This window comes from Adiantum capillus-veneris, chromosome 11, assembly GCF_014529385.1.
Source record: "Adiantum capillus-veneris isolate H3 chromosome 11, ASM1452938v2, whole genome shotgun sequence".
NCBI classification, from domain to species: Eukaryota; Viridiplantae; Streptophyta; class Polypodiopsida; order Polypodiales; family Pteridaceae; genus Adiantum; species Adiantum capillus-veneris.
The window spans coordinates 32,234,853-32,306,941 of NC_140941.1; the positions used below are offsets into that span (position 1 = coordinate 32,234,853).

The window sequence follows — 72,089 nt, forward strand, 5'->3', positions numbered from 1 at the left end:
TTGTATTGAGCGTGGCTATAGAAACTTTGATGATAGGTTTGCAGAATGGTAAAAATTCAACTTTTTTGTACCTATTTATTTTGGCAAAACAAAAAATAGTGAGTGAGAATCAATCATATGTTCTGATCACCAACCCATTGAAGTTAACTAGGGAACATATCTAAAGTCCTACAAAAATCCCTAATCTTATTTTTATGCAACAAAACAAAAGAAATGACTGTTTTGATGAAAATTCACTGGTCCATCAACTTTGGAGGCTTGGTGTGACCAAAAGATGAGAAATTTTGCAAGTGTCTTATTTTTTCCATGTTTAGTAGGCCTTGAACTATAACCTCATGAAAGGATTTTACAAAATGAGTGGATCTACTATGGTTTTGGAGGATTTTTTCAAAACCCTGAAAGGACACTTTTATGTCCTGTTAGGTTACCAACCTAGTGTTAAGCAGAGGTACAGTCGACAAATGACTCGATTCATGCCCACGACTCATGCCAACCCGATTACAATGTAATGGGTCCTATTTATATGCTTTGGGAATTACTAAGGTAACTGCCATGGTAATTACTAACTGATCCACTGTTCGTCTCACAAGAGCCGGTTCCCACCCAGTGAGAGTGTCTCAGCCATCTACATCATGTACCAATTTGGATCACGGTTGAACCCAAAATTGCCCGGTGGCCTTGTACTATGTTGGTCTAACACTGTACAAGTTCAAAAGTCAAAATTGATGGCTCTGTGTAGCAGTAGTAAACAATCGTGATTATTTACTTTTGCCAGTTTTTTGTCCTTTTTGGCTTGGTTTGCCAAATATACAGCCTGTTAAGGTCCCTGGACAAGTTTCACTAAGTTTGGACAAAATTTGTTCAAGTTTATCAACTGTTTCGTGTCCGCAAACTCAATTTTCAAGGAACTGGCTTAACGAGTGTCTAACCTCACTCCTATCTTATTGCAAATTTAGCAAGAACCATGATTAAATTGTCAATCCATGGGACGAAGCTGACTCGACTAGTGCATAGAGGCTACAAGAGGTTGTCAATCTCTCGAAAAACAACAAACAACTCGCATCTAACTCAAGCTACACTCAAGTGACTGAAATCACCAAAAGCCAATCGCTCATCGACAAACAAAAACACATCCGTTACAGCATCAAACGACATCCAAACGTAACAAAACTTCTAAGACAAGTTTATAAAATCTAAGCAGACATGCTTATGGTCTCAAATCTCACTTTAGGACAAGTACAAAAATCGCAATTATTAACAGCAATGGATTTTTGACCTAGTCGTTTTCGACCCAGAATGAATCTAAATGCTTAGCAATGATGCCCCAATACCCCGCCTATGCTTAGTTTTTTATTTTGAAATGTAAATTCTTACTTATAATGAAATTAGGCCGCAGGTCGGCGACGCACCAAAAGCTACGAAATACTATAAAATGCTTACGTCAATGCGTAGAGCTTTTACCTACGGTTGCAGTGCAACAAACGCAACTGCAATGTGACAATCGGGGAGGGAGTAGGAACCGCGAGAAGGAGAGAAGTCAGCGTCGTTAGCTCACACTGTGTATTTCATTATCCAAAAACTTAAAAATAACTAACAAAAATTGGCTTTTATACCTTAGCCAAGGTTTTTGGTGGTCAAAACTAATAATCTGGGAGCTCTAACTAAAGATGGGTAATGACAGGTTGACACAATCTAGAAGCTTGTAGCCCCGGCTCATCAATTACAAGGTTTATCTGTAAAATAGGAGTTACAGTATTCCCAATTTATCAAAATAATAAGTGTTTTTACAATGAGAGCTCCAAAAAATGGTATCCAAGTTAGCTTGCTGGAAACACCTTGCAAGATGGTTATCTTCTCCATGGCAATAGGCTATGTGTTACTAACTCCTTTCATGAGTAAGTAATGTATGAATCCCATGCTCCTCCCTATGCGAGGCATCGAGGGATTCACCTACTCTTCGAGGAGTAGAGACGCATTTCTATTGACCTACCATGAAAGTATACATACAAGAGTATGTTTCAAAATGTGTGTTATTCCAAAAGACCAAGTATGATAGAGGGAAGCAACTTGGATTACTCCAGCCATTGCCAATTCCTAATTCACCATGGATTTTATCTTTGGATTACCTAAGTCTATCCATGGAAATATGGACAATAGTCGACAGGTTTAGTAAACAAGCACATTTCATACATGTCAAAAAGACTATTAAAGCACATTAAATGGCCACCCTCTTCATATCACACATTTTCAAACACCATGACTTGCCAACATCCATAGTATTAGATAGAGATCCTCTAATGACCAGTAATTTCTGGAAGGGGTCTCTTTGAGAATCTAGATACAAGGCTAAATTTCTCTTCGGCCTATCGCACCCACAAACGGATGAACAAGGTGAGCTATCTAACCTTACAATTCTAGATCTACTCAAGATCTATGTCATGAAAGTAGATCAACACTCAGAATGGGAGAAGTACCTACCTCTTGTAGAGTATGTGTACAGTAACATTGTCCATACAACTACAAGGAAGGCACCCTTCAAAATCATTGAGGGAAGACATAAAAGTCCCTTGTTACTTAAGGTACATGGGATGATCTTCGCCTGCTGATGAGTATAGTTGAGACCTACAAGTCTTTTCAAAAGATTAAGAGGCTATATCCATCTCACAAAAAAGGCAAAAAGCTTCTGCTAACAAGCACAGATGGGCCTTAACTTTCAAGGAAAATGATTGGGTCCTACTCAAGTTTCCTAAGGCTCGATTGAGGCAAACGACATGCAAAAATCTTATGGGCCACCAAAAGTATTATGCTAAGTTAGCAAAAAGATACTATGGTCCTTTTTAGATCTTAAAACCAATCAAAGAGATGGCCTATCAACTAAATTTTCCTAATCATTGGCTCATACACAATGTTTTTCATGTGAGCCTAATTAAGCCTTACAAAGGAGAGCCACCAAGAGAACCAATAATTGAGAACCCACCCGAGATCAAGGTGCTTCAACCCAAATCCATCCTTCGATATGAAGACAAGGTACTAAGACATGGTAAGATTATCTGACAATATCTTATTAAGTTAAAAAATTATCCTTTTGAAGATGCTTGATGGATGAAAGGAACTCAACTTAAGGATAGTATGAACTTTGTCAATGCTTACAATGCTACACTAGAGTAAGCAAATGTAAATGTGTTTTTTAATAAACAATGTTTTTGTCTTATAAGACCAGTCTCTTTTTATTGTGCACAAATTTGAGTAGTATGCATGCTTAGAATCATGTTTGTGTTGACGACGGCTCCCAAACACCAAGTAGGATTTGTCACTCTACCTTGGAAAGTATGATATGGATCAGAGAGCAGACATGCTTGGGACAGCTAAGTCTCCCAAGTACCAAATGGACTAGTCATCCATTCTGGAATGATGTCGTAGGGTAAAAAGGGATCCTCTACCCACTAAGAAACATAGACTAGTGATTGAGGCTTTATCTTCTCTACCTCATAGTTAAGGATGACTATGGTTTCAAGAGAGAAATAATGTCATAAAATCTAATATCTAAATAACCCAAATGATTATCTCATAATGAACTGATCATTTAATGTGGGAAAATGAATGGGAACAAGAGTTAGAATATAGATATGTGCTTTTAGATCTATCTCAGCACGGGACCAAAAAGGAGAGAAGGCTACCTCTCATCAAGGGTCTAAAAAGGAGATGGTCTACCAAACAACAATGAGCAGGTAATGGAGCTTAAGAGACCTTAGGGTTAGCTTCATTAAATACCTCCAAAGGTTAGTGTTAAAAGTCATTAAACCTTAAGATAAACTAGGCATGTGCTTGAGGTGCTTGTTATGCTTGATGACCAAGGTGCTTGAGGTACTTGTCATGCTTGATAACCAAGGAGCTTGAGATGCTTCAAGGTAAAAGTATGCCTACAAAGGACGTGGCGAGCCCAAGAAGTCGAGAGCACACATGCACCCTCTCAAGGGTCACCCCTTCCACAAGAGGCATATAGGACACATGTCAAGCCCCTATCAAGTTTGCCCTCCTAGTGTGCCTAAAGTCTATTGATTGGCCTTTAAGGAGGTCCAATGAGAATTTAGTTTAATTAATTAATTATCCAAGCATTATTCAAGCCCTCTCTCTCAAAAGGGAAAGGAGGACACTTGTTCAAATGCTACCTCTATTGCTAGTTATGACCAAGGCACTTGATTGCCTAAGCTTGGCAAGAGCCAATGAGGTGCAAGCATGAGTATAGAGTGAGAGGGGTCGACCAAGATGAGGAGGGAGGCTCTCTTTTGTTCCTTCTCTTCCACACACTCTCACACACTCTCCCATTGTGTTGAGCAAGAGCTTCATCTCCTTCTCCAAACTTGAGAAGTTGGGAGCCTACACCAACACCTCTTGGCTATGGAATGAAAATCCAACCAAGAGATATGCTTCAAAGAAATGCTTGCCATCTTCTTCATCTCCATTACTATGCTATGCTATGCTATGCTCTAAGAGTAATGATAAGTGAGGAGACTATTTCTTTCTCGTGTGCTACTTCTTCTTCCTCTTCCCTTCCCTCACTCCCTGCTAGCTCTCAACACCTTTGAAGGTGTTTGAGGTCTTGGGATTGAGGCCAGGGAAAAGCTAATGTTTTTACAAGTTAGTTACGGGCATAATTTTGGTGCATGAAGCTTACCATCTTCATTGCATCAACAAGGTCTCAAGGAACACAAAGCATGTATTGTACCAAGTGCTCTTCATGGGAGAATATATAATACAAGAACCTTTTGGGGGGGGGGGACCGGCTCTAAGTAAATCCGGTCCTCAACTGTTGTCAATTTCTCTAATTCTCTCTCTCTTTTACAAGTATTGTTAATGCCAAGAAAACTAGGTATGGTTGTTTTGCTATCTCAAATCAAGTACTCTTCTTATACTCATCATGAATCCTCTTCAAGAAATGCTCATTACACTCATCTTAATTCCACTATTTTCAATGTTATTAGTCCAATTCCGTTACACACCTTGAAGGCATGTGGCATTACACAAGATGCTGATATGGGCAAAAGAATTCACGATATGTCATGCTTGGCACTCGCTTGGTTGACATGTATGCCAAATGTGGTGCACTTCATAAAGCACAAAAAGTGCTTGAGGAGCTTCACGTGCAGGATGTCGTCTCTTGGAATGGATTGATTGTGGGATATGCCCAACTTGGCCAAGAAGCTCATGGCTATTTTCGGTGGATGTGAAGCGAGGGTGTCTCTCCATATGAAATCACATACGCTTGCATCTTGAAGGCAAGGGTTGGGGTTAGGAAACATTACACAAGTTGTTGATATAGGCAAAATAATTCACGATGATATTGTTTGTTAGAGGTTGTTGAAAGAAAACATTGTGCTCGGCATTGCCTTGGTCGACATGTATGCCAAATGTGGTGCCCTTCATAAAGCACAAAAAGTGCTTGAGGAGGTTCTTGTCAGAGAGTTTGTCTCTTGGAATGCACTGAAATGGGCTACAAATCAAATAGAGAGAGAGTGGGAGAGGATACATGTATTGCAGAATGGGATATATGTGCACAGAGAGAGAGACAGAGAGAGAGAGAGAGAGAGAGAGAGAGAGAGAGAGAGAGAGAGAGAATTATTCTCCATGAAAGAGAGTAAATTAGAGCGGAACAGAAGTTTGTATATTGAAATGGGCTACAAATTAAATAGATAGATAGGGAGAAAGGACTCCATCCCTACGGGTAAGAGAAAAGAGAGAAAGGACACAATTGTATATGGGTAAGAGAGAAATGCATCAAGCACACATCTCTCTCTCTCTCTCTCTCTCTCTCTCTCTCTCTCTCTCAATGTAGGGCTTATGTAGATAGTGTTGGCATGCCTAAGCACCGCCCGAGGCCATATCATTGTGCTGTTGGTAAGAGCGAGCGAGACCTTTTGTAGGTGAGACACACGAGCTAGTTTGTTTTAACAAAGTAGCTCTCTCATAACACTTTGGAATCTACCAAAAGCATCTACTTTTGTGACACTTTTGGGGTCTCTCTTTGTGTGTGTGTGTGTGGTGTTTGTTTTTTTTTGGAAGGCCGGGGGTGGGTTTTTTTGGGGGGGGGGGGGGGGGGGGGGGAGCGTTCAAACTACAGATGGAAAACAATTTTACAGGTGAGTGAATCCTCATGGTCTGCACGGATGGGTCAAGAGGACACCTAGATATTTATGGACCCACATGAAGGTGGGTATCCCCTTCCCCCTTGGGAGTCAGAATCGAAGAAGTTTCACTCGCTTATCACTAGCTGTATGCGAGGGCGTATGGCTACCACAAATGGCAATGTGGTTGAACGCTCATTGGTTTGCGTAGATGTTTTAGTTTTTGATAGTGTGAATGGAAGCATGGGGAATGGGCATGGAGGCTATTACTTGGTAGTTGGTATCCCTATGGAGCTGAATTCTGAATGTGTGTGCTTTTGAGCCATGGCATTCAGTTGTGGCCCTCTGGGCCTCTAGGGTTTGCAATGCGAGGAGACGATGCGTCCTGTGTGAAGCCCCCCCTTAGGAGTTAGAAGCACAGAAGTCAATTCACGTTGCAAAAAGCAAGATAATAATTGAGGGGAACGTGTTTCCCGAGATGGTCAAAACGTGAGGCCAAGTTTGTATAGAGAGTGGATTGGATGGGCCAGTTATTATTACGAGATAATAATACGTCAGGCTTTCTAATGTTTAACCTTCATGCCACTTCATCCTCTCTCTCTCTCTCTACTGTCTCTCTCTCTCACACACACACACACACGGGGGGGGAGAGAGAGAGAGAGGGGATGAAGTGGCCATAGCCCATGAAGGTTAAAACAGAGGGCCCTCGGCCCCTCAGTTTGCTGTGAATATATATTTTGCCAGTTCAAGTCTCTGCATCAAACAATTCTCTCACACCGACCCCCCTCTCTCTGCGTGTCGTCTCTAGACTCTCTCTCTCTCTCTCTCTCTCTCTCTCTCTCTCTCTCTCTCTCTCTGTGTCCCCCCTCCAGCCTGCCATTGCTATAGCAAGCCTGTCACATTCTCTCTTCTCTTTACGCGCCTCACCGACCCGTCCCATAGGATCCCTTCAGCTTCTTTAAGTGTTGTTCTCTCTCATATCTTGAGTGTTTGTTTCCATACTTGTGCAGGTGTGACTAGCTCGGCCTCCTTCCCTCTCTACTGGACTCGAGGAGACAGAGACGCTTCGTCGCTTTCTAGCCTTAAGTCAGGTAGTGTGTGCTTTGAGCTTGCAAGTGCATGCATGCACAGAGAGAGAGAGAGAGAGAGAGAGAGAGAGAGAGAGCGCTACCCCGGTCGTGATTTTGTCAGATTAAGCTTTCTTCCTTAGCCTCATGCAGGGTAAGTGCTCAAGCTAAATTGTTTCCTCAACAAATCATCATTTCACCATGACTCTGCTTAGCCCCAAACACAACTATGCGGCCGATGAGTGCATCGCCCAGATCCCGCAGCACCACATTCCTACGCAAGAAGAGAAAGTCCGCGCCTCTGAAAGCTTCAACAAGTCTGTGCTTGTGGCAGCCCACATGGCAGCCCTTCATGATGCATACATCCTTGAGATGGCTACTCACCCAGTCAATGAGGTAAACATCAAGCCTGCCAGCCCCACTTCAAGCATTGGTGGCCTTAAGCCCTCTACACTTAAGCAGCTGAAGATTGGCAAGGTTCATCGCCGCCGCGTCGTCAACGGTACCTTATGCTCCAAAACTCTATGTACCAAAACCCATGATGGGCTTATGGTTGTGAATGTCTTTGAGGATGAAGAGGGCAATGCAACACCCATATATCTTAGCAATGCTATGGAAGGTAATGGTGGCTCTGCACAAGCCCAGCGATTCTACCCACAGGACTCAAAGGTTGCGGTGAAGGAGCCTTACCTTACTCGCTTGCCAGATGGCGAGGTTGTGCTTTTGGTTGAGAAGATGACAGATCTGGTCTTTTTGTGGGTGCCAGATTATGTGGAGGAAAATGAGGGCTCCAAAGAAGGTAATTGTATGTATGAAGACGGAAGGGAGGCATTTGCATTGGAAAAGAAGGATGGGATGCCCAATGATGACACCAAGGATGCAGATATTGGTAATGTGTCTTTGACAGAAGAGGAGGATGTGAAGAGCTCTAGCGCAAGCCGGGAGCTAAAATTTGACAGTCTACTGGGCGCGATGGGAAAGGTGGATAATGTGAAGGTTGAGGATGATGGGAAGGACGCAACGGGAGAGGCAGATAATGTGAAGATTGAGGATGATGGGAAGGACGAAGAAAATGCTAGCTCAGGTGCTCTTGCAGCGGAAAATGTGATTGATTCAGGTGAGGTCAAGGCTGATCAGGGCAGCAGAGACTTGAGTATGGAGGATATATTGTCAATGTGCAAGAGCGAGCATGGCAATCGTAATGTAAATGGAGCAACAGTTCGAAATTCAGAAGATGAAGAAGTAGAGGAGATTGGTAAGGAGAGTAAAACAGGCGGTGAAGTTGAGAGAGTGGATGCGGATATCCGAAAACCGGAAATTCAACAGGAGGAAAGGGATGTTGGTACTGGGGAAACTGCGGCAAGCTTGCGTGTCAAGGGGAATGCACTCTTTACCCGCGGAGAGTATAACAAGGCATCTGACATGTACACGCGTGCCACCGAGAAGGCACGGCTCGATATAATGAAGAAAGAGGAGGTTCTTTGTCTATCCAACAGGGCAGAGGTGTGGCTGCGTCTATGCCGCAACCAGGCCGCACTGGATGATGCTGAGTCGGTTCTCAAAATACTCAGAGAATTGGACGACGATACAAATAAGGGTGACCTTGCCCTAGCAAAGGCTCTCTTCAGGAAAGGGCGGGCATTGATGGGGCTGCACAAATATGAGGATGCGATGCGAGTTTTGCAGGAGGTGCTGGGGAAAGCTCCAGCAGATCGCCAGTTGCGCGAAGCCGCAACCAAATGCAGAGATCGCTTGCAGCATGTTTTGAAGCCTGGGAAGCGACAGCGAGCTGCCATGAACCGCAAGAAGAGTGGAAGTTTTATGGTGCAGTGAGGGGGTGGCAACAGGGTTTTCATGAGCATATGCAGGGGGTAGCTTTGTCCATCCCGTCCGGGTTTGTGTCGTCAAAGACGACCAACAGGGCTAGTTTACCCATTAGGTTTGAGTTGGTTTTGTTAACTGTGCAACAATGAGGGCCCTTTTAAGGCTGACATTGTCTTCTGCAGAGGATCCTAGTGTATGTAGTTGACATTGTTTTTCAAATGAGAAATCTGTTTGCAGAGTCCTGCCATGTCATGTCTGTAATGCATGTGTCAGGTTCAAGGTTTCAAGATGCCGCTTTGAAGCAGCTGCTTCCCAAATTGTAGTTAGTTTTTTAGAACTTGGATAGACTTTTGGTGCTGGTCAGTGTTTTTTTTCCCATCAAAACTTTGGGAGTTTAATTAGAAAGAACAAAAAGGTCAGAGGTCTTAAGATGGTCCTAGATCTAGGACAGTTTAGAAACAGGTGTGGAATAGTTCCCACTTCTTGTCCACATCTTGTGCAGAATCTGTTGGATGGGAGTGGGAGAGAGAGAGAGAGATGTTTACTTGTTGAAACCTAATCTAGGACCTAATGAATGCACTGTGCGTTTGTGGGATATGCCCAACTTGGGCAGGGCCAAGAAGCTCGGGACTGTTTTCGGTAGATGCGATCATGCGAAGCGAGGGTCTCCCAAATGCAAAAGTGACGGAGTGGAGATCAAATAGTGTTCACTAGGAGATCTTTTTAGGATGGTTGGGGTCACCCAGTGATCACTTTGGAATAGGTGGGTTGATCACTTTGGAATAGGTGGGTTTACAAGGTGATTACATACTGATTCGGTTTCACAAAGGGATCACTTGATGTTCACATTGAGTTTACATGAGGATCACTTTAATTGTGACCACTTGAGGATTAATCTACCATCGGACGCAAAACCAATCCCACCGCCCCCAATTAATAGGGACCGTTTTTCCCACATGACAAGGGGGGTGTCAAATAATCACGAGGGGTAAACTCTGCCTTGTACGAATTGCCTCTAAGATGGTTAGATTGTTGTCACCGTCCTAGATGGATAGGGACCCTTGATCTTAGTGTGAATTATTGATGATAGGCCTCAATACTATCCCACATGCGTCGCATGTCAATTCGAACGAGGGAATCGACGCATGCGAACGTGTTTCGAAAGGTAGTTCGAATCTTGACCGTGAGATGGGCATATTTGTAAACTCGACCAAGTTTGTAAACCCAGACAAACTTGAAAAGTAACTCTTTTCACCAAGCATTACGTCTGCACATAATTAGGTCCCCGGGTTTGCTCAATGTTGCCTTATTATTAGTCTGTGTTGGTCATGTATTTAAATCCTGTCATCGCTCGCTTTGGCACGTAGGATGCAGGATCGAACAACTGGACGAGAGCATAGGCCTAGCACTTCTAAATTATTAAAGGTCCATCAGCTCAAGCCTCAAAGTTCAAAGTTCAAATAGATCGTGGGCTCGAACCTCGTCGTGGGTTGACAGCTCTCGTAGCTCTGAATATTGGCATCTGTGCAGAGGGCGGCTTGCCACGACGTCAAAGTGCGCGCTCTCAATTGTCCACAATTTGAGCCAGGGCCCAGTCCTCAAATTTGAAGGGTGATCTCGTTACAGAAACTTAACGTGGAACCCATTTTTTCAAATTTTCTACAATTCTTTTTGAGGTTGGATTTTCATAGCCCTACTCTCGAGAAGGGTAAAACCCCCTTAGAATGGTGTTCCCTTGCTCATGATATAACAGGGGGATGTTTGAAATGGTTGTTAGAAATCATGGCAATAGAATTGCATTTATCGATGGTGTAGATTTTAGGTATTTAATGTTACTAGTACGGTCGATCGTCTTCGGTGGCCTCTCTCTCTCTCTCTCTCTCTCTCTCTATCGCGTGCACAGGGGCTTCTCTCAATTTTAGAGTTTAATCTTCATGCCACAGATTTAGACAAGTGTAAAGGGCTACGCCTTCCGCCATATTCCGATGGTTTAGATTATCTTAGGATCTTCATGTTTGATATCACATGCATCCAACGGGGCAATCAAAAGGTATGTAACAAAACCCTCTCATTTGTGAAGAGAAGGGTAGTCCTACAACAGACGCTATAGGGCCCCCTATCTACTCTTTATCAAGGAGACTCATATTTAGGCTGCCACGCGTCTTCAAAAGGTAATTCCGGCTATGCATGGTCGGATGGCGAGTTGAGGAGCCAACGTTGCAAGAAAAGAAGAAAACTCACCTTTGTGCATGCATGCTATGTTATAAAGCACATATCAGCGAAATAGGTCGCTGCTGCTAGTCTACGGCGCTATTGCAAGGTGAGTTGGCTCTCTCTACGATTTGGCTCTCTCTCTACGTTGCCGCAGAGAGCTAATGGAGAGCTAATGTTGTGACTTTTGTTTTGAATGGTTGTAGGTGCTATCGACCCTGCCCCCAAGAATATCAACGATCAGCTTGCTGCAAGGCGCTCATGTCCATTCACCAGGTTCTCTCTCTCTCTCTCTCTCTCTCTCTCTCTCTCTCTCCTGCTCTCTCCTGTGCGCTTCATGGGGCTCGTCCAACTTTTCCTACATGGAGCTGCGTGCGGGAGCCAACAACCAGTAGTGAGGGCGAGCTACTATGTGAGGGGGTGTAGGAATGTATCAGATTATGTAGCATGCATCATGTCCCCAAAGGTCATGCTATGCCAATTCGTAGAGCAATTGAGAGCGAGCTCTATGTGAGGTGATTCCGGCTATGCATGGTCGGATGGCGAGTTGAGAAGCCAGCGTTGCAAGAAAATAAGAAAACATTGGTACTGACACTTCAACTCACCTTTGTGCATGCTATGTTATAAAAGCACATATCAATGAAATAGGTCGTTGTTGCTAGTCTGTGGCGCTATTGGAAGGTGAGTTGGCTCTCTCTCTCTACGTTGCCGCAGAGAGCTAATGTTATGACTTTTGTTTTGTAGGTACTATCAACCCTGCCCCCAAGAATATCAACGATTAGCTTGCTGCAAGGCGCTCATATCCATTCACCAGGTTCTCTCTCTCTCTCTCTCTCTCTCTCTCACTCATGTGTGCTTCATGGGGCTCGTCCAGTTTTTGCTACATGGAGCTGCGTGCGGGAGCTAACAACCAGTAGTGAGGGCGAGCTGCTATGTGAGGGGGTGTAGGAATGTATCAGATTATGTAGCATGCATCATGTCCCCAAAGGTCATGCTGTGCCAATTCGTGGAGCAACTGAGGGCGAGCTGCTAGGTGAGGGGGTATAGAAACGGAGCAGCCACTGTCCTAGCCAGTGAGACGAGAACTGGGGAGGGCCTTGGCAAACCCCACAAGGTGCGTTGCTTCACCAAAATCCAAGCCCCTCATCTCACAGTACGGAGTGCCCTGCAAGACCTTGTCGCCCGGATGCTCCAGCTCTCCTCAACCCCATCGCGAACAAACAGCTACCACATGGCGGTTTTGTTGTCTTAGGCATCTGCTACGTGCTCAAGGACTGCTAGAGAAACTGTCATGCGGCAGCTGTAGGAGACGACGAGCGAGGGCAGCAAAAGAGGCTGCGCCAGCCTCATTAGTGTCTTTTAAAGTTTGTAGGTTTCTACTTTTTGTAGGGTTTTAATTTTTTGAGGCTTTTCACGCCAAAGTTGTATGCACTGAGCAATGTTCGGGCAAAACTATTTTTCCAGACATACAAAATTCCTTTCTTGAATTTCCTTTTCTTGAATTTGACAAGAGGAAATTGGAAAAAGTTCTTTAAAATTTTTTACACTATTCTTCTTTGTTGGGGCGGAATTTCTTCTTTTGCGCTTGCCCTCAATCGGCATTAATCGAAAACGCCACGATATTAAGCTGAGACACATTTTTTCCGGATGTAGATTTTCAAATTTTTTATACCATTCTTCTCTATTTTTGGGCGGAATTTCTCCTTTTGCGCTTGCTCTCAACTGACATTTTTGAAATCGAAAAATGACACGATATTAAGCCAAGACACATTTTTTCAGAACATTGAAAAGAGGGGCTATTATGTAGATTTTCAAAAAATTTACACTATTCTTCTCTATTTTGGGGTGAAATTTCTCCTTTTGCGCTTGCCCTCAACCCGCATTTTTGAAATCGAAAACGGCACAATATTAAGTTGAGACACATTTTTTTCAGACACTGGAAAAGAGAGACTATTATGTAGATTTTCAAAAAATTTTACACTACTATTCTCTATTTTGGGGTTAAATTTCTCCTTTTACACTTGCCCTTAGTCGACATTTTTGAAATCGAAAATGGCACGATATTAAGCTGAGACACAATTTTCTCGGACACTGGAAAAGAGGGACTATTATGTAGATTTTCAAAAATTTTATACTATTCTTCTCTATTTTGGGGTGGACTTTCTCCTTTTGCGCTTGCTCTCAACTGACATTTTTGAAATCGAAAACGGCATGATATTAAGCCGAGACACATTTTTCTCGAGCACTAGAAAAGAGGGGCCATTATGTAGCTTTTCAAAAAATTTACACTATTCTTTTCTATTTTGGGGTGGAATTTTTCTTTTTCGCTTACCCTCAACCAGCATTTTTGAAATTGAAAACGGCACGATATTAAGTTGAGACACATTTTTCTCGGACATTGGAAAAGAGGGGCTCTTATGTAGATTCTCAAAATTTTTACACTATTCTTCTCTATTTTGGGGTGGAACTTCTTTAGTGCTGTTGGAAAGTGTGCGGTCTAGCTGGGAAGGTGCAAAACCTCTGGCTGTGAGAGTTCGTGATGAGAGTCACAAACACTTTGTGAAAAAGCGTTTGTGGAGAATCACCAACCCTCTTTCTAAGGGTGACAGAAAATCTAAGAGCGTTCGGGACAGCAAAGTCAGAAACCCTCTTTCCTATCCTTTTTGGAGTCTGCTTGTTTACGTAGTCGAGATTATGATGAGAGGATCACCAAATCACATTCAATTTCACTTTAAAAGACCATTTAAAAACACTAAAGTTTCAGCCATGAAACCTCAATGCTCATACAAGCACAATTCTCAATCGAAACTCAAACCTCTTTCATGGTATCATATAGCCTCGCCCCCAATTACATAGTCGTAACATCAAACAGTTGAAAGGAATGCTCGAGCTTCAACCTTCACGACGACTTTTTGATTTTGCAGAGATTTATGAGCTTCTTAAGTGAAGTCCAAACACCATTTTTGATAAGGGGAAACCCTAATTCACTCCCTCACAAGCTCAGATACAAGATTGCGAAGAGGCGAAACTGCAACACACAGATTGGGCAACCATGGAAGCTATTCTACAGTAGAGCAAAATTGTATTTTCTTTTTTGTAAGAAGCAGTCCTCTCCCTCTTACTCACGGAACTATGAGCTGATGTGTCAATTTTTGGACCATTTTGCCACTTTGGACCAAAACTAGGTCATTTTTAGCTCATTTTTAATCTAAAAAATATCATTTTTATGCGAAAAATTCCAAACAGAGTTAGAAAAATCCCTAAATTTATGGGATCACTCGCGTAAGCATAAAAAGCATAGATAAGCATCATTTTTCATCAATATACCATTTTGGGGGTCACTTTCCATGCAATTCTGCAACAACGCCTGTTAGCTGTTATTTTTGACAGTTTTTGTCCTCATCAGTCTTTTTAGGCGAGATGAGTGTGCAACCATGAAACACTTGGACTATGTAAATTTTCAACCAAATTAAGCATCTTATCAAGTGGAAAAGCACGCAAATGTGCCACATCCAAGGCCACGACTCCCCGGATATGTATGTACATGATAATGATCGCAGTAGACGCTTCAACATATATCACAATATGTACATGATTGCTTTTATTTTCATACATCAAGAAGTGTCAAGAGTGAGGTGAATGTTTTTATTTCACACTATGTACATGCCACGGTACGACATCCACCTCCTCTGAACCTGCAGATCCTCCGGTATGTGCCACAACAACATTTGTAGAGCATTAAAACTCATGGTCAGACGCCATATTCTCACTGTCATCCTCAGTTTGCATATAGTTGGCTTCATCATCCTCTTCACTTGGTCGTGCATCAAATGGATCAGCATCCCCTCTTCATTTGAATAATTGAATTCTTTTTCTTGCAATGGGAATTTTCAGTTCTGTCCCATCCAATTCACGCAAGGTGTAAGTTGCATTTTCATGCACATGTTTGACAACATAAGGACCGAACCATATCTTTGCAAGCTTCCTTATTGTAGAGTGCTGGTTTTCAAGGCTACTATCGTACACCAACACCTAATCACCTTCTTCAATCTTTTGGTCTGAGCCTATGCATCTTGTCAAATCTGTCTTTGTTTTCCAACCTTGCATTCTTTAGTTGAGCTTTTGCAAGCTCAATGTCTGCAGGCCTTCTCTCCAATTGCCATGTGCGCAATGCAAGAAGGTCTTCTCTACTCATTCTATCTTCCCATGGAAATACATTCCATGTAGGAACCACATCTTCAATTGGCATCACAGGTTTTTGACCATACATCAATTCAACAGGCATATAGCCAGTGATTGAACTATGTGTTGTACGATCAGTCCACAATGCAAATGGCAGTAACCTTGGCCACTCTCCAAGCTTACCTTCACAAGCCTTAGCTAAAGCTTTGATTATTGGAGGATGCTCTCTTTCACTTTTGCCATTTCCCTCCGGGTTATAAGGACAAGTTAAAGCTAGTTTGATGCCCATTATAGAGAAGAATTCCCTTGCTTCATCAACATCCAATTCTCCTCTATCTGCAGTTATCTTTCCCACATATCCATGGCGACAGATCACATCTTCAAGAAGAAATTTACATACAACTTGTGTACTCTTTGTCCTCAATGCACGCCTTTCAACTTGATTAGACAAATCTTCTCTTGCAAGCACCAAATACCTCATTTGCCAAAGTCTCAAAGGCATTGTGACCAAGTCCACAATCCATATGTAATGCATGGCTAATGGATAAGTAGGATGTAGTCCATCACGATGTCGTACATTTGAATGCATTTGGCATGTCACACAAGACTCCACAAACTCAGCCACATCCTTATATATATCTTTCCACCAATATCTTTCTTTTACCTTGGCAAATGTTGCCCATACACCTCGATGTCCTGTCCATAAACTTTCATGGAACTCCTTGATGATTTGTTGCTGAGTAACCTTATCGCATACTATGCGCAATGGTGTTCCATCTCTTTGTTTAGGATGCTTCCATAAGTTGCCATCCCTCAAGAAGTATCCATATGATTTTCTTCTTATCCTCTTAAATTCTTGCTCAGTCCAATCATCCTGCTTCTGTAGAGTACTTAAGTAGCGACCTATCAAGAGCCATTCATCCTCATATAGTTCCTCTGAAAAGGACTCAAGTGAAGACACAAAACATGCATTGTACTACTCTTTGCATGATCAATACTATAAAACTTTGTACATACATCATCTCCCTCAATAATCATGTCTTGTTCATCTTCATACCTTGCCCTAGGTAGCATATCTGCCATTGGATTGTCTTTCCCTGCAATATGCTTGAACTCAGGATTCAAGGACTTTATGTAGTCTATCCATCGCAGCATTGCAATATCAGGAGTCGAACAGTTTGTGATCATTCCAAGAAGAGGCAAACAATCAGTTTCTATAACCACTGATGCCCCTATCAAGTACTCCTTGTCACACCTCAATGCTGTAACCACCCCCCATAGTTCCTTTTTTACTTGTGCATAATCTCGTTGGTGAAAACTTAGAATCTTGGCTCCAAATCTCACCACATATCTTTTTCCTTTGTCATCATCTTGCCCTATTGCCCATCCTATCCGTGTAGGACTCGTGTCGACTGTCACAATGACAGATCTCTCACATGTATAGTTTACCTTTCTCAAGGTTGGCAATGAAAGAAGTAGCTTCTTTAGCTTTCTCATGGCTTTTGTGTGCTCTTCTTCCCATCGAAACTTCTAATTCTTTCTCAACAACCTATAAAGGGGATCTGCTACATGTGCATAATGTGGTATCCAAATAAGATAGAAGACGCAAGCACCAAGAAATCTTCGAACTTCAGTTATAGTTGTACGTGTTTCTTTCATGTTTTTGATTGTATCCATCTTTTTTGGACAAGGCCTGCTACCATAAGGACCACACATATGCCCCACAATCAACACTTCATTAACACCAAATACAAAGTTTTTCCCTGATAGAATAAGATTAACTTCTTCCAGCTTTGACAAAATCTTCTCACAATCTTCAATATGGTATGCAACAAACTTATGGCACCCGCTTGAATCCATAGCTTTATCTTTATCTTTGTCTTCACATCCTTTGACGGGCACATCATCAAGAAATGGCATTGTGATTTGAGGTATGAAGTCACGTAGAACCTTGTTCATCCCATTCATCATATGTGCAACTGAATTTGTTGCTCCTTGAGGTAAGGTACACATCTTTACCAGTACCAAAGGTGTTTTCATAGTTGTCAGATCTCTACTCTCAACATCTAGCTGAAATTGATCGTATCCTGAATAGAGATACTCCATTGAGTAAATTGACCTTCTTGCAAATGCCTCTGTAAACTCATTTACTATAGGTCCTGTACGCACATTCTTGATGGTAACCTTGTTTACAGGTTGCATATCTTGTATGAATCGCAAAGCTCCATTCTTCTTATGCACAGTGGACCACTCTTCGAATATGGCGCACAAGAAGGCTCCAAGATACCCATGCTAATCTTTTCATTGAGTAGTTCTATTAACTTTGGAAAATGTGCTTTCAAAATCGGAATTGGGCGTAGATTCCAAGGTACATGAGGGATAGTGTAGATCACCATAGGTGCAACAACATTAGGATCAACACACCCTATCTCATGTGGCTGGAGAGCAAAAGCCATACCATATCTTGAAAGCATTTCTTTAAAACTCTTCTTCTCTTCTTCTGTTAAAAACTCTTCGCAGCCAACTTTTATCTCTTTAAGGGATTCCATTGTGAGCTTGTGTCCAGTTCTTTTTGGATCCCTGAGACTCGGCTGCAAAGAAGCTTGCTCTAGCTTTTTCCTGCAATCTAATGGTAAAGGTAAGGCCACTGGTCTCACTTTCTTTGCCACCGTTTTGTACTTGGTCTCCACACGCACTTCCGGTTCTTCATTAGCATAGAAATTTTTCTGATCTTCAAAAGCCTCAATCACATCATACATTTCCATAGAGATTACTTCCACAATGTGGGTTCCATCTTGCATGCTAGAGTCCATTATAGCCTCAAGCTCAATCATAGTATCTACATGAGAAACTTGTTCAAAGAAACCTGAAATGCATTCACTATCCTCTATGAAACCATTTTCTCTCATGTATTTCTGTACACTATATACATATTGTCGTGCACTTCTTTTCATATCCTCAAGCTTCATAAAACATACTGACCCATGCTCTATTAATCCTTGAAAACCTATAGAAAAAGCTTCTTCTCGCTTTGGGTCAGACGAGAGTCTTTTTTTTCTTGTACCATTGCAATCTCGCTTTACAATGGTACATGGCCAAAACCCCTGGTCTCCATGTACTCCTTGAACTCTTTGTTCGCTTTTGGTAGAGGATACTCACAAAGACTATTGCGGTTCCTCTCGTGATTCACACACACAGCCAAAAATTGCACAACTCGCTTCCCATCTCTGCTCTTTACCCTAGCATAAGCAAAACCATCATCCAAGACCTTTGTTTCCATGCGAACGGCTGTGATGTATGGCTGCCCAAGGATAAGAGGATAGGTAGACATCTCCTGCACAAAGAAGTTTTGCTCATCCTTCACATTACCAATCGTCACTTTCACGTTTGGACAAGCCCCATACAGCTCTCTTGATGAGTTATTTGTAGCTCTAATCATCCACCCATGGTTTATGTCTATTGGCCACTTACCCTTCATGTAAAGACTCTTGGACATAAGATTGATCTCAGAGCCATGATCTATGAATGCAACATATGGCTCCTCAAGATCACCCACCTTGACTAAAGTTTCTATTGTAGCTCTTGCCCAATGACTTTTGGAGTAGTGGCTTTTATAGGAGGCTTCATCATCATCATCATCATCTGCAAATCTAGCATGTGCATCTCTTCGAGAAGACTGGTAGCATCTACCACACTTTCATCACATTCACTCTCTTGGACATATATTCCATTTGCCTTAAGTGACTCCCCTTCACCCTCAGACTGTGGAGGAATAGACTCGGTGAGAGTTTGCCCCTTTCTTTTTATGATATCTATAATTTCTTCATGAAACTCGTGTTTAACAATGCCAAGAACCTCACCCAAGGTAAACTCAACTTTGCTATTCAAAATCCTTTCCTCCAATACCTACTTTAAGTTTGTTGCAGCTTCAATGTTAGATTGTAGTTTGTATGCAGGGCCTTTTGCTTTAGATGGAATCTTAAGAGGAGGAGGCACATGTGGTGGAGCCTCATAAGAAGGTCCTGGATCCTTTCTTCCACCAGCTCTTGTAACCCTCTTTGAAGTAGAAGGACCTGCATCTCCATTCTCACGTCTGCGCTTCTCTTCCACAATTGCATCATTGTTATAGAATTTTGCAAGATAGGCATGTACTGATAAAGAGTCCACATGGTCATCCCAACCTATTGTATGGCGTATGCAATCACCAGCTTCATGTAATATCTGTTTAGTTACCTTCCCTTTTTTGGCCGAGGCTAATGCATATGGACACAAGCTATCAAGATCCTCAAAAGCATCTGGAGTAGACTTTAATGCTTTCTTTTGAATAAGCTCTATCTTTGCCCCATAGGTAGCAGCCTCCACTGCACGTCGCCATATCCTCCTAACTTTCGCATACCTCTTTTTCCAAAGTTAGTTTCTAATGGCATACCTGTCTCCCGTAGATGGAACTTGCCATCCTTAAAAAACACAAGATCTCTTTTTAAGGCATCACTAAAGCTATCATAATCCCTTCTTCCATGGTCTGTGCCATCACACCATATGTATATGTGCACAAATCCTTCTTTGCTTTGGGATTTTTGTCGTGTAGAGTAGGTTGTCCTTGTAAAGAATGAGGATGCAAAAGAGCTACACAAGATAAGCACAAAGCACACAGAGATGGAAAGCTTCTTCTTCTTCTCTATAGAAAAGAGAGTACAAAATGACTAAGTGCTAAAGCTGAAAAGTAGCACATATGTATATGCGGTCACTAAGTGTGAACTCGCTAGAAGCGTACTAAGCTGGTACTATATGTGTAGTCCAGCTGTAGAATCACTGGCAGAGATCCTCCGTGTCGGTCACCTAACGCACCAGTAAGTAAATGCCGTAAGCGGCCAAGACCCGTAGTGGATGCCAGCTCAAGGTGTAGAGCTCGACATCTCAACACTCCCCCTCGAGCTCTGCATGTCGCAGAGTCCAAGCATAGTCCGAAAACGTCGAAGCTTCTCAGCTCCGAGGGCCTTGGTAAATATATCCGCTATCTGCTCCTCTGTGCTGACGTAGACCAAGTCGATGTCGCCCGCCAACACTCGCTCTCGAACGTAGTGGTAATGGACCTCTATGTGTTTGGTCCTGGCATGGAACACTGGGTTCGTAGCCAACTGCATGCTGCTGAGGTTGTCACAATGGATGACAATCTGCTGGTCCACCTGCACTCCCAAGTCCTCAAGTAATGTGCGTAGCCAAGCTACCTCACACGCCGCAACTGCTGCACCTCTGTACTCGGCCTCTGTGCTCGATAAAGCAACCGTAGGCTGCTTTTTGCTGCTCCAAGTAACAGCAGCACTCCCAAAAGAGAACATGAAGCCACTCGTAGATCTCATATCAACAATGCTACCTGCCCAATCTGCATCTGTATACCCATACAATGCTAATGGCGCATCTGCTGCATAGAACAATGCGTAGTCAAGAGTCCCTTGCACATACCGAAGTGTGCGTCGTACTCCATCCAAATGTGGCTTCCTCGGAAGCTGCATGAACTGACTCTCCAAGCCTACTGTGTAGCTCAAGTCTGGCCTCGTGATAGTCAAGTAGATTAGACTACCCACAATCTTCCTGTACATATTGACATCCTCAACAGCATCACCTTTCTCTGCACTCAGCTTTGCATTCACATCCAAGGGAATAGAAATTGGCTTACAATCAGTCATACCATACTTTGACAACATGTCCAAAGCATAATGTCTCTGTGACAGCCATACACCCTCTGGAGTCCTGATCACCTCAATGCCAAGAAAGTAGCACAACTCGCCCAAATCTTTCATTTCAAACTCCTGTTTGAGAAGACCCTTCACATGGTCAATCTCCATAGCATTGTCACCCACAATAATAAGGTCATCTACATATATGGTAATGACCACAATCCCCACATCACTCTCACATACATAGAGTGAATGATCAACATGAGCTCTCCTAAAACCAATACTGACAAGATACTTGGCAATCCTGTCATACCATGCTCTAGAGCCCTGCTTCAAACCATACAAAGCTTTGAGAATCCTGCATACATAATCTGGGTAACCTGGATCGACATAACCAGGTGGCTGATCCATATACACTTCCTCTTGCAACTCACCATTCAAGAAGGCATTCTTTACATCCATTTGATGCATAATCCATCCTCTAGATGCAGCCACTGCTATGACAGCTCTCACAGTCGTCATCTTTGCCACTGGAGCAAAGGTCTCCTCATAGTCTATGCCATACGTCTGTGCATAACCCTTTGCGACCAGCCTTGCCTTGTGACGCTCAATGTTACCATCAGCCTTATGCTTGGTTTTATACACCCATTTACAGCCAATAGCTTTCTTGCCGCTTGGCAATGGCACCAACTCCCATGTGTCGTTTGCTTCCAATGCAGCCATCTCTTCATTCATTGCATCATCCCAATGCACATTTCCAACTGCATCCTCAAAACATGTGGGCTCCACATCCTGTATCACCTTAGCCATGTAGGATTGGTGATGTGTTAGATATCCATCATAAGTCAATTTTTGAACTGGATTTCTGACTCTGTTAGATCTGCGCGGTCCTGGGTCACTCTTTTGCCCTCTAACATCTTCTTGTACTTTCCTTACACCAGGTGTCTTGACAGCCGGAATTCCAAATTCCTCATCAAGACTTTGTTCAGAACCATCGGAATCCATGTCTACATGTAAAAAACCTGATGATGCATCAGCCATAAAGGGAGGTTCATCAACCTTTTCCTTTCCTTTTCGTGATACATTCCCTGTACCGGCTGGTGGAGTAACCTGCGTACGTAGTCTACCATTCCATGGCTTCTCAACAGAGCCACGAGAAGAGGACTCTTGTAGTCCACTCAAAACATGTGACTGTGGCCTCACATTTTGTACAACCACATCATCTTTTACATCAGCCCCAATAGAGCCATGTGCATTACTGTACTAGCTGCTCATCTCATCAAAGACTACATCTCTGCTCACTCGTAATTCTCGTGTAGTAGGATTGTAGCACCTGTACCCCTTTTGTTCAAGGGAATATCCCACAAGAATACATTTCTCTGCTTTAGGATCCAATTTCCTACGCAACTCATCTGGTACATGCACGTAAGCTATGTAGCCAAACACTTTCAAGTGTGCCAAATCAGGTTTTGTACCTGTAAACTTTTCCTCAGGTGTTACATCATGCACCGCAGCTGTAGGTGTCCTGTTCATAATGTACGCAGCTGTATTTACAGCTTCAGCCCAAAAATGATGAGGCATGTTCTTCTCATTCATCAATGCACGTGCAACCTCTGCAATGTGCCTGTTTTTCCTTTCTGCGACCCCATTCTGTTGTGGAGTATATCTGCATGTAAACTGCCTGCGTATACCATGCATTCGCAGAAAATCTGAAAAATCATTGGAGAAGTACTCTCCCCCTCCATCTGACCTCAATGTCTTGATTTGCATATCTGTCTCCTTCTCAATCATGACTTTGAAGTTCTGAAAGTGACCAAACACTTCACTTTTGTTACGCATGAAGTAGACCCATACTTTCCTTGTATGGTCATCAATGAAAGAGACATAATACCTGCAACCATGTATACTTGCAGTATCAGTTGGACCCCAAACATCTGTGTGCACCACCTCAAGTAGCTTTTTACATACATTGCGCTCATGTGGAAATGAGCCCTTTGACTCTTTTCCAAACTGGCATGCTGCACACACTTTATGCATACCATCCACCTTGAATTTGGGCAAACCTTTTACAATCTGTTTTGATTGCATGCTGCGCAATCTCTGCTCATTGACATAGTCAATGCGTTTGTGCCAAATGTCAACATCAGCCACAACACCTGTGCCCTGTGCAAATAATGCAGCTTTTACCTCAGGCATGTCTACATTCAGCGTAAACATTCTGCCCACACATTTGCCCTCTGTGATCAGCTTACAGCCATTCTGGAAATCTTCTACATAACAACCATTTGGATTGAAGCGAACCTGCAAACCCTGCTCAACCATTTGTCCAACAGAAACAAGATTCTTTGTAATGTTTGGGACATAAAGTAAATCTGCTAAGTACTTTGATTTTCCACTCTTCGTATTTAGAGGTATGTCCCCTACATGAGCAATGGGGTGAGCTGTGTCATCTCCTGTCTGCACATAGCCTGACACATCTGGTTTGTGCATATCTCTAAACCACTCCACGAAACGTCATGTGATTAGAGGCACCTGAATCCACATACCAAACATCATCTTGGGTGGAATTCTCTGTAGTCATTGTATTCATTACATGTTGCATAACAAACATGCGTTTGTTTTTGCTGTCATCTGCATCTCTGCTAGTAGATGCATAGTTGCCACGTTCTCTCTTTCCACTTGCTTTTCCCTTTGGACAGTCACGTGACATGTGACCTCTTTCACCACAAGTCCAACATTCTCTGCTATTTGGAGTATGTTGCTGCCTGCTTGATCCTGCACCACGACCTCTTTGACTCCCCCTGCCTTGAGACTGGTTTCCCCTGCCACCTATACTGTTTTGATTTGATTGACCTTCCAGAAATTGGCCCCTGCAACCCCTTGGGCCTCGACCACGACCTCTACCTCTACCTCTGTTGGAGTTAGAATAGAAGGCCTGTTCAAAATTATTTCTGCCATGAGAAGAAGATGTGTCAAGGTTCTTCTCCTCAAGAATAAGCATAGAAATCAAATCTTGGAACACGAGGATGTCGTCTCTTGTATTCATGGAAGACCTAAAATGTACATACTCATCTCCTAAACCATCCAAGCATGCACGGACAATGTCATCGTCTTCCACTGAGACTTTAATAGATCCAAGAGCCTCAATGATACTCTTGATCTTCAAGGCATAATCATTGATTGAGAGGTTGTTCCTCTTAACCTGATTTAGCTCCGACTTTAGTTGAAGCTTCCTGGCCTTGGTGTTCACCTCAAACACTCTGCCTAAGTTTCTCCATGCAATGGCGGGGGTTTCAGCATCCTGTAGATAGCCCATCATGCCATCTGTGATGCTCATAGAAAGCCAATACATCACTTTGCTCTGGCCTTGTTGCCAGTCCCTCAAAGCTTTCCTTTGTTCTGCTGTAGCATTTGCCTCGGGAATCTCTGGTTCCTTTTCATTGTCTCCTTCTACATAGTCCCAATAACCTTTTCCTTTTAGGAAATTTGTTATTCTGAACTTCCATGCAGGGTAGTTATTTTTCTCAAGCTTCTCAGTAACAATCTGATTGAAACCGTCAGACATCTTGAAGCACTAAGACAAAATAGCTGCAATCTGCAAAAACCTGCAAATTTGCTGAACCTGCTATCGTGGTACCTGTAACGCTTTCTACACTCAACGAGTGTCTACAATCAAGCGTACATACAACCACTGTACTTGTACAGTAAATCTCTGTATACTGCACTTTGGAGACATGTTCAGAAACTTGTGCGAACTGTTCAGAATCTGGTCGTGGATTGCGAACGAAGGGATTGTGATGCTCTTGCTCTCTTAGCCTCTCTTGCCTACACCAGGCTCTGATACCATGTAAAGAATGAGGATGCAAGAGAGCTACACAAGATAAGCACAAAGCACACAGAGATGGAAAGCTTCTTCTTCTTCTCTACAGAAAAGAGAGTACAAAATGACTAAGTGCTAAAGCTGAAAAGTAGCACATATGTACATGCGGTCACTAAGTGTGAACTCGCTAGAAGCGTACTAGGCTGGCACTATATGTGTAGTCCAGCTGTAGAATCACTGGCAGAGATCCTCCGTGTCGGTCACCTAACGCGCCAGTGAGTAAATGCCGTAAGCGGCCAAGACCCGTAGTGGATGCCAGCTCAAGGTGTAGAGCTCGACATCTCAACAGTCCTTTCTCTTCAAGCCTTGTTAGCTTTAACTTCATTTATCGCATGTTCTTAACAAGCTCATCAAGCATTGAATTATCACCTTTTGGACTCACAACAGTAGGCTTCAGTGGAATCTCTGACGTGGTAGGAGGAGAGGTAGTACCATTCACCACCATCTTGTCTCTATGACGTTGCCTCTTAGCAAGCAATGAGACCGCGTCTTCAACCTCTTTCCACTCAGCCTGAAGACCTTGTTCTGTATTCTTGTCTGAAAGGAGTAGCTCTAGCTTTTCTTGGAGCTCAGAACCTGCATGTTGAAGGAATAATTCAGTCTTTTCACTATCCAAAGTGGCTCGCTCTGTTCCTGACAGCTGAGCATAGCGCCGCTCAAACTCTCTCAACAGTGGTGATGGAAAGTCCTTCTTTTGGCTTTGCAACCCATTCCAAGAAGGTCCTTTTTGTAACCCTTTTAGAGTCCTCCATGAAGTATTCCTCCTTTAGGGATAATTTGAATTTCTCCCAATCTTCTCCATGCTCCTCCCTGATTCCCCGTACATGATCTCTAATCTCGAGGACCACAACAAGCTCAAAACTACGAATGATGTCCACCTCTGGAACCCGTTGTAGCTCCATCTCCTTTACAAACCATGAAGAAACTTTGCGACATCTTTCCCTTTATATTGGTCCATTTTGTTCACAATAGCTTGAAGGGATTTGGTTGTTGACACCTATCTTCTTTCTGCAGCTTGTTGTTGTTGCATAAACATGGCGAATGTTTGAAACATTTGCATTGTGCCTTGATCAAAATGCATTTCTTTGTTTCTATTGCTGATCCATAGATTTAATTTTTTTGTAATTAAACCTTTCAAAACAAGTATTTGAACCCCCACTCCAACTGCTTCACGTCGGGTTCACCAGAAATGTCGGAAAGTGTGCGGTCTAGTTGGGAAGGTGCAAAACCTCTGGCTGTGAGAGTTCGTGATGAGAGTCACAAACACTTTATGAAAAAGCGTTTTTGGAGAATCACCAACCCTCTTTCTAAGGGTGACAAAAAATCTAAGAGCGTTCGTGTGACCACAAAGTCACAAACCCTCTTTCCTATCGTGCTTGGAGTCTGCTTGTTTTCGTAGTCGAGATTATGATGAGAGGATCACCAAATCACATTCAATTTCACTTTAAAAGGCCATTTAAAAACACTAAAATTTCAGCCATGAAACCTCAATGCTCATACAAGCACAATTTTCAATCAAAACCTAAACCTCTTTCATGGTATCATGTAGCCTCCCCTCCAATTACATAGTCGTAACATCAAACTGTTGAAAGGAATGCTCGAGCTTCCACCTTCACGAAGACCATTTTTTGATTTTGCAGAGATTTATGAGCTTCTTAAGTGAAGCCCAAACACCATTTTTGATAAGGGGAAACCCTAATTCACTCCCTCACAAGCTCAGATACGAGATTGCGAAGAGGCGGGACTGCAGTATACATAGATTGGGCAACCATGGAAGCTATTGCACAGTAGAGAAAAATTGTTTTTTTTTTCCTGTAAAAAGCAGCCCTCTCCCTCTTACCCACGGCAATATGAGCTGATGTGTCAATTTTTGGGCCATTTTGCCATTTTGGACCAAAACTAGGTCATTTTCAGCTCATTTTTAATCCAAAAAATGTCATTTTTATGTGACAAATCCCAAACAGAGTCAGAAAAATCCCTAAATTTATGGGATCACTTGCATAAACATAAAAATCATAGATAAGCATCATTTTTCATCAATATACCATTTTGGGTCACTTTTCATGCAATCCTACGACGCCTGATAGCTGCTATTTTTTGCAATTTTTGCCCGCATCAGTCTTTATAGGCGAGATGAGTGTGCCACCATGAAACACTTCGGCTATGTACATTGTCAAACCAGATTAAACATCTTATCAAGTGGAAAAGCACGCAAATGTGCCACATCCAAGGCCACGACTCCCCGGATAGGTATGTACATGATAATGACCGCAGTAGACGCTTCAACATATATCACAATATGTACATGATTGCTTTTATTTGCATACATTGAGAAGTTTCAAGAGTGAGGTGAATGTTTTTATTTCACACTATGTACGTGCCACGGCACGACAACGCTTGCCCTCAACCATCATTTTTGAAATAAAAAATGTCACGATATGTAGATCAAACACATTCTTCCTAGACACTAGAAAAGAGGGGCTATTATGTAGATTGAAAGCAAGGAGCATGGAAACTATTTCTGCAAAGCATGAGCATGTTGCGTGAGGGCCATATGTAAGTTGCATTAGAATGCATGTCGAGGGTAGTGAAAGGACGTCCAAACGAGCACTTTACCATCCCAACCAACAAAAGCTTAATTATGAGTGTGCACGAAGATTTGGATGAGATCAAGAAGCTGCAAGAGCAAGCTGAAGCGATCTTGATCAAGGATGCACGTGCAGAGACCGCAGCGGAGCGCAACAAGTTGAAGAGGGAGACAATAACAGAAGCTATTGTAAAGCTAGAGGAATGGCAGAAGCACGAGACTTTGGAGTGCAACATGAAAAGGAAGTGAGTCTTAACTCGCACAATTGTTATAACGGTAACACCAAAAAAACCTCAATGACACAAGTGTTGTAAGTACCTCAATGCCTCTACCCAAAGCAAAATGATATCATAGGAACATTTTGAAGAGACTCAAAAGTCTGTTAAGGTTGTGAGAGAGAGAGAGAGAGAGAGAGAGAGAGAGAGAGAGAGAGAGAGATGTAAAAATGGGGGATTTGAATCTCTATGATCATAAGAAACCTAAATTTAGTGCTCTTTGACCTACACATTTTCAAGCTTACCTCTAAAAATTCCATTAAATGATCATGAATTGAACAACACCTGTTAAGTTTTTGAAACTAAAATCTCAAAAGTCCAGTAAACAGTCAAGGAGACTGAGCTTATATATTTTCTCTTGCCTTCCTACTGCATCCACACTTTTAAGTTTAGTGTTCTTTGACTTGCAAATTTTCAAACTTACCTCTCAAAATTCTTTTAAATGGTCTTGAACTGAGGACCTTTTAAATTTTTGAAACTAAACCCTCAAAAGTTTAGTAAAGAATCAGGGAGAGTGAGCTTATATATTTTTTCCTTCATTTTCTCTTCCCTTCCTATTGCCTCTACACTTAGCCTCTCTCTCTCTCTCTCTCTCTCTCTCTCTCTCTCTCTCACCCGAGAAACGATATTGCAGCCCATAAGATTGAATGTATCTGCCTACAAGTTGAGAGTAATACTGCATCTAAGAGCTTGCAATGACGAGTTTGTCCCTCCCTCTCTTTCTCTCCTCTCTCTATTTATTTATGTTATATGCATCAACTTTCCTTCATGTTACATCTACATGTAGCCGCTCTTGCTTACTTTGGACGCCCAATTCTCTCTCTCTCTCTCTCTCTCTCTCTCTCTCTCTCTCTCTCTCCCTCTCTCTCTCTCTCTCTATATATATATATTATAATTTTATTTTTTTCTTTCTTTTGGGGTGAAATTTCTCCTTTTGTGCTTGCCCTCAACTGGCATTTTTGAAATAAAAAACGGCACGATATTTAGTTGTTACATCTACATTTAGCCGCTCTTTCTTACTTTGGTCGCCCAACTCTCTCTCTCTCTCTCTCTCTCTCTCTCTCTCTCTCTCACCCAAGAAATGATATTGTAGCCCATGAGCAATATTGGATCTAATGGCTTATACATGTCTCAACCTAAAATTATTGTTCATGTGTGACTCATGTTCTAAGAGACATCTAAGTTCTATGCATCTAATCACTATCAATGACAAGTTTCTCCCCTCCCCTCCCCCCCCCCCCCCCCCCCCCCCCCCCCCCCCCCCCCCTCTCTCTCTCTCTCTCTCTCTCTCTCTCTCTATCTATATATATATATATATATATATTATCGATCGATCTATCAATCTCCCTCTGTATATATATCCATGCTATATGAATTTCCATGACTAAGCTGTGACAAGTTTCTCTCTCTTTTTAGATTTAGGTTGTTCCACTCCATCATAATTTGTTTATAAACCATGCATGTTGGTACCAACATACATTTTCATGATCACCGGCAATTAATTGATGTATCTATTCTCTTTCAGTGATGGATAGTCCTTCTTCTAGCTCTATAAATGTTTCTCAAGGAGATCATGAAGTAAATAAAGTCATCATGCCTACACCTCCAGAGCGTAATAATGTGCGAGCCGCAAAGCAGTTGGTCACATCATGGGGGGCAATTGAATTGCGAGGGTCCTTTAAAGCGTTTACAAATCATTCATGGATTTTGTGAACGCAATGAAGTTATCCAACAAGAGTGCAGAAACTTCTTACAAAAGGTTTGCAAACAAGTTCAAGGTGAAGAAGACCACATCACCTTTTGAGAGGAGGCGATTTTAGCATTACATGGTATCAAGGATGAAACTGCACGTATAGAAATCAACCAACATGAACTCTATACATTCTTGGAGAACTTTTAGCATGAGGTTGTGCAACAATTGTCTTTGTGCTTCAAATAACACAAGGACCAAGTTGAAGCCCCGAAAGCACATGTAGTAGGTTTGGGATTTGAGATTAGGACCTTTAAAGAACATAAGGAGCAAGTTGAATCTTTGAGAGTGCATGTAGCAGATTTTGGTTCTAAGATGAAAACGTTAAAAATTGCAATTAATCCCTTGAATTCCATCGATAGGAGACTTAGTCGTGTTGTCATGCTTAACACACGGGGGGTGTTACTACATTCTATCCTAAAATGTAATGTTTTTGGGAAGAATGATGCAATGAAACTTCAATTTATCATTGTAGTAATTCTCTCTCTCTCATGAACACGTGTATGAAAATCTCTACGTGTGTGTGTGTGTGTGTGTGAGAGAGAGAGAGAGAGAGAGGGAGAGAGAGGAGGGGAGGGAAGAAGGTTTCAAGGGTAAGAGATATAGGACATAAATAATAAAGAAAACATAAAAAGATATAGGGAGGGGTAGAAAGACAAAGGGAGAGGTAGCGAGAGGGGGGAGGAAGCGAGATATGGAATGAAAAGTAATTAATGCCAAATTTATGTGACACAAATGGTCTAGGACAAGTAAATTGGTAGCTCATATTAGATAGATGCAAATTGTCCTATTTGGAAGACACAAATTTATTAACAACCTTTTGGTTGGTGTTAAACCAATCACCCTAAGTGACTACTCTTTAAAATTTTGCATTTCACATAGATGGTGACCGGACCACGGGTTTTGTCCCCAGGACACGCACATCGAGCTAGATTGTGCAACATTTCTTGAAAAGCTAGGCGAGAAAGAACACGGGCTAGGGATCAACGATCTTTGCAGTGGATCCCATTGGGTATTTTAGGAGATTGTGTGAATATCATGCATTTAAGCCATGGCGGTCAACAAATGGATGCAATGGCTATGCATATTGAAATTTGTACTACAAATGCTCAAATCACTAGACTTTTAGAAGTACCTTCCATTATTGGAAGTTCCAACCATTGGGAGGGTCAACAACATCCTTGCATTATTTTTTGAAGAAGGAGGAATCTCTAAAACTCTACATTATTGTCTATCTATTCGTTTCATTTATCCAACTGCAACAATCTTGAAGCACGACTCTATGCTTGCCCTCTACCATGGAAAATGCTTGGTCCACAACTTGGGTGGGTTAAATTTCGTGTGCTCCTTTTGTGGTGCATGTGCTTGGAAGGTTAAAGGTAGTTCTATACACACATTTATAAGTATTGTTGCTTATCAAGAAAAGTCAAATTGCTTCCTTTAAGTGATCCGTCGGTGGAGCTCAAAGAATTGATGCAAGGGGCTACTACCAAGAGCAAAAAACATCCACATTAGAGCATATAATAATGTTTTGGATTTTGCTTCTTTGGGTGCTTATGTTGATGAGCAACTTGCGCGAGGAAGAGGTGTATACACATTTAAAGTTCACGGTGCCATCTACCATAATATTGGGCCTATGATACCAAGCAAAATAATGGATCAGATCCCTCGCTTTTCATAATTGTACTTTTTTAATACAAAAAATGAGCTCATCAATAAATTGCATCATGGGCCAGGTTTAGATAGAGATTCCTTGCATAGTTTGCAAACTATGATGCATCGTGTTAACCCATATGCAAATGCCTTTCGGTCTGCTGCTACAACAATATTGATTGAAGGAATCCAAACATGAAGGTGGTCAATACTGAAAAGCGTACAAATGGTTGGCAATATTTGGCTCCACGTGGATATGAGGTTGCAACAATTATGCCAGGGCAAGGAGATGAGAGCAACATCGGCCGATATTGTATTGTAGTATCGTGATGGAGGTCTTGAAAGGATCTCCAACCTGCATCAATCATACATGCCTTTACTATATGTTCTATTGTTTCCTAATGGAGAGGATGGGTGGCATCCATATATACACCATATTCACAATGAGCAGCACTTTGTTACACAAAAACAATACTACACTTTTAGGTTGCAGATTAGGAGTGGCACCATAAAGTGCCTTTTACGTGGAGGACGATTGTTGCAACAATACATTGACACCTATAGTACTATGGAGGAGTCAAGGTTATTATAGAGATCAATTCTTGAAGAAGTGTATCAAAGCCTTGCGGACATGGTTGCTTCCAATGACGGTGCGCATGGTGTCATGGGTGTTAATGTTGAAAGAAGAATTGTATTACCTTCATCTTTTTTGGGGGCACCTCGATACGTGCATCAACTCTATCAAGACTCCATGGCAATTGTAAATAAGAGAGGAAAGCCTGATCTATTCATAAATTTCACATGCAATCGAACGTGGAAGGAAATAGAAGATTCATTATTGCCAAGACAGACTGCTTCTAATTGTCCTAACTTGACTACGTGTGTCTTTTATCATAAATTCAAAGATTTAATGGACGTGCTTCTTAAAAGGGCTATCTTTGGAAAGGTTTTTGGACATACTTGTGTGATAGAATTTCAAAAGCACATTCATCATCAACAAGGCACATTCATATGAATTTGAGCTAAGCAGTACTGTGTGTGTAACAAAAGTAGGAAAAATCAGAGAGATGATGAGAGAGCGAGAACTCAGACAAACATCAGAAATTGTATATCAAGAAAATGCCCAATACAAGTTCTTCAAAACAAGACTCAGTACAATCACGTCCTTCCAAAGTTCCCCAATCCCCAATATAAAGCTGCGGTCTGAATTCAGTTATAACTGTCTGATTCTTGGATTACAGTAACAATATCCGATCACGCTTACAATATTCGACTAGCTACTAACAATCAGACAATACATCCGATATCCGACTACATATCCGACTTTGTATTTACCCTTCAACACATGGCACGCCTCAGTGGTGGATTTTACAAAATTCGACTTAGATCCACACATCCCTTGATCAGTAAAGACCAAGTCAAACAAAAAATGCCATGATTACAACATTTCAAACATTGGGTTCATTGGGAACTACATCAGAATCTGACAAATAATCTGGAACAAGCATAATAGGTTCAGCCGCTGTCACTAATCCAACAGTAACACCAACAACTACTGCATCATCTGGCACATTAGTAATCTCCTGGTCTTCTGATCTCTGAATTTCAGACAAACCTTCACTAGTACCCATATTCATTGAAATTGGATCAACTGATACCTTCTTCTTAGCAAATGCAGATTTTGCAGTACTCTTTCCTTTGTAATCTTGAACCTATTTTTTGTACAAATCTCTGTCTTTCTTTAACTGTTCCATCGCCTTTAGTAAATCAGCTTCATGGTTAAAAACAAACCCTGATATAATCTTCTCATAAGGATGCTTGATAATGAAACTCATCTCCTCTCTAAATGTTGCCCACACTTCCTGCATACATGTTTCCAAATTTTGCCTGAGGACTGACATGTCCCCTTCAGACAGAAGAACACCATTGACATCTACTTCCTCTTCTCCCAACAGTTGTTTCTCCAACTGCTCCAAAGGTTTAATTCTCTGATTCAAAATTTGATTCTCCACCTGCACTCTTTATTGACAATGGCCAACTGCTGCAGTTCTGATTGTACTTTTGTTTCCAACTCCCTTGTCCAGTCCTTAAACATCTGTAGAGAAAGCTTTTGTTTGGCTAACTCATTCTGATGTTCCATCATCAGGTCATGAATTTCCTTCTGATGTGTAACTCTGACAGTCGTCAACTCTTTCTGCAAGGCATTAGCATTGAGAGTTTGATCATGCAAAAGTATTTTGGAAACACTAGAATCAGCCACAGATTGTAACTGCATTTCCATATTCTGCTGTTGTTGATGAATAAACTCTGTAACACCTAAAAGAATCTTTTCTGCCATTCTAGCATCTGTTGGCTTGAAAGTCTTTGGAGATGGCAACTCATCAAAATTCAGTTGTTTAACTATAGGTTCCACCTCTGCTTTTCTTTTCTTGGACAAAGTGAAAGCCTTGCCAAGCTTGACCTGATTTGATGGCACTGTATCAGGCTTCTGTTCTGAAATATCCATGTCCTTCAAAGAGTGCACCACTTCAGGAGTATGCATACTTTTGAGAGCTTCACTGTGATTGTAACCTGCTTTAATCATGAACACATAAGTTTCTACCTTCACCTGATCATTGATTAACTCTGCAGGTACTTGCACCCCACGAATATTAGGGTGTGGCTGTGTATACCCTTCTGTCTTGCCTAAATTAGTCAAAGAAACATCACCACTGTCCAACTTTTGCACATAAGAAAACAAGGCTGCCAAGTAGGCACACAACCTACTGTTTGTAGAAGCTTTCCTCCTGTTAGACATATTAATTTCCCCATTGATCCTCTCAAAAACTAGGTAAGCCCAATTAACACTTCCTCCTTGCTTAGCAAAACAGAGAGGAGCAAAATTTTGCTTGGACATATAATCAAATTTGACCAGAATTTTTTTTTTCTCTAGATACCACTTTAGCTGCTCTCTTCTAACAGTTTTGACATTCTTCAACATGTAATAATTTTTGCCACCCTCTCTGGCTCCAAACTCCTTCTTCAACAAGAAATCAGAGCACTTGGGAATCTGAGAAGTTCCATTGATTGGAAGTTTAAATACTTCAGAAATCAATTGAGGACTCAAAGCTACATTGGTAGACAGCATACCCTTTGTCTTTCTGACAATCTCCACTTGAGACTTAGCATACATATTTCCTTTCCACTCTTGCCATGGCAAAACAACAAAATCAAATAATCCTATCTTCTTTAACCACAGTGAATGTACCTTTGCAGAACAGTCGAGGTCTACTCTGAAATCCACATAGGGTTCCATCAAAGTTTGATACAGCTTGATAGGTGTCATTCTCGGTGGACTGTTGGGCTCTTCTTCTCCAGAAGATTGGTCTTCAAGCTCAGGACTGCTCACATCTATCCTCATGGATACTTGCTTTCTCTTCGGCCGCTTACTGCTTGGCTCTTCTTCATCAAACGTTGATCGGGCAGCAGGTCCCCCTTTTGGTTTGCCCATCATGCATGCAAAAGAATGATGAAAGAGAGTAGAGGGCTGAAGAGTAGAATGGCGCAAGGGAAGAAAACTGGCCCATACACAATATGTGAAGAGAAAACGCGACGAGGAAGGAAATAGGCGAATCAGAATCACAACTCGTGTGCTGGAAACGTCAGTTAACTGCACCTTGCCCTTTTCAAGGTACTCATTAAAAATAGAGCTTAGTGGACAATCATCACACTTTTCGATAAAAGTTTGAAAAAATATAATAAAAGAATATCCGATCGCCATGAATCTGAATCGAAAATCAGACATACTACGAATTTCGACATCTCCACCATACTGCACCTAATTTTCAAAGACCTGAATATCCTCTTGATTGTCCCCCTAAATAGTTTCCTGAATATTCTCCTCAATATCTTCCTTCTAAGTATCAGTATCTCTGCACACTGCTTCATTCATGAACTCATCTACTTGAACAATTGCTGCTGTAGGCCAATCTAAATGAGGTGGTTTACCAACAAAATTTTTTAATCTGAAACCATTAACTGGAGAATCCACTCTTGTCCTATACACATCAGCAACAATAAAAGTACCTTGACTTTTATCCTAAAAAATTTGATATGGTCCCTTGTATCTTAAAGTTAATTTTCCAGGATGTGGTCCCAATCTGGAGTTATATAGCATAACCCAATCTCCCATCTGAAAAACTTTGAACTTGATATTCTGATTTACCCAAGCTTTTCTCCTCCTCTGAATTATTTCACTGATATAAAAACTGACATGTCTATCTTCTTCCAACTGCAACAAATACCTACTTCTATGTTGAACAGACATTTTGGGAGTCATTTTCTCAGCACTCACTCTAAGACTAGGTACCACAAACTCCATAGGGACAACTGCTTCAAGCCCATAAACTAACCTGAATGGAGTCATACTTGTAGTCGCTTTGAAAGTTGTCCTAAAGGACCACAAAGCTGAATCTAACTTCTCATCCCAATCCTTCTTATTGTCACGCACAATCTTCTTCAAAACCCTAATCAATATCTTGTTAGTACTTAGAATAGCTCTCAGAAAATGAGATCCTCTATCACTTACTAATTCCACAAGACAACCAAACTTGGTCATGATATTATGATATAAAAAAAACTTGCCACACTAGCACTTGTCTTGTCTTTTAATGCTACATCCTCCACCCATATAGTACAATAATCAGTAGCCACCAATATGTACTTGCATCCTCTGCTAGTAGTTGGCTTCAATCGTCCCACAAAATCTAGACCCCATTTTTGAAAAGGTTCTAGATGCAAAATAGGATGATCATTCATTCTCTCTATAGAATTAGGTTGACCCATCTTCTGACATACCACACAACTCTTAGCATAGTTGTGAGCATCTTTCAACACAGTAGGCCACCAAAATCCTGCTTGTAAAATTTTCTTTCCTGTTATATCTCCAAAAAAATGTCCTCCAGCAGTCCCAAAATGTGCTTCCTGTAAAAGCTGATTGTTCAAAATCAGGGACACGTCTTCTAGTGACCTGATCAATTCCTTTCTTATATAAAGCTCCAGCAATGACCAAGAAAGGTCTACTTTTTAGTGCAAATTTTCTTCTCTGATCTGTAGAAAAGTCTGATGACATTGTGTCATCCATCAAAAACAATAACATCTGATCATATCAATAATCAAAATTGATAGTTTGAACATCAAACAACTGAGCATCAGGCAGATCATCAATAACACCTGTAGACTTTTCACTTGTTTCAATCCGACTTAAATAATCTGCAATAGCATGCTCCTTGCCTAGTGTATGAATAATAACAAAATCAAATTCTTGCAATAATAACATCCATCTAGCCAACCTTCCTGTAAACAATGGTTTTTTTATTAAGTATAGCAAAGCCTGATGATCTACATGAAAGATCACCCTGTTGCACAACAAGTAATGCCTGAATTTGGTCAAAGCATACACCATGCCCAAAGCTTCCCTCTCAATCACTGCATAGTTTCTTTCAGCAGAGGTTAACACACAAGAAGCATAATATACAGGTCTGAACCATCCCCTGACACCTTCCTGCATCAATACAACTCCAACAGCCACATCTGAAGCATCCACAAAAACATGGAACGGTAAATTCCAATCAGAAGCCTGTAAAATAGGAGTAGCTGATATCATCTTCTTCAATAGTTGGAAGGATCTCTCCTGAACATCAGACCATACAAAAGGTACATGTTTCTTTGTCAAATGAGTAAGAGGCATGCACACATTGGCTAAATACCTGATATACCTGCTGAGGCGGTCCGGGGCGGGCAACAAGAAGAGCGGCCTCTAAACACCCTTTGAGGCTCTCGTGCTGCTCAATTGGGGCTGGGGCAAGCACAATCAGAGACAACAACAACCCACAGCCAGAAACCAAACAAGAAAAGGGGCACCACCTAGTTGTATATGCAAACTAGGACACACGTGATATCTCCTTGTACTCAAACGCACAAAGAGAGGGGAATGCAAGATAGCCACACACACCAAACACAAACATTTACCACGCCAGAGAGAGGTAAAGAGCACAAATCAACTTGAGCAACTCAGTCTTAGCCTTAAAGACTAGATGCACACAAAGCTTGATGAGAAATAGAGAGACAACACAAAACTTGACCTTGTTGCCAATGCACAAATTGTCTTAGGGTCACGGGAGCCCTCTCACCGAGCACCCTCTTACAATTGACCTTTTAGGCAAACAATTCAACAAGCCCTCAAACCACCAAGCATGAAATGGCACAACAAACTTCAAGGACAATATACCTTCAACCACCTGATGAGCCAACTTATCAAGTCAATTTGGAGAGAAGAGTCGTAGTTGCAGCATACAATTTCACCCAAAACTATAAATCTTATTTATGCACAAGAGTAGGCTACAAGTGTGGTGAAGGGTATAGTATCACTCCACTCCTCTAGATGGCATAACTAACTTCAAGCTTCTCCATGCACCTATGTGTAATGATGGACTAGAGCACTCACAATGCACACACTCTACACAACTAGGCTTGAAGAGTGGTGTGTTATGTGTTGAGAATGGTGTGATGTAGTGTGATCATGTGATGATTTACAAGAGAGAGAAGGGCTCTATTTATAGGTTTTAGAAGCCCCGATTTGGATTAGGCCTAATCAAGTTTATTTGAAGGAATAAAAGATTATGCATATTTATTTTATTTATTTTTTAATGAGGGTGGGTCTCTCTTGTCCTTTGAGTCACATGGATGTGGGCTCAAGGGAAGAGAATTATTGAGGATGAAGGGAGAGAGGATTGAGTGAATAATTTGGGAATGCCTACTCTAGTAGAGGGTGCATTTTACAATAAGATTAGTGGTTAGTAGTTAGTAATTATCACTAAAAAATATTTACAAAATCATTCACCAAATGGTGAGATATATGATGAGAAAAGTTAGAGAAGGGATGAGCTTGTAAAGAGAGGTTGAAGCTTTGGAGAAGTTGACATTCACCTCTTTACAGCACCGGAAGAAGAAGCGGTCAGCATGGCGAAGTAACGCGTGTCGATGAAGCTATGTTATCTTCAAACCTTGGAAAATTCATGATAAAAGCCTTCATTTGCAGAGGTTATCTTTGGATTTTTGCTCATTTTTTGAAGTTCTTTACAAAGTTGAAGAGAGTATGGTAATATGGACATATATGTAGAGAGAAAGGGGGACACAGGGTGTAGAAATGGAGGATGAAGGCTATGGAGGTGTGAGAGATGTGGCAATGGTGAAGAGGGTGAATTAGGACATGGGAATTGCAGGTTTGGGAGTGGGAAGGAGAGGGAGGAGTGTGTGTGAAAGAGGAAAATGATAAAGTGGAAGAGGGAGTGTGGCTGCATAGCATGGGCAAACTGGGGTCTACCAATAAAATCATAGCTCACAGCTCATAGCTCAAAAAACTATGAAAAAATTTGAGGTGAAAGTTCAACTCACGAGCTACAACTTTTGTTTGTATCACCTTTTCAAATTTGGGGAGCATGTGATCTTTAAAAATTCAGCAAAACTGACTGTTTTTTCCACTGCCCAAGATCTTTGTGAGATTCTTCTTTGGATGATTCTTTTGAATACCTCCAAGAGTGAGCTCCCCATGGTGCATGCATGCATGCCACATACCCTTGAATTTATTTGGTAGGTCTATAATTGAAGATATTGTTGAGATCATGATATAAGTGAATAGTACAACTAAGAAAATCAAATATTGAGGGGTTTAAAAAAATATGTACATGTCAAATATAAATAATATAGGTGGAAAAAATATAAAGGGGTCAAAATAAATCTCTCTCATTATAAGTCTACCATAAAAAGATGAATATTTTTGGTGTTCTAATTTATGAGAGTAAAAGAGAATAGATGTAGGAAGGAAAAATCACAATAGTGAAAAAATATACACATAAATAAAACTAGTTTTTTTGGATTTTTGTTGGGATGGAGTTACACCAAAAATAATAGAAGCTTGCATGAAATTATTTTTATATGGAATAAAGAGTATGCAAAATGGTAAGAAAAAATATGGTAATGGTGAGTCAATGTACATAGCATAAATAACACACCATAGGTAGAAATATTTAAATAAATACCAAAATAATTATGAAAAATCCTTTTATTTAGGCCCTATATACAATGAAATATTTACACACAAATGGGCCATAATATACTTATTTTTTATTTTTTTTTGGCTCAACTAGCCCAGTGACTAGCTAATTAAGGGTTTTTAAGAAGATATGGGAAAAGTCCCCGAACTCACACACGCCTATGTACAGTGAAATGGTAAGGATAACCAAAATGTTTGAGTGATTTGATAGGGTGAGGTAGCTTACTATGGCAATTATGGAAAGCCAAAAAATGGCTATCACTGCTATGCCACTTAACCTTTCCAACAAATCTACCCAACTCCTTAACATTTGTAGGAGCCTTTGCTGCCTGAATTACTTCAACCTTCTTATCATCAATGGACATCCCCTGATGAGATACCACATGACCCAATAGAATACCACTCTTTACTGCAATCACACTTTTGTAAGGATTCAGACACATTCTGAACATCCTACACCTTTCAAAGCATAACCTTAAATGGTGCAAATGTAAATCCTTTTTTCCAAACACTGAAAAATCATCCACAAACACCCTCATGAAATTCTACAAATAGGGCTCAAAAGTCTTATAAGCTGTGTAATTGAAAGATGGTGGACCATTCTTTAGCCCAAAGTTCATGACAGTAGAAGCATAAGCCCCCCATTCTGTTATAAAAGCTGTTTTGTGCCTATCTTTCTCAGCCACCTGAATCTGGTTATACCCAAAAAACCCATCCAAAAAACTATACATTTCCTATCCAGCTACTGCATCCAAAATAGCATCACAAAAAGGCATAAGAAAAGGATCAGTAATAGTTGTTGCATTTAATTTCTTGTAGTCCACACAAACCCTGATTTTCCCATTCTTTTTGGGAACCACAATAATAGGAAACAACCATGTGACTTCATGGATAGGTTGTATAAACCCAACAGCTAATAACTTGTCAATTTCCTGTTTTACTTGAGCTGCAAAATTAGGGTTCATTCTGTACCTTTGTTAAACAATAGGTATTGCATCCCCCTTGAGGTTAATATGATGTTGATGTAGATCATATCAATCCCTTTAAGATCAGAATAATCCCAAGAAAATGCATCCTTAAAATCCTGTAATAACTGCAACAAGTCCTGCAAAAATTGACCATCCACATGTACACCGACCTTCACCATTTTAGGATCTTCTTCAATGCCCAAATTAAGCTCCTTCCACTCATCCTATTCAAATCTCTTGGATTGCCCAAACCTTTTATTGTACAACTTCTCCACCATATCTTTAGCCTCATGTTCTTCCTGTAGACCTACCTCCTTAGATGTAGAAGCCACACTCTGATCCATCATCCTTAATACCTCAGATCCCTGAATTTCTTGACCTGAAACAGGTGCTTCTTCCCCAGACTCTGATTCTTCATCCTTCTGAAAAATACCCTCAACATCCACCTCAAACACTAATACAATTGTAGGGTTAGCCTGCAAGAACGCTTCCTCCTCATCATCCTCAACCTCATCTGCAAAGTTAATCGATTGGGAAAACATGGGTCTCTCCTTGCCTGAAATTTGCTTCCTCCCAAGCATAGGAATACTAAGAACCTGTTTATCTTTGGTAAGGACAACTTAATTCTCCCCCCAATCCTGTTTTACCTTGGCTAATCTAAACCAAGGTCTGCCAAGCAACATCTCATAAGAACTAAGCCCTTCTTTCATCCTGAGTACCACAAAGTTCACCAGAAATTGTATACCTGATATTAACACAGAATTTTGTCTTAAAATTCCAACTAGTTGCACCCTTGTTTGATCAACCATTTTAATCTGGAAAGATGCTGGTTCTAATTTTCCCAAACTCATAGCAAGATACACAGACTCAGGTAATATGTTCACTCCAGCGCTTCCACCAAGCAGGAAGTCTTCCTTGAAAAGTCACCTGAATTACTGGTACTACAAAATCAACATCAGAAGGGTGAATAGAGTGAACACCTGGTTCAACAATGGGTTGCGAGGACAATTCAGCTCCTCTTCCCAACAATTTATTTAACAATCTTTCCCTGAAAGCTGGAACCAAACACAACATCTGATCTAAGGACAATTGCAAAGGAGAGTTGATCAATGATTCAAACCAATCCCTTGCTTCACCTAAAACCTGCACCTCCTCCCTGTTAAGAGATGAAGATTTTGCTAACTTTGAAACTCCATTATCCAAGACCTGATGTATTTGTTCCTTTTCCACCTGTTGGTGCACCCTATCTCTGATATCTTTTTGTTGTTTCCAGTCAATAGGACCATTGGCCTTGGACCTAGTTACTGCCAAAACCTCAATTCCCTCAAAGCTCAAATCAGAATAACTGTTACCTGCATCCTCATCAGGTATTTCCTCAATAATAACAAAGGAGGCTGGTCCATGTACAGGTGCTGTAAAAATTGGAATGTCAATAATGATAACATTAGCCTGATCCTGAGGCGGATTCTGAGGAGCTAGTTGTGGTCTTGCCTGCTGATTGTCCTGATTATAAGGTACAATAGGTATCTCCCTTTCTTCTTTGTGTTTGAGCCATAAGTCACATCGGATTCCTACAAAATGATTAGGATCTCCACAATACACACAAGGCCTGACTCTTTGTGGTCTCCTCTGATTATTATCCTAATTTCTGCCTTGCTATCTAGGAGGTCCCTGAAATGGTGGTCTTCCCCTAAAAGGAGCCACCTGATTTACATCAGCCATAGCCCTACCCCTACCCACATTGGGAGGTGGTTTATTTCTCTGCTTTTGGATTATACCAACATTGAGCAGTGGTATGCCCATCCTTTTCACAAATTTCACAAAACCTCTTGTCACTTGGAGCAAGAATAGAATAACCTATACCCTTCAATTTTTGTACCGATTCATCTTTAGCATCCTTCTTATCCTTTTTCTTACCACTACTTGGAGACCCCTTTTTCTTCCTCACTTTACTTTTGCTACTGTCACTATCAGATGAAACTTCAGACTGAGAATCCGACTCAGATTGTTCAATCGATGTAGAATCACCACTGGAATCAAAACTCTTCCTGCTTTTAGACTTAGTCATGCCCAATCTTTTCTCAACTTTAGATGAAGCTACCACCAAATTGTCAAAACCACCTACAATATCTATACTTGCCACAACATTCTTCAAACTTGTCCTTAACCCTTTGAGAAAGTACCCTGCCAACATTTCATTAGTGGGCCTCTCATTACCTTGAAGCCTCTCAACCAAAATCCTAAATTTTTGGGCAAAATCTTTCACCAACATTGAACCCTCAGTAGGAGTTTTCTCCTTTCTAAATATTTGCAAGAAAGAAACTTTCAACTTATCATAAGTTATAAAATGAGCAACCCCATATTGGCTAAACCAACTCATAGCCTTACCTTCCAAAGTAGCTGCAAACTGTTGTAATTTGATATTATCAGGGAAGATACCCTGATATCCACTAGCCTACCACCTGGTTTCAAACTGAGCCACATGGCAATCTGCATCCTCCTTAGACCTGCCCTTGAACTTTGTTGATTTGATCTATGGATTAGGGGGTGGTTGAGCCATCTAAATAGGTTGTTGCTGCTTCCTAATCTTTGTCCAGGAGCTAACAACAGTGGGTCAAAGCTTAGTTGACGTCTACTTCTATTTGTTCTTCTTGCCAATAGTAGCGTCCCCAAGAATTGCCTCACCGACCTTTCCTCCGATGCTCCGTCAATACCCTGTCCTTGATTCAGCAATGGAACTTCATGTGGTGCAGTAGGTGCATTATCATCGCTTAAAGAATCATAATGAAAGGGATCTATATTTCATGCTTGAGTCTGAGCACCGGTATAGTACACTCTTGACCTTCTCCTACCCCTCTCGGACATGCATCATCTCTGAATAATACATAAAGCACAGTACGACCCTTAGAAACTGAATTACATCCTCAATGCAAGATATGTAGACAACGGGATTTCCAATGTGTTGTTGGTAAATCACACATACAATAAATAATCACCAAGAGATTGGATTCATATGAATTTAGAGCTAAGCAGTACTGTGTGTAACAAAAGTAGGAAAAATCAGAGAGATGATGAGAGAGTGAGAACTCAGACAAACATCAGAAATTGTATATCAAGAAAATTCTTAATACAAGTTCTTCAAAACAAGACTCAGTACAATCGTTGTCCTTCCAAAGTTCCCCAATCCCCAATATAAATCTGCGGCCTGAATTCAGTTATAACTGTCTGATTCTTGGCATACAGTAACAATATCCAATCAGGCTTACAATATCCGACTAGCTACTAACAATCAGACAATACATCTGATATCCGACTGCATATCTGACTACATATCCGACTTTGTATTTACCCTTCAACAACATACCCGTGTCTATCACAAGCTTCACTTCAAACTTAAATGATGACTCTTACAATGATTTTTTCTTTTATAATTATATCTAGATTAAATGGGGTTTGGTTTAATGGTGATCTCTTTTTGGGATTGGGATTCCTTATGTTTTTGACAATCACTCTCTTATCAAGAAGCCTCTCTTTTGTAACAGAACTATTGGCTCCCATTTGCCTTCTTTTAAAAAACTCAAGAAGACTAACTCTCAAGCAGCCGTGACATTACCCCCTCCCTTAGTGATGAGTTCCATAAGGAGCATTTTTTTCTTGGTACGGGGCAAGGCTTGATGGATGTTGTTGATGGTACGCATGAACTTTAGACAAATGACAAGGTTCCAACATTGAAACATGGAAGACTGGATGAATCTGCACAGACTATGGGAACTGGAGATGATATGTGACTCGATTCACTTGGACAATTATCTTGAATGTTCCAAGTCTTTGATAATCGAGATTCGAGTAAAATTCCATCTTGTGAAAAGGATGAAATGAATGAAGGGCATGGTGGAGAAGCCACACTCAATCCCCAATCTTTTATGGTAGATGTTGCATTCCATGTTCTCTACAATACCCTTATACCTCTATTGAGCATCTCTAATGTTCTTTGTCAAATTTTTATGTATGATCTATACATGTGTGCAAAATATGTGGTAGGCGAATTCTTCACTTGGTGATTCATGTGGACATCCATCTTTGGGTCCTGATCATGATTGCGAAAGAATGGGGTATGTCGAGTAGAAGCATGAATAGTGTTGTTGTAGGCAAACTCAACGAGGGCTAGCAATTTTACCCAATTGTCTTGATGGTAGTTGATTGTGCATCAAAGATAATGTTCTAAGAGTTGATTCCCCCCCTTTTATTTGTCCATCACTTTGTGGATGATTGGATAAAGATAGGTTAGCCTTTACTACTTGAAGCATGAACAAGCCTTTCCAAAAGCTTGTTATCAACTGTGGTCCTTGATTTGAAACAATGTCGCTTGGAAACACATGATAGTGGTAAATATCCTCAAAGAAAAGCTTTTTCATTCTTTCCCCAATGAACGAAGAAGGGTGATAGCCTTGTTGTATATTGTGAAGATTGGTTTCGATAACAACTTTTACAAATCGGTTGAGAGAAGTGAGCCAATGAGACTAACTTGAGAAGCACTATCCATGTAAAGCTTTGGTTGCATCCATATAAACATCTCCACTTGTCAAAAGAAGCCTCTAAACTTTGATCTTGTTCCATCATACTTTTTAGATGGGCTGACCTTAGGCTCCCTCTTTTGCTGTGGTGAAATAGAAGAAAAAGCATTAGGAAAAATATGGACTTTACATGGGCCTTGTAAGGAATCCTAATTTCTAGGGATTAAGGATAATGTTGTGTAGGGTTAAGGGGACAAGGCCATTCAAGAATCTAGTTTCAAATAAGCTTTTTTAGCCTTTTTTTAATGAACATGTAGGATGTGGACCTAGGAGGTCCCTTTCTCTCTCTAACTTTTGAAAGTGAAGGGAGTAAAAGAGTGTGGCTACATCAACAAAAACGTGCATAACTAAGGGCCAGAAATTGACTTTTTTTAAAAAAGTCATTTTTACTTATTTTTTTACTTAAAACTCCCCCACTGTTTCAAAAATATTTTCCTCCAAAAAAAAACCTTTGCTCTCTCCTCCTCCTCCCTCCTCTCACTCTTCCCTCCTCCTCCTCCTTCTCCTTCCCTCTCCCTCCTCCCTCTCTCTTCTCATCCATTGCTTCCTCATGCATCACCTGCCATGGTACTAATGGATATCACAAACCGTGTGCCTCCACCATCGTGTACTCCGCACACCAAAAGGATACATATTCGCATGCCCACGAAGTTTCCACCGAAGGCCGCACATGAGGGTGAGCAAAAGTCATCACATGAACATCGCGCCGTTGGTGAGATGAATGTCGACAGTTGGATGGATGGCACTTTTACACTTACAATCATATAAGCCACTTCCATCCATCATTTGATAGTCTTTTGACGTTTCTTCGATATCTTGGAAGGGGAGAAGCGGGATTGTTAGGCTATTGGAAGCATTTGTCTATAGGTGCATGTGCTTCTTTGCATTGGTTGGATGCACCAATGTCAAGCACTTCAACTCAAGACATTGGAGCTACAAGAGAGTATTGCCTCTTTGGAGAGGGAGGTTGCAACTCTCCAACAACAAATAACACTATATTACTAAATTTGGAAATTTCCAACAAGAGCTTAAGATTTGACCACATGGTCAAATCTTAGCCGAAGTTTTGAGAGCATGGCTTGAAAGATATTTTCAAACACTACCTTGTGGAAGGCTTTGGTTTTAAAGAAAAAATGAGTTTTGTCCATATGGCCAAATCTTTAAGACATTGGTGATTCCAAAATTGTATCTAAACTCTCAAACTCTCTAATATGCTGTTGAATGCAGGAAAATAATGCCCACATTATGAAGCTTGCAACACCATCACACATTTGAACGAAACACCCCTAGGTGCAAGAGAATACAAGCACACATTTTCATCCATTGAAACACTTGTACATACCGGTGGAGCATGCAAACAACAAGTGATAGCCACAAGGTGATTTGCTATGTACTTGTAGGAGACATTTCTACTTCACACTATTCGCTACCATTTATCTTGTTGGTCTCCAAAAAATTTATTCAAGAGGCATGCGGTGGAACAAGTCAAGATGATCGAGTCAACCTTCTCACTAGTTGTCTCAATATCCCATGATGTGATTTCCATCTTAGGGAGAAGCACATTAGAGATGCAGTCATCAAGGAGATTATGCACAAACTAGCAAATGTGATTACTAAAAATGATGTCCAACGCACTTGTGGTGAGATTGGGATCAACACCAAAGCCTACAGGGCTATTTTCCAACTCCTAAAGGATGCCCTATGGGAGCGTGGCATCGTGGAGAACCTATTTTGTGTTTTGCACATGGTCAACCTTGCAAAGAAGGCCACAAACAAGATGTGTTCTCTCACATTGGGGCATATTGAGGAAACAATGTTAGCTTTACTTTATGCTTCATGCACACCAAAAGCAAGAGGAAAAGGTAGAAAAAACTCCATAAGACCTTTGCAAAAGGGCTTCACTACACAATGTGGAACAATATATTTGTGGACCTCAGAAGGCTTCAACAAGCTATGCTTAGATTCTATGAGTTACCTCAAGAAGGTGATACAATATGCTTTTTACTTTTGGTTGTGTTCTTATTATCATAGACTTTGAAGTCTAAAGGTCTTGCCTCTACTTGTTTTGCAGTGCTTGGCACAAAGGTAATTTCTTTGCTGAAACTCTATGAGTGTCAAATAGTGAAAGGTTGAAGGTTAGGGAGGTTAAGTGTCACTCTAAGTAATGAAGCCCTGTTGTAAACCAAGCAAAGGGATTCAATCAAGCCATTTCCCACCTTGTCTTTCAGTGTGCAGTCAGAGAAAGACATTTGGTGGCTGGGTGCTATTGAGTTTCCCAAAGAGACCAATGGAATACTATCATAGATTTTGAGAGAACTCCATGGATTACAAAAGTAATACACTCCCAACTTGTAGGTGAGAAGTTGGAGGTTAAGGGTTTTGGTAGCTTTGATGTGGAGTGGCACCTGGGCGGGGACTTAAATACCATAATTTTTTTTCTTGGCTACAAACAAGGTGCTTCTTCACTCTATCCTTGTCCAGTTTGCACTTGGGGATACAAACCTAAAAGACAAAAAACACAAAAGAACTCTTCAAAGAGTGGTCCAATGATTCCATGACAAGAGGATAGAGACAAAGCATTGGACAATTTTGATGTCGGAGATGAAGGCAAGGAATGGGAAGCGTCTTTTTTGAGGTTTCCCATGCTCAATGCCTCAGATTGTGCACTGAAGGACAAGGTTTGGAATCCAATATTTCCATTTTCTCTATCTAATTTATATTTTTATCTATTGTATGCATCCATACACATTTTTGATGGGCTACTTAAGCTCCACATTGACTATGCTTTCACAATGAAGCCATTGCAAAAATCAGAGGTGGCAATCGAAAGGGTGGAGGCACTTCTTAATTCCATTGTCTGTCACGATGAAAATGTGTTAATTATTGCTGCAAAGAACACAAGGGAGGCCCATGAGATTTCCCAACAAGTGTCAATGAGTGGCCAAAAATCTAAACACTTCTTGAAGAAAGAAACACAAGGAAACGCATGACACTAAAAACAGCTCTAACCACAAGGCAAGTAACCTTTGGGAACTCTGGAAGGACTTAGGAAAAGCTACTACTGAAAATGACTCGAATGGAAAGCTTGCAAACAAGTGCAAGCAAGTTTGGGCAACTTTTGATAGAATGGTCAAGCTTATGGGTCTTGCCATGAACACAACAAAGGAGCAACACCAATCATTTCAAGAAGTGTTGGCGACTTTCACCAAGGTCTTTACCCTTGCTTGGGGTGAAAATGACATTACACATTACATGATAAGCCATGTTACATACTGAAATTATATAAAGAGATTGTTTTTATCTCATAATTTGCATCATTTTCTTGTGCAAATAACATATCTTGTTTGCACATGGAGCATTTTTTATGCACAAATATGGTTTGCTTGAGATTTTAGCACTTAACACATGGAGAAGTCCAATTATTGAGCTACGGAGATATACTTTAAAAATACTTGACATGGCAGTGATATTGTAGGTCTAATTATTTGGAAGAGATGATCAACCGGTTCTTTCATAGGACATTTGATCGTATGCTCACCATGGAGCGTGCGCGACAATCTAAGATTGCAAGGGAGGTGCACAAATTGAGTCGTCAAGGGTACAACAACAAGTGGCATACCCCTAGCAATACCACTTCCATAGACACCGTTAGTGCTATAAATCAAACAACAGATCCTCTCAAATTGGAATCTTATTCACAACTAGATCTTGAAATAATCAAATCTCTCTATGAACAAAAGAGAAAGATTTTGAACACCCCAAAGAAGGTAGTCTTACTATATTTTCTTGGGTGTTCAATTAAGTGATTACCTACATTTAGTCTCTCTTAGTTTATTCATGTTGTCTCATGAATTAGTTGCTTGATAGCTAAGCCATGCCTACTTGCTACCACAAAAATTGCAATCTATATTGGTTACACCCCCGTTACACCTTTTGTAGAGAGCCAATGATGTAACATGCATGCCGATGTAGACATATACAACAATCACAAGCCAATCTAACAACCTTAATTCTTCCAGAACAAAGTAGCTGGTGTTATAGTGGAAGTGTAAATAATAATTCACTAGAATGAAGCCCATCATATTGGCATGTCATCCATGCATATGTGAAAAAATAGAGTGATAAGCCCTTGGCTTCAATGTCGGTCTCAACACTTTGAGCCAATGCCGTATGTGCCTTGCATGATTGTACTCACATGGATACATCACAGTTCCTTGTTGAGCTTGCCAAATGTAAATTGTGAGCTTATATCCTCTTATTTCTAAGTCGCCAAACTTGTGCCCCATTATCCTTGATCCTAAGTCAATGTATAGTCCTTTGGCATGGAATAAAAGACTTTCTTGACGATAAATCTATCAAAGCACTTTTCTTTGCACAATAGAGAAATCTTCTCCAAATCAAAGGTTAAAGAGAGAAACACATGTAAAACTTGAAATTGTCTAGTCTTGTTGCCCCTTTGAGATCAGCTTCCATCACTTGAATCTGAGAAATTTGAAGATGTATGATGTACACTACATGCCCTCGTGGATAGGTTCATACCAACCTCCAATAAAAAATCAGGTAGATATGCTACCAATTTTTCCAAGTTTGTATGCTAATAGCGTATTCCAAACTTTGGAAGCTTGTACACAATATGCCCTAAAGTGAAGCCTTGCTTTTGCATAAGTTCATTGAAAAGGTGAGACATAATGCAACCTAAGTGCTCATAGATAACATGTGCTCCTGTTGACACACAAATATCAAAGCAAAAGAGAATCGACGTTGTCAGAGAATTGTCCTTGCCAAATCATATAGCTTATTGAGATTCATGAGATTTCCCAGTATTAAAAGAGATAGCTCCTGAAGCTTAGGTATCAAGTATCATCTAACTGCCAAACTCTACTTGATCGAAGCAACATTTTCTTGTCAAGTTGGCATTGTAGAAAATCCTATAAGGCAGAATAAGTTTAAAATCAAAAATGAAATTTAAGGTACTTACCAATTTTCCATAACCACCACCCTTGGCATAAAAAAATGTAGCATCCTTTGTCATGATTGTCGATGTTGGAATTGGCTCATAGTTGTGGATGTCAATGTACTTTGTGTACTTATTTTGATTGCACTATGGCAAGCAATAAATGCTTTCTAGTGACCATGCACCCAATGCATATACATAAATATGGAGCCTTGCTCCAAGAAGCCTTGCTTTTCCCCTCTTCTTGATAGCACAAAGAAGACATAACAAAAGTGATATTGACCAACCAAATCTATGGACCAATTGAATAACAACCTTACTGTAACTCAATGCAAGCCATGCTTGCCTTAAATGTTTTGTAAATTGAAAAATAACAATGCATCATGGCATGTAGAAAACCAATCTTGGAAACTTCAAGAATACATGTGCAATTATAAAAGTAATGATCATTCTTACTTGCAAATCCATGCAAATGAATGGAAATTGCTAAATCTAGTCAAAGCTTTGCTGTAACGAGAAGCAAACTAGGATTTAGAAGCTTCCTTATACCGCTTGGATGGTAATCATTGTAGAACCAATTCAAAATTGAAATGGAAATTAGAAAATGAGTACCTGGAATGCACCAATACCTTGTATGCAGGGGAAAATAACTGTGAGGGACTTCAACCCTCCTTGAGAGTTGCACTCGCGGAATTTGAGCTCAAGAGCCCCTTGTCCTAGCCCGTAGTGTTCCCCAAAGCAAACCAAAACACAACACTCATTGAAACCCTTGCTGGGAGAACTTGCTCGCATTAAATGACATTGTTTGTCTAAGTGTCCTACATAAGAGCTTGAGAAATTGCCTTTATATTCCTTTAAAAGCACGAAGCAGATAGAACTTATAACACTAAAAAATCTCACGATAGTTGGGCCGTGTTGGACACAAGCACTCGTGTCTTGCTTTTATGGTGGAGAACTCTCCAAGCGGCTCATAGCTATACTTGGTGGGGTTCCAAATTTATGAACTATGAGGAATCTTGTAGGATAGATTGACGGCCTTGCCAACCATGGTCGTGCTTAGAACCATGCTAACCTGGCCTTGCTAGCACAATTTTACCAAGTCCAAAGACCTTACCTTTGCCGATTTTGTCCTTGCCTTTGCCAATTTTGAGTCATGCCAAGGCGGCCTCGCCAAGGATTTTAGACGAGGTTTCCTTGCAAAAATGGTCCTTTGTCGAGATCGTCTTGATCGAGACTGTTTGCCTAGGTTCTTGCCTTGGCTATTCTTGAGGCCTTGGACCACCAAGGACCAAGCCCCATGATGACCATGTCATACATGCTTGGAGCCCCATGATGCATCCAACTTATAAAAAAGATAAAAATGGCAAACTGCTACACATAGCGATGCAAAAAAATCCAGAAGGATATACCAAGGGAGAGGTGTGCTGCTCTGTATAGGCCGTAAACGATGGTGCTTTAGTGACATAAATCTCCCCACTCTCCAGCGCGATCTGGACGACACCACCCATGCATAGATTGGCTCTAGTTGACTGCTCCTCTTTCCCCTGCTAAGCACGTCTTCCCACACTGTTGGCAGATACCCCGCGACAGACGTTAGCACAACGAGAACTCACCTAACAAGATTTGTCAGCTAGGACGAAGCTCGATCCGCAGGCGCATGGAAGCAAGCATAGGGTGTCAACCTACACTCGGCCGACTATTGACTACTTCCTACAGAGGTCTCTACCCAATGTCTAAGTTATAGCCTTCAAAAGTACACAGGAGAGATTTCCTACAACGCTTCCAAGAGCCAAATACCCATCAGACGTTCTCGAAACGCTACCAACTTGAGGGAGATCCTATTAACACCGATAGGCCGCTCTCCCAAAGGTCTGAACCCAAAACCCTACCCAAAAACACCCGGTGCAAAATCACGTAGGATGTCTGACACGTTTTTTGCAGGTCGACATTTTCAAAAACTAAGGTGCCTAATGTGTAGCTCTACTCATTGCGAACACGCGGATATGCTGAAATGCAAAAACAGACACCATATGCTCACCGAATCACTAGAAATAGCTCGCGGGTCAATCTCGCGAAGCCGGGCCGTACACGTGCAATGTAAGTGTTGGCGCGTAGCTCTCTCCGGGGGCAACACGCTACACTTCTTTGCACTCAATTCTGACCACCAGTGTGCGTGTAGCGTCAAGATCAACTCTCACTCTCTCTCGTACACAGAATACGCTCTCCACATACACTTGATAAAAATCAAAAGAGGGTTTTTTCATTAAGGTCAAAATTTGGTATAAATACCTTCCAATTACAATATCTTAAGTTCCAAAGTAAAATCTTACTTAGTCTAATGGAAAAAATAATATACAAAATTGGAAACTTATGCAAGCCCCAAGTGTTTTCAAATGAAATTACAGGTTTTTTTCTTAATCAGGGAATGACTACATAGGATTTCTTTCTTTTCGTAGTCCGCCAGTAGTTGAGTGTAGCCGCCAGTCTTCTACTAACACTCCCTCCCTCCTAGTTCATGTCGTCCCCGACATGACAGTAGATCTCTTGCTTCAGTGGAGGATTTCGCACATCTTCAGAACAAGCTCATACCGTGCATGCTGGGCTAGTAATGTAGGGCCGAATATATATGTATCGATGGTGAAGAAGCCGGTGTAGAAAGATTCTTCAAAGGCCACGAGGTGGTATGAGGGCAAGAACATTATTCGTTGGTAGAGGACATGTATCACCTCATGGGAAGGTTGAGTAGACAGTTCATAAGCACATCTATATGTATCTTGGAAGAAAAATATGATGTCTATTGCCTGCCCAGGTTTAAAGACCTCAAAAATTGCCAGAAGGGTTTTACATATCTTCCTGAGCATAATGCAAGAGAGGTCAGGCGAGCCAGTGAACAATTTAATGGAACCCGTTAGGGTTTTCACTATGTATTGCTCACTCATTCTCTCGTCTGCCTTCAAGCCTGGCAGCTTTGGGTAGTTGAGCCACGTGGGGTGGCTTCTCTTCATCAATTCATGCTCCTTCCATGTCCGCATCCTTGGTAGAGGGTAGAAGCTGAGGTCGTCTCTGATTATTTTAGGCGCTGACGGGAGCAAAGCAAACCCCAAACCCCGACGGCCTCTAAAACACCGGGGACCAAATGGCGCGCCTCGAGCCTGTCATGGTAAAGCAAACAGGGGGCACCACCTAGCTTCAGCGGCTAGGACGCAAACAACACACCACCATAACAAAGTTTTCATCCAAGAGAGATGGATGCTTGGGAGTAATGATGAAGAGGAAAGGGAATGAGATCAAATGAGAGAGAGAGAGAGAGAGAGAGAGAGAGAGAGAGAGAGTGATGGGGGGGGTATAGCGGCTTAGTACTTAGGCACCACAAAAGGATGGCGAATCCGCACACCCTTCACACATACACAAGCTCACTCCAAACACAAGACTAGGTGGCGATTCCGCACACCTCACATGGGCAAAACATTGCAAGAAAACATACTCACAAAACCTCAAGCTTTATTTAGAGGATAAGGCGATGAAATGGGGAGCATAGGGTAGGGGAATGAGAAGGGAGAGCGTGGTAGAGCACATGGCGGATAGGTGGGAGTTGATGGCGAAGACTCGCACGAGGGTTATGGCCATCATCCTTCATTTAGTTTCCCTTCATCTTCCATAGCCCAAGGGTGTAGAGGTCATGCTCAAGACGAGCATGGTGATTGCGGTGATGGTGATGGTGTGGGTGTGTGTGTGTGTGCACTAGGCACACACAGTGCATAGTGTACTCTTTGGTGATGGTGTGTGTGTATTTAGTGTGATGGTGACCCCTCTTTATATAGGGGAGGAGGGGGGAGGAATTCTAGAATTTAGAAATGAAGAAATCATTATCTACATAGGCCATGTGACTGTGGGCCCCACTTGTCTGGCTGTGTGTATATGTGGCAGAACAGCAGTCTCATGAGAGAGAGACTAAGAGAGAGAGATGGGTTGATAAAAAAAAGTGAGAGGTGACATGGAGAATAAAGTAATTACAAGAGGGGAGAGAGGGGAGTGTGTTCAGAGGTGAATCTGTGTGCAGATGTGTGTGAACACAAGAAAAATCAGGTAACCACCGGGTGGGGATGGGTCTGTGGGCACCTTTTTCAGTGAAACTGAGTGTGTGTGAGTGTGGGGGAGGTTATTTAGCTACAAGACAAGAGACATGGCGCCCTTTAGAGAGAGAGGGGGGTATTTGGGTCATGGGATATGATAGGAGAGAGAAAGAGGGGGTGGGGTATACTATTTTGGAAGATAGGGTAAGTTGCATGTGAGTTAGGGTGCATTATTGGAGAGTTATAATGCATTATTGGTGAGAGGTGGGGTAGCTTGAGGGGAGAGAGAAAGGAGAAAGGACAAGGGGAAGAGAGAGGGGGTTGACCTTTTGAGTGGAGGAGAGGAAAAGGGACACCCGGCGGGGCAACAGTGAAGAAAAAGGAGGCAAGGTGGGGATGGGCTACCCCGCAGGCATGAGGTGGCCTATTTTACCTTTCTTATATATTTACATAATCATACTTTATTTTTTTCTTACTTTTTCCAATGCCTTTTATCACTCCCTCCATAAGAGGGGGGTTTTCATGGGGTGGGGACGAGAGAAAAAGGGTATGGGAGCTTGGCTTGTGAAAAGACCCCATCATTAGCCCTCCCCTTTTGGCTAGAGGCATTCATGTCTCTAGCTCATCTGTTTGATCATTATCGTCGGAGGTGGTGGCTGATGGTGTGTCCTCATCTGGAATGTCGATTGGTGGAGCCTGGTCAAATCGAAGAAAATAAGGTTTAAGTCGCCAACCATTTACCCTGGTTTTATGAAGTTTTCCATCAGCCTCCATAAGCTGGTAGCTTCCAGTGGCATACTTTTTCCTGATGATGAAAGGGCCTTCCCATCGGAGCAGGAGTTTCTTATCCTTGCGCGTGTCGAAGCGATTGTCGTAGCGGAGCACCAACATTCCTTTCTTCAATTATTTTTTCCGGAGATGCTGGTTAAAGCTAAGCCGTCTATGCTCTGCTTGTGCTGCATAATAATTTATTGCTTCTTCTCTGTCCAGCTGCAGTCTTTCCAAGTTGATGATGTGATCTCTCAAATGCATGTTGGGCTGTTGAAGCTTGCTTGCCATTACTCTGAGACTTTGTAGTTGCACTTCAATGGGCAAGATTGCTTTCTTACCAAATACTAGATGATACGGTGTGAATCCCAAGGATGTACGAAATGAAGTTCTATAGGCCCATAAAGCTGGTAGTAGATACTTATCCCAGTCTCCAGGATGATTGTTTACCTGCTTGGTAATAATTTTAGAAACCATTCCATTTACGTTTTCAACTAGGCCATTACATTGAGGGTAATATGGTGAAGAGTGCCTCCTTGTAATGCCCAGTTTCTGCATTAATTCTCCTACCAAGTCTACTCTGAAACCTGGCCCTCTATCAGAGATGATCTCTAAAGGTGCGCCAAACCTTCAGCATATGTGCTCGTAGATAAATTTAGCTACCTCTACCGCTGTGATTCTAGTGGTGGCTGTAGCCTCTGCCCATCTAGTCATGTAGTCGACCCCCATGATAATGTAGAATTTTTCTGAGTTGGCCCTAGGTAATGGCCCAATGGCATCGATACCCCATTTTTTAAATGGGCCATATGAGAGAATAGGTGTCTGTGGTTCAGGCATAAGTGACCTAGTGCCGGCCTTTTGACACAACTTACATGTTTTGCACCAGTGGTGTACATCACGGTTGAGGCTAGGCCATATGAAGCCTACCTGCAAGATGTTCCTACTTGTTATGTCTAGGGCAAAGTGACCACCACAAACCCCATCGTGACAGCTAGCAATTACTCCCGTGATTTCCTGAGAGAGAGGGACCTTCCTGAGTATTTGGTCCTTACCCTTACAGTACAAACCATCATTGATGAGTCGATACCTTGTGGCCTTCTGCATCAGCCATTGCTTCTGTCCCTTTGTTAAATCTGATGGGCATTCCCCTGTTTCCAAAAAATGCATGATGTCAGGCAAGGCATCACTGCCTTGAAATAGAGGGAGCTTTAGTTTTATTGCTCCAACCACCACTTCCTATAGTCTTTCACTTGCTAGGGCATCTGCTTCTTGGTTTTGAGCCCTTGGGATATGGTGTATTTGAACTTCTTCAAACTTACCCAACAAGGTTTTTACACCACTTAAGTGAGTCCTTAAACTAGGATTCTTGCATGTCCATGCTCCATTTACTTGCTTTACCAGAAGTAGAGCATCCCCAAATACATTAAGGCGTTGTACACCTTGCGAGATGCACCATTGTAGACCCTTGGTTAGTGCTGCATACTCAGCTTCATTGTTAGAATGTGAATCTAACAATTGGACCAACGAAAATACCTTTGTCCCTTTGTCATCAAAGACCACTATGCCTGCAGCTGCTTTGTCGGACGCTCGCTTGTAGGCTCCATCAAAGTAGAGAGAGTATGCTCCTTCTACCATCGGTGGTACTGGAGGTAATCGGACTTCTCCTTCCTTAGATTGCTTCTCCTTCCTTTCAAAGACTTGGTAGGTCATGAGTCCCCCCAAACTTGCCCTTGTTGTTCTTTCTACCTGTACCGTGTAGTCAAACTCTTGCAGACGAACTAGCCATTTAGTAATTCTAGCAGACACATCCATGTGTTTCACAACATAGGGAAATATTTCATCCGTGGTTGGAATCACAAATTTCTTAGGCAGCAAATATGACCTAAACTTTGTAGTTGCAAATCTAAGAGCTAGGACTAAGTGTTCCACATGGGTGAAACCTTTCTCTCCTGCTGTCATCATTCGACTAGAGAAGTAGATTGGCCTCATGAAAGATGTCGTCGTATCCTTTTGGAGTAGCACAGCCCCCAATGAGTCATCACCAACACTTGAGGTGACATAGAATTTTTCATCCCACTTAGGTGGTGAGATAGTTGGCAGAGTGGCTAAGACCTCCTTTACCTTGTTGTAGTGATGTTCGCTTTCCTCGTCCCAAGTGAAAGTTGATCTTTGAGTGAGTTGTTGCAGTGGTAGAACAAGTTTTGATAGTAGATGTATGAATCTACTTAAGTACCTCACCTTCTGTAGAAAAGAGACCAGTTGACGTGCGGTCGTTGGTGAAGGTAGGGCTATGAGTGCGGACACCTTACTTGGGTCGGCGTTGATACCTTTTGCTGAAATTTCATGGCCTAGTAGAATGACTTTACTCTCCCCAATGTGGCATTTATCCACATTTAATTGCCCACCTAGGCTCTGCAACCTGGCCAAACCTTCAGTTACCTTTTCTAAATGTGAAATACGGGAGCTATATATACAAAAATCATCAATGAACACTCTTATGGATGTTCCAAAGAACGGTTGAAAAACATATGTGACATATCTTTGGAATGTGGCAGGTGCATTTGTGAGACCAAATGGCATAACCCTGTATGCAAAACAAACCCATGGCGTGATAAAAGTGGTTTTTAGCTGATCTTCCAACGCTATGCGTATTTGAAAGTATCCAGAATAACCATCACAGATGGTATAGCATTCAAAACCCGCTACTTCATTCAGAATTTCATCCAAGAAAGGGAGAGGAAAGTGGTCTCTCTTTGTAGCTGCATTTAGTGGTTTGTAGTCAACACAGACCCTCCACTTACCATTCTTTTTAGGCGTCACCACTACGGGTGACACCCATTCTGAGTTTTCTACAGGATAGATGAATCCCGCCTCCAGCAGTTTCCTTACCTCGGCCAAGAGTGCCTTTTCTTGTATGACCCCCAATCGTCGTAGCTTTTGCACAACTGGTTTTACCCCTTCCTTCAGCTTAATATGATGTTCCACCACTGTAATTCCTGTGATTCTTTCATAGTTGTCAATGAACAGGTTAGGAAATCCCATCAACATTTGCAAAAAACTATCTTTCTCCTCAAGTGTTAATTCCGTAGACAACATACCCTTCAACCTACTTCCTCCTAGGCCAGGTGATTTGCTCTCCTCTTCATTGGGTTGCCCTTTTGGTGATGGATCACCAGTTGTGCTTACCCTTTGTGGATCCTTCATAATGATACCCATCACATCAATGGAACTGTCACTTTCGTCGGTGGATGTGGTCTTCTCCTCAGAACTGGAAGATTCGCTAGTGGTTTCATCTGCCGATGTTTCCAGATTCATTTGCTTCTGCTTGCCAATCCTCATGTCGTAGTAGATTGTCTCCCCTTTCTTACCGGTCATGCGTAGAAGGCCAGTACCCCAGTTCTGTTTTGCCTTCATGGCCATCAACCATGGCCTTCCCAAAATTAGTGGATAGCCCTCCCCCTTAGTAGGCATTACAAAAACATCTACCTCTACCTCAGTGTTGAAAGCTTTGATTTTCACGGCACTTACCACACCCACACACTTTACTTTTGCGTTGTTTGCCATCTTTGCCTTGCATGGAGAAGGCCTGTCAACCTCGAGCCCTAATTGAAGCATCATAGCTTCGCTCATTACACAGATTTGTGCACCTCCATCAATGTAGGTGTTTCCAACCCTCTTTCCTTTTATGTTTACGTCAACAATTGGAAGGATGTCATCCATGTTGCATCCCGAAATTGCTCCGGCTACCTTTGTTTTGGAGCGTCTTGTACTTACCATTTTAGACCATTGTCGCCTTACTTTAGGTACAAGATGTAGTAGTTGTGGCCATGTAATCTTCGGTCCTTGCCCTGCCACATCCAATGTTAGATCATAGGGCTTAGAACTTTCCCCTAGCTGGAAGTCGGTGATGCCCAATTTCCGTCGTGGCCTGGATGGCCTCTTGCTAGTTTCTCCTCTCATGCTTCTCTCATCATCTGATTGTGTAGCTTTCTCCCTCCTAGCTCTTTTCACAGTCATGGCTTCAAGTGGTTCTAAAAAGGTTACCTTCTCCTTACCCTTGTCCCTCTCCTTTGGGTGGATCCACTACTATGGCTTTTCCTTTCTCTTCTAGCCTTATGATGTTTACAGGGCGATCAGGTGGTGGGGTTGGTGGAAGAGGTGGGATGGATGCTTGTAGTGGTGTCTGGGGTGGACGTAGAATTTGTGTTGGTGGGGGTGGTGCTCGGGCTAGGGGTGTTCTTTCTCTAGGGGGTGACAATTGGTTCCTCCTACCTCCTCTATTATAGTTTTGTCGTGGTTTGGGACAGTAGTACATACCATGACCGTCTTCTCCGCAGTTGTAGCAATGATACTCCCTGTTTTGTCGTCGTGCTCTTCCAAGGTCTTGATCTCTTTCTTGACTCCTCCCTTGTTGTATTAAGTGGACAGACAAATTCTGCAGTTGGTCAGTAATATGGGCCAACATATCTTGTTGGTCATCTCTTACCCCAAGAGCCGGTGGTGGTGGTGGAATGGTGGTTGTCGTAGTTGCTGGTCGACGTGATGTTCCTGATTCTGTTGACTCGGTTTCTTTGGCTTTCATTCGCAGCTTCTTGTCTTTAAAGCGAGCAATCTCAACGGCTAACTCGTACGTAGCCGGGAATCTACCTTTCACCTTCTCCTTGAGAAGCGGCCATAAGCCATGTGTGAACCGATCTTTTTTTAGGAAATTGGGTGCAGCTTCCCCCCTAGCTAGTGACTCAACCCACTGTTCCCACAAATCCACAAATTTGGACTCGTAGGTGGCATATTCTAAAAGACCCTCCTGCTTCAAGTCTCTCAACTTGTCCCACAACTTTTCTGAAGTGGTACCTCCCCCAAAGCGCCTCTTAAAAGCGGTTTTTAAGGGTTCCCAGTCATCCTTGGTTGCTTGTGGAAGTGCATTGTACCATGATCTAGCTTCTAGCTTCATGAGATGCTTAAAGATTCTAACCCGGGATTCATCCGCATCTTTGTTGCTCACTACACATGCTACTTCAAAGTCATCTAGGAAGTCTGTTACCAAATCCTCCCCCTTCTTTCCTTTAAATGTTGGAAATGCTACACTTGCCATGATTACTGAGAGAGAGCTAGAAAGACACACTGCTTAACTTGCAAAAGTTTTTTCTTCTTTACAAGGAGGCGTGTATACCCTCTTATACTAGGACATAGATTAAAACTTCAAACGGTACATTTCCTTGTACCAAAGGTGAGACAAATGGTTGATCTAATGCCACAACCTCAAAAAATCGCTCCCCACCCAGCATGGTGTCAATGACGTGCTGGTAGTGAGCCTTCAAATCCAGTATTACCTTGATTGAGCGTACACGTGTTGGTATGTGTGATCTATCTTGAGGTAGGTTGTACTGATTCATGTGAAGCTTAGAGGTGCTTAGTCACTGTCCAAGCTTGTGGGAGGGGGTGGTGTTCTTTCCTGAAACAAACTCAGTAGATCCCTAGTTTCTCTAGTGAGAGTGTGAGCCAATGATTCCGTTATCTGTGCTGCAGCATCAGGTGTGACTTGAAAACTGACTGTGATAATTACCTCGGTGACTTGAGTTACCCGATTCTCAAAGTAGAATAGTGTTGATTCTCTATTGTGTAGAGCTCCTTCCATTTTGTTGTTGTGGGTTGGTTGTAGGTTGCAGACATGGTTTCGACCTTCTCCTTCTTCTTCTTAGCACATGGCCTATGTATATCCACTAGGTTTGGCGTGTTGGTTGACTCTCCCACTGCAAATCCATTACCGTTACGCCTGGCACTCGAGCTTCGATGGAGATGCAGAGTTCGTCTAGTTGTGCTTGGAGCTCTTCTTCTTCTGTCGTCCAATTAGCAAATCCTGCTAGCCATTCATCCATTCAAAATAGTTTAGGGGTTTCAGTCTTGTAAACTGAAGGGTTTCATGAAAAGATCCTCAGTGGGGGCACCAAATGACGGGAGCAAAGAGAACCCCGAACCCCGACGGCCTCTAAAACACCAAGGACCGAATGGCGCGCCTCGAGCCTGTCATGGTAAAGCAAACAGGGGGCACCACCTAGCTTCAGCGGCTAGGACGCAAACAACACACCACCATAACAAAGTTTTCATCCAAGAGAGATGGATGCTTGGGAGTAATGATGAAGAGGAAAGGGAATGAGATCAAATGAGAGAGAGAGAGAGAGAGAGAGAGAGAGAGAGAGAGAGAGTGAGGGGGGGGGTATAGCGGCTTAGTACTTAGGCACCACAAAAGGATGGCGAATCCGCACACCCTTCACACATACACAAGCTCACTCCAAACACAAGACTAGGTGGCGATTCCGCACACCTCACATGGGCAAAACATTGCAAGAAAACATACTCACAAAACCTCAAGCTTTATTTAGAGGATAAGGCGATGAAATGGGGAGCATAGGGTAGGGGAATGAGAAGGGAGAGCGTGGTAGAGCACATGGCGGATAGGTGGGAGTTGATGGCGAAGACTCGCACGAGGGTTATGGCCATCATCCTTCATTTAGTTTCCCTTCATCTTCCATAGCCCAAGGGTGTAGAGGTCATGCTCAAGACGAGCATGGTGATTGCGGTGATGGTGATGGTGTGGGTGTGTGTGTGTGTGCACTAGGCACACACAGTGCATAGTGTACTCTTTGGTGATGGTGTGTGTGTATTTAGTGTGATGGTGACCCCTCTTTATATAGGGGAGGAGGGGGGAGGAATTCTAGAATTTAGAAATGAAGAAATCATTATCTACATAGGCCATGTGACTGTGGGCCCCACTTGTCTGGCTGTGTGTATATGTGGCAGAACAGCAGTCTCATGAGAGAGAGACTAAGAGAGAGAGATGGGTTGATAAAAAAAAGTGAGAGGTGACATGGAGAATAAAGTAATTACAAGAGGGGAGAGAGGGGAGTGTGTTCAGAGGTGAATCTGTGTGCAGATGTGTGTGAACACAAGAAAAATCAGGTAACCACCGGGTGGGGATGGGTCTGTGGGCACCTTTTTCAGTGAAACTGAGTGTGTGTGAATGTGGGGGAGGTTATTTAGCTACAAGACAAGAGACATGGCGCCCTTTAGAGAGAGAGGGGGGTATTTGGGTCATGGGATATGATAGGAGAGAGAAAGAGGAGGTGGGGTATACTATTTTGGAAGATAGGGTAAGTTGCATGTGAGTTAGGGTGCATTATTGGAGAGTTATAATGCATTATTGGTGAGAGGTGGGGTAGCTTGAGGGGAGAGAGAAAGGAGAAAGGACAAGGGGAAGAGAGAGGGGGTTGACCTTTTGAGTGGAGGAGAGGAAAAGGGACACCCGGCGGGGCAACAGTGAAGAAAAAGGAGGCAAGGTGGGGATGGGCTACCCCGCAGGCATGAGGTGGCCTATTTTACCTTTCTTATATATTTACATAATCATACTTTATTTTTTTCTTACTTTTTCCAATGCCTTTTATCACTCCCTCCATAAGAGGGGGGTTTTCATGGGGTGGGGACGAGAGAAGAAGGGTATGGGAGCTTGGCTTGTGAAAAGCCCCCATCAGCGCCTCTACTAGATGTAGTAAATACTGAGGGTATTTAGTGAGCCATGCCTTCCTCCATCTTGGTTGGGAGTCTACAATGAGTTTAACCCCTTCCGGTTTGGTGACATCTTCATTGTACAGTGGCATTGTGGGCTCCTCTTTGATCCTCTTGTTGATTGTAGCAGCCTCATATTTGAGAAGAGGATAGGGGAGAGAAGGTTGTAGCCATTCATGTCGAATGACGTTTGCATGTAATTTCTGAATTGTCATCAACTTTAATATCCTCTACTCCCACTGCATTGCTTCTTTTGTTGTATGCTTTATAGCTGCTTCTATAGCTTTCTGTAGATTGTCTTCCTCTTCTTGTGTCAAATCCCGGGGCTCTTGTACTGATCCCCCAGGAATATCCTCTTGTATGATAGTGTCCATGTAATGGAATTTGCCTATTCAATTTGAGAGTAGCGGAATTTAATGAGAGTACTTTCAAGAAATGATTTTGTGAGCATAGAGGGTAGACATAATTGAAGATAGCAACATAATTATAGCAATTAGTTAACTTGGCATGGACAATACTTTTGCAAGAGAGAGAAGTTAGAGAACATGACAACAGTTGAGGACCGGATTTATGTGGAGCCGGTCCCCCCTCCAATAGGCATTTGTATTATGATTTCTCCCATAAAGAGAGACTTGTTACAATACATTCTTTGTGTTCCTTGTGACTTAGGTGAAGCAATGAAGATGGAAAGCTTCATGCATCACCATCATAGCATAACCTAAACTTGAAGAAAGCTTTAACTATACCAAGCCTCAATCCCAAGACCTCAAACACCTTCGAAGGTGGAGATAGCTAGCAACGAATGAGGGTAGGGAAGAGGAAGAAGAAACATTTCATACGAGAAAGAGCTAGTTCCTCACTTATCATAACTCTTGTGCTAGCATACATAATAGCATAGTAATGAAGAAGAAATAGATGGCAACCTCAAGCATTGAAGCATGGCTCTTGGATGGATTTGCACTCCATAGCCAAGAGTTTTGGTGTAGGCTCTCAACCTCTACTTGCTTGGAGAAGGAGAGGGAGTTCTTGCACTTTGCATAGTACACAATGAGAGTGTTTGTGAGTGTGTGTGGGTGAGTATACCCCCTAAGCACCCCCCTAGCTTGCTTGGCTCGACCCCCCCTTGTAGCTCATGCTTGAAGCTGATTGGACCCCTCCAGGCCTAGCCAATCCCAAGCAGGAGCCATTACAAGCAACATGGGTAGCCTTGGGACAAGTGTCCCCGTTTCCCCTTTGAGAGAGAGGACTTGATAAATGCAAAATCAATTAATTAAATATCCTAAATTATCATTGGACCCCTTGGGTGGCCAACCAATAGGCTTCAGGCACACCATGAGGGCAACATGGGGAGGAACTTGACAAGTGTCCTTGCTGCCTCTTCAAGCTGGGGCTTCCCTTGTGTGTGTGTGTGTGTGTGTGTGTGTGTGTGTGTGTGTGTGTGTATTCTCTCTCATCCCCCCCCCCCCCCCCCCGCCCCTTGTAGGCTCGCCCCCCTCCTTGTAGGGATATATTTGACTTTGGATGAGCGAGCCCCTTAGTCATCAAGCATGACTAAGCACTTGAAGTAGGGGGTGTTCCCACAAGCATCTCAGGCAAGCTTCTCAAGGCACCTCAAGCACCTTAATCATGCACCAAGTCAAGCACCTCAAGCATGGATCCAGTCAAGCACCTCAAGCATCTTAATCAAGCACCTCAAGCACGACAAGCACCTTGAGCTTGGGCCGGGTTCCCACCTCAAGCTCAGCCCTAGCTTACCTAAGGTCAAAGGACTTTTACACACATTATTGGAGGTCTTCAATGAAGCTAACCCTAAGGTCTTATGCTTCATTGGTTAGCCTTGCTCTTGATAGACCATCTCCCATTTGGGCCCCTTTACTATTGTCCCCGTGTTGAGATAGATCTATAAGAACATATCTATATCTTAACACTTGTTCCCATTTATTCTCCCACATTAAGTGATCAATTTATTATGACAAAATCATTTGGGTTGGTTAGATATAAGATTTTATGACAGTCCACCTGATCTGACACATTCTCTATGTCAATTCCTTCCGTTGCAGCCGGCCCTTGACTTTGTTGGCGTTCTTCACTTGTTTGGCCCTGAATTTCATCCAGCTGCTTCTGTAAATTGTCTTTTGCTATCTCAGCTTGTTCTGTCATAGATGCTAATAGGTCAATGAGTTCTGCATTGACCCTATCAACTTTGTCTAACTTTTGTTTTATCTCAGTATTCTCTGTTTACAGCATTTGTGAATTATCTTCTAATCTTTTCTGAAGCTTCAGCAATTCTGCTTTCGATGACTTGTTCTCCTCTTCCAATCGGCTTTGTATCACCATTGATCCTTTTGCCATCTTCACTCTCTGCTTCTTCTCAAGCGTCAGCTCTTTTTGGAGTTCTATCATTTGTTCTTCAAACACATCTTTTTCTTGGCTTGTGCTAGTTGTAGTTGCAGCTCTTGCCCTGCCCGGCGATGCTCTCAACCTCTCAATAGTTTTCTCTTTTACTTTGATTTGATCTTTGAGCTCAATTACCTCATCTTGGCTAGCTTCATATGAGATTTCAACCCTGTCCTTAGCTTCTTTCAAGCTCTCTACTTGCTTCGACTCTTCCGCTAACTGTAGGGTTAGCTCATCCCTTTCCTTCTCGGCTTCAGAAAGAGCCTTGCTGACTTTCTGGTATTCCTCTTCAGAGTTTGGCAGCTTCTGATTGCTTTCCTGGCTTTGGTTTTCTAGCTCTTGACATTTCTGTAGTGCTGCTTCTAATTGAGCTTGTATCTGTGCTTGGCCATGCAACTGCTCCTGGTTTTTCCTCTGGAGTGTTTCCACTTTTGTTTTCACATTTTCTTCACTCAACCTCAGCTCTTCGTACTCTATTTCTTTGGCCATTGATCTGGCTCTCAATCCTTGTAGTCTTTGTATAACTTCTTCCCAGTCTTCCTTCTGTGGTTGCAAATCTATGGTGTCTGTTGCATTCTCCTTCAACTCCACCAAACGAGTGCTCAATGTGGATTTTTTTTGGTTTAGGTGTTGATAATTGAAATGCTGTCTGAGCTGCCTCCTCTCGGGTATATCCAGCAGCTATAGCAAATCTAGGAATATTCCATAATTCCTTGCCTCAGGATCTTGCTTCTCATTTTTTGGTTCAATTTCTGCCTTCTGCTCTTTCTCTTTGTTCTCTTCTTCCTTGGAGTCTTGTTGCCCATCAGATTTGTTCAACTCCTCAGTTTGTCGGGGTTGAGGAGGACTAAGAGGAGGTGGTGATGGTGGAGGACTTGACTCTCGGCTTGATGGTGGGGTTGATGATTTCTTTTTGAAATCCCGGTCAGCTTTTGTTTTCCTCTCTCTTTCTTCCCCTTCCTGCTCTTCTAGCAACTGTCGCCTCACATCATCAACCTCTTCGTTAGTAAATGGTATGACTGGAATGTTCTCAGCTGCCGCATCTAGGATCTCAAAATTCTTTATGTAGTCTTTGAAGCGATCCCTATTTGCCCTTCGAGAAGATCCAGACATTGCCTCAAGTGAGGGCTTCCATAATTCATTTAGATCTCCTTTTAGCATTCGTTGGGCTTTGAAACTTTCCATCAACCTTTCTAGCCGAGCTACCTTCTGGGATTTGGTCTCTTTTGCTGGCATTTGTACAGTAGCTTTCTTTCGTTGAGCAGGCTCTTCTTCCACTGTCTCTAGCTTTCTCTTTAGTCTGGTGGTTACCCTGGGAGCTCTAGGTTGTTCCTCTTCCTTGTCCTCTGTCAGCTTTAACCGGTCATTTTGTGATGGAGGAAGAGGCCATTGGCCCCTTGCATGTAAAGCTTCATATATCACCTTTGTAAGCATCTCCCCTGGTGCAATGTATGTAGGATTCGGGGTTCCCATTCTCACAATGTTGTACTGTAGGTACGCCGCATAATCTATCTCTTTTGGCCTGCTTGTCTTCATTGCCCATGTAAATGTCGTTCCAATTGCTGCCGGTGGTGCAGTGTACTTTTGAGGTCTCTTTGTGCACATATGGAAATATTGGTTGTAAAGTTGGCACATGGTTGCCACCATTGGATCAGCAACGTCCTCGAAGGTGTAGTTCTTCTTGATTTCTTTGTATACCTTTACTTCTTCTCGCCTCTTGTTGACACTGTCGCCTTTGTTAGAGAGGCTTAATGCACTTGCGACCACTTATGGCGTGATTAAAATTACTCTGGTCTTTCCTTGCAAATCTGTCGCTTTGGCTATGCCATTTTCTTTGATTGTGGTGATGAATTCCCAGACTCTCTGGATGTCAATTCCTGTTGGCAACGCTTCAAAATAATTGTGTATGTCCAGCTTTTTCAAGAGAGACAATATATCTAGCTTTCTCGTGAACTCATTGAGTTCCTGAGGTATCATTGGTAGGTCTATGGAATTGCCTTCTGGGTCCTTGAACAGGCCTTGGCATATCTTGAGGTCGTTTTCTTCCAGTAGGTTTCTTTGTAGCCAAGTGGTAATGGGCTTTATGGTTCTTGCTGGTATTACAAATGGCTCCACTTCATCTAGGTAATCTTTGTTGGTTATTCTTTTCTTCTTTGTTGGTGACTTAGCGACTGCCATGGATCCTGTTGCACTCAGTAGTCCAAAGTTAGCATTCTTTACAGATTAGCTGATAAACTGAGTTTTAACTATCCAATTGACTTGAAAATTGAAACATGAGCTCAAGAGGGACTAAGGGTGGCTTGCAAATGAAAACAGTAAGAATTGTGCTTCAAATCAAGCCTGAAGACATACTACGTGTAGGATGTCATTATCCTCACAATGATTTGAAACTTGTCATGATGATAGCCTATGACCTGTACATCACAACTATGTGTTTGGATTTTGATTTGGACACCAAAAAGTGAAATATTGGACTATTTTAGGCTTTTGGTTCACAAATGAGTAGGATGTCCTGTACTGATAAGCAAATGTTGTCCAAATGGCTTGAAAATTGATATGTAGTCTTCTTGTAGCATGATGGTTCCATTTAGGATGTCAAATTTTTCTTAGTAGGTCAATATGACTCTGGAGACATACTACGTGTAGGATGTCTTTCTTGCTCAAAATTGCATGAAATTTGTCACTATGATAGGGCATAGCCTGTAGATCATCACCATGGTCTTAGATTTGAATTTGATAAGTTTTGAGGGTAGGAAGACCATTTCTGGTGTTTGGGACTCTGAAATGTACATATATGGAGCTATGAGGCCAAAAAGTGATTTGTTTGGCTGGAACTTGGTGGGTGGGCTTGTATGAATGTGATAAACATGTATGAAGGCCAAAAAATCCATTTGGAGGTCATTTCAAGCTTACAGACATACTAGCGTAGTATGTCTTTTTTTCATGATTTTGTAGATATGCCCTCACAGTTGGCTTTGACATAATGTGAAGAGTGTATGGTTCAAGTTTCACTTGATTTGGATCATTTTTTATAGGTCTATGACCAATTCTTGCCTCTATGCTCTGACTTTGTGTTATTTGATGCATAAGAGGTCAACTTTTGTGGAAAATGGGGTGAAACTTGCGAGATAAGATGTAAATGACATGTAGAAGTTGTGCGTATGGCTGAATGATGAGTTGGGTGCCCAAACATGGCCTTGAGACATCCTACGCGTAGTATGTCTCCTGTGCATTTTTTTAGTAATCAGTCCTACTAACATGTGTATATGACCTCCCTAAGTCCCTTTGTGCTTTATTTCAATTTAAAAAATCAAATGGTTAGTTAGAAAGTCCCTTCTTGGCTTTTGGATCCTCAGAGGTGATTTCTGACTCTTGGAGCACTTTCCCGCGATGAAATTTCTTGATGCTGACCCACATAGCTCTATTATCCCTTGGGGAACCTTGCCATGTGATTCTTGTTGGTTTTGGCTTCACTTGAGCTTCGTTTGGCGATTTGTCGCTCTGGAAGCGCCCATGATTGCGTTTGCATGCCCCCGATAATTTGTGGTGTCTACCACCATAGGATTTGGTTGTTGAAGGCCTTGGTAAGCCGCTCGCGAAGTTTGGTGGCAAACGGAGGTCTCGCTTAGCTATGAGAGCCAAGTGACGCTTTACGTTTCCGATGCCGTTTCTGAAGCTTAGGCCTACTTTTGGTCACCTTTTGGCCATGTAGCCTTGTAGAGCTCGCCGAGAAGCGCCTACTCATGAGTTTTAGTATGATTCGGGCTACCTTTGCCGGATTTCCTCTTTGTGGCTTCTTGTAGGGCTCTAGAAATTAGGGTTTTTCCCGTTGCTTTCTTGCCTCTTTCAGACATCCAAGATTGGTCTCTTAGGCTAGGGTAAACCCCCTGATAAGTCTTGTTGGTATTGGGTTAGCCGTTAGGTGTTATCTACGCTCATAGGTCTCTACCCTGTAAACCTCGTTGGAGTTCTATGCTAGTTTTGGCGACAAAACATCACATATACATGAAGAGCATAAGGTGCTGAGTCTACCTCTCATATCTGGTAGTCGTCGGATGACTGTGCGTGGTGTATCGGCTGCTGAAAGTCTTGTGCGCTCTAGGTGGCTAGAGCTCTCTCTCACAAGTGAATAGTAGAAATGAGCTCTAAGTGGAGTGAAAAAACCTTATAATGGGGGTCCCAGAACCATTTTTCATGAAATTTTACATGTGCTTTTTGTGAAACACGGTTTAGACTCGAAAAAATCTCCATTTGGACTCCATTTGCATAGTTTCTGAGAATTTTGACGATTCGGTCAAAATCTGGCCACAACACGCCTCCCGCTTCATTCTCATAAATGCACCCCCACTGCACCCTGAGTTGTTTTCTAGTCACTGATCATCCCCATCTTTTTTTTTTCATTACGATTGTATTTTACCTGCTTTTGGTATTTTTGAAGTTTTTTTTCCAATAATAAGTAAATTTAAAAGGAAAATAGCAAAATCAACCCAAAAAAAACCCCAAAAATCAAAATAAATCAAAAACTTCATCCTGACACATTATGTACACTCACATGTAATTTTTATGGCCAGATTTCTCATTTTACCAATATTTTGCCCAAAAAATTGCTATTTATATATATATACATACACTTATCAGAACCAATTTGGCGTTTGGCCTCATATCTCTGTAGATTAATGTTGTATAAGGGTATATGTACTTTGGTTAGTCCAGAAAATTTCACAATCAAACGTAAACCCCTCAAAAATAGTCAAAACATGCCCTTTTTGCTGCATTTTATTGTTCACCTCGGGCTATATGCTATGTATGGGTTTAAAAAAACGTGCTAATGCATGGCCTTGTAACATGGCCTTACCTGATGCATACGCGGTCAATGCATGGTAAAAGTAATGTTGTGTGAGAGGAGGTAATAAGCAAGACGCTTATTGGCATTCGACGTCGAGGTTTCCAGTTTGTTGTTGGTTTGGTTGGCAGATTTTCTTTGCAATTAAAAGTTGTAATTCTGCCGCTCTTTGTTTGATCGTCTTCTTTGCGAAGGTGCCCTGGTTTTCCACTACTATACGTATGATCGTTGTGGTCTCCATGGAGAGAATTATCGTGGCTGATGTGGCCGTAATCTTTTCTCTTTTGCTTGACATTTGTAGATTTGTTTTGGATGCGTTTGTAGGTTTATTGCCTCTTTTTTTTGTCTTGGTGGCTTTTCTATTGATCGGCATCCACACAGATTGATTTGCCGATGTGGTTTGTCTGGCTGCTGGTTTTGCTTGTACTGAAGGGAGTTCTTGTAGCATCGCCTTGGGGATCCAAATGCGTTTTCTCATGTAGTTGGCGATTGAGCATGTTCTTCGGTATCCATATCCATTTGATGTTTGATTAACCTGGTTTTTCAGAGGCTGTCTGCTAGTGCACTGTGGTTTGTAGGCTCGTTCATGTAGATCTTTCCATACCCATACTTGTTGTTTGATTATTGTTGTTGACTTTGATCTATTCTTTGTCACCTGTGGTGTCTCATTTTTTTATTGAAGATAGTTGGTTGTTTCTTGTGTATCCTTTGTAGGTATCTTTTGCTGGTTAAGTGGCATCCATCTATTTTTCTCTTGATCAATTGATTGTGGCACCACTATTGGGTTCTTTCGGGTTGTCCTAGCAAAGGCTACCACTTGGTGTTCTTGTGCTTGTTGAATTCTGACTGTATTCGAACTCCAATTTATCTGCACCTTATATTCTTTTTGCCATGGTTGTCCCAATAACATTGGGTGTAGTGTGCTCGCATCCTCAACCACATAAAACTTGTGGGGATAAACATTCTGATGTACTTGTATATGCAATATCATCCAGCCCAATGTGCTTAATGAATTTGAGGTACTGCTTTCTAGCGCTTGTTGAGTAAGATGTAGTTGATCTTCGAGCTAGAGCATATTATATAATTTTCAAGAAATCAAATTTTCTTGAGCTCCAGAATCAAACAATGCCGTCGATTCAACTTGATTGTTGCGACCCACTTTGACTGCAATTATTGGTTCCACTGTGTCTTCACCAAAATTCGTTAATAGAATAGCATTTATTCGCAACGGTGATCCACTTTGTTGTTGTTGTCATGGAAGCCTTCTTTTTGCTATGCGTTCTTTTGCTTCTGCTTGTGCTTCTTCTCGTACCCTCTGTTTCTCCTCCATCCGTTGTTTTTCTTGATGGATTTGTTGAAGCATATCCTGTGTTAGTGGTAAATGATAATTTTTTAACCAACACCCACTAATCCAATTTGGCATTTCTTCTCTTGCCAATGTAGCAAGTTTGACAGCTCCACTTTGTGATAAGTCACTAATCACAAAGGGTCCCATCCCTCGCTTTTTAAGTTTTTTGGCATGTTGCTTTAAAGTATAAACAAGTACATAATCACCTGTTTTGAACTCTTTCGTACGCACATGCTTGTGAAAAAACTCTTTTTGTCTTCTCTTTTTAGTATAGATCGAAGCTACAGCTCTCAGTCGAAGTTCATCTAGCTTTTCAAGATCATCTATTTTTGAAGAGAGCTCATGGCATGTTCATTCTAAGCGTTTCGCTACTCGTAGAGTTGGAACTAAAAACTCTATGGGTAATATAGCATTTAGACCAAACACCATGTTGTATGGTGTGGTTCCGATTGATGTTTTGTAAGCTACTCTGTATGCCCATAGTGTTAAGTGTAATTGTTGATCCCAGTCTATCCATGATTCTGATACAATTTTAGTCAAAACAGTGCATAGGGTTTTATTTGTGGCCTCAGCTTGTCCATTTCCCTGTGGATGATATGGAGCAGATTTTCTATGTATGACCATGAATTCCTCTAACAGGTATTCAATGACTTCATTAAGAAAATGTGTTCCTTGATCATTGAAAATTTCTATTGGTAATCCATATCGTACAAAGACATTCTCATACAAAAATTGTGCAGTGGTTCTTGCGTCTGCTTTTTGTGTTGCTTTGGATTCAGCCCATTTTGTGAGATAGTCCATAGCCACAATGATATATTGGGTATGGGTGCGATATGCAGGGGGTGAAATAGGCCCCACAAAATCAATTCCCCAATTTGCAAATGCCCGTGCTCCCATCATTGGCCGTAGTGGCATCTCATCTGTCTTTATTGGCACCTTAGTGCGCTGACATGCGTCACAATGCTTTACAAACTCCTCAGCTTTACAATGCCCGTGCTCCCATCATCGGCCGTAGTGGCATCTCATGTCAGCGCACCTTAGTGCGCTGACATGCGTCACAACGCTTTACAAACTCCTCAGCATCCATGTGCAATGTAGGCCACCATATTCCTGCGGTTAAGATAATTTTTTTTGTCTTATCGCCTGAAAAATAGCCTCCACTTATTCCTCCATGTGCGTGTTCTAGAATCAGCACGTATTCACTTTCACTTGCACAGATTCTAAGTTGATTGTCCTTTTCTCTCTTGTAGAGTTGATTTCCAATTAAATTAAAGTCTCGAGCC

The 72,089-nt window shown here is 41.8% G+C and overlaps 1 protein-coding gene across 2 annotated transcripts; it reads left to right on the forward strand.

Moving 5' to 3' along the window:
• Positions 1–6,764: 6,764 nt before the first annotated feature.
• Positions 6,765–29,804, forward strand: LOC147447075 (uncharacterized). Of its 2 annotated transcripts, XM_086522981.1 has the most exons (6): positions 6,765–7,213; positions 7,343–9,013; positions 11,293–11,333; positions 11,431–11,500; positions 11,969–12,038; positions 29,352–29,804. In XM_086522981.1, the coding sequence occupies exons 2-6, from the start codon at positions 7,391–7,393 to the stop codon at positions 29,537–29,539; spliced, it is 1,992 nt and encodes a 663-aa protein (XP_086379107.1). In that variant the 5' UTR covers positions 6,765–7,213; positions 7,343–7,390; the 3' UTR covers positions 29,540–29,804. The 2 variants fall into 2 exon arrangements, with proteins under 2 accessions (XP_086379107.1, XP_086379106.1); XM_086522980.1 differs by lacking the exons at positions 11,293–11,333; positions 11,431–11,500; positions 11,969–12,038; positions 29,352–29,804 and having other exon boundaries at positions 6,780–7,213; positions 7,333–9,251.
• Positions 29,805–72,089: the final 42,285 nt, after the last annotated feature.

Bases quoted from the DNA above. Each gene is read 5' to 3' on its own strand.
- LOC147447075 (XM_086522981.1), top strand. From the start codon at position 7,391: ATGACTCTGCTTAGCCCCAAACACAACTATGCGGCCGATGAGTGCATC. The intron at 9,014-11,292 runs GTGCAGTGAGGG...AGCACATATCAG, and splicing joins AGAAGAGTGGAAGTTTTATG to CGAAATAGGTCGCTGCTGCT. The intron at 12,039-29,351 runs GTTCTCTCTCTC...ATTCTCTTTCAG, and splicing joins CGCTCATATCCATTCACCAG to TGATGGATAGTCCTTCTTCT.